The sequence below is a fragment of the Danio rerio genome, chromosome 12 (genome assembly GCF_049306965.1).
Source record: "Danio rerio strain Tuebingen ecotype United States chromosome 12, GRCz12tu, whole genome shotgun sequence".
NCBI lineage: Eukaryota > Metazoa > Chordata > Actinopteri > Cypriniformes > Danionidae > Danio > Danio rerio.
The window spans coordinates 7,655,005-7,727,093 of NC_133187.1; the positions used below are offsets into that span (position 1 = coordinate 7,655,005).

The 72,089-nt window shown below is 37.4% G+C and overlaps 1 protein-coding gene across 3 annotated transcripts; it reads right to left on the reverse strand.

The window, feature by feature from the left end:
- Nucleotides 1-5,176: 5,176 nt before the first annotated feature.
- On the reverse strand, nt 5,177-59,121 carry si:dkey-187i8.2. Of its 3 annotated transcripts, XR_012387810.1 has the most exons (8): nt 58,884-59,121; nt 57,395-58,780; nt 52,988-53,115; nt 50,625-50,731; nt 50,414-50,526; nt 43,677-43,828; nt 43,484-43,580; nt 35,387-39,541 (listed from the first exon to the last, which is right to left on the reverse strand). XR_012387810.1 is itself a non-coding variant. In XM_073918142.1 (7 exons), the coding sequence occupies exons 1-6, from the start codon at nt 59,038-59,040 to the stop codon at nt 39,435-39,437; spliced, it is 1,998 nt and encodes a 665-aa protein (XP_073774243.1). In that variant the 5' UTR covers nt 59,041-59,121; the 3' UTR covers nt 5,177-5,651; nt 39,410-39,434. The 3 variants fall into 3 exon arrangements, 1 of the variants encoding a protein (XP_073774243.1); XM_073918142.1 differs by lacking the exons at nt 43,484-43,580; nt 43,677-43,828 and adding an exon at nt 5,177-5,651 and having other exon boundaries at nt 39,410-39,541; XR_012387811.1 differs by lacking the exons at nt 35,387-39,541; nt 43,484-43,580; nt 43,677-43,828 and adding an exon at nt 45,473-46,262 and having other exon boundaries at nt 47,072-50,526.
- Nucleotides 59,122-72,089: the final 12,968 nt, after the last annotated feature.

Sequence of the window (72,089 nt, forward strand, 5' to 3'; positions counted from 1 at the left end):
GTGGCGCGAATGACGCAAATTGCGCGAGGCGAATTGAGCGTTTTGCACGTTTGACGCGTTTAATGAGCGCTTTGCGCGAATCTCTCGAATTCGAAAATCTGAACTTCAGCATACATTCGTGCCGCGTTAACCAATCAGAAGCTTGCTCTTGTGTGGCCGTGATTGTGACGTAGAACCTGTTGTCGATGTTCTGAGGGAAATCCTCCAGCCTTCACCGACAACAGTTCATCAAACTCGGCTTGGCTCAGTCAGAAGCACCGCTGAAAGCCTCTGTCATCCAGGTTCAGTTTCTGGAGCAGTTTATGAGCTCACAGAGCTGGATGCACCTTTGAAAGAATGTAGTGGACTCAGACACGACCCTAAACGTATCGACGCTGTTTTTCAGTCTTCATAAAGCACATAAACACTGTTATTTTCTTCATAAAATCCATGTTAGCCATTTAGCTATGAAGCTAGAGTCTTCGGGCAGACAGAAGCCCTGCCCATCACGCGAATCCGCGTCTGTTTTGAAGTGAATTTCCGCGTCTGGTGTGAACACAGCATTAGTGCTTGGACCTCTTATTTACACATAATTTGTAAGATCTGACATTCACAGACTTTGACTATCACTTCTGTGCTGATCACACTCAACTTTACCACAAAGGATCCAGAATGAATCTTTTGCTACTTATTTTATCACTTTATGCTCTATACATTATCAATTTGCACTGTTTCCCAATAGACTCCGAATGACCAGTTGTTCTGCATCTCTTTATTAAAACCCAGACCTATGTTCAGACTTATGCCTAAAGTGTGTGACATTCAAAAGCTTGCATTCTGTTGAACGACACTTCTAAGTTTTGACGTTAACACTTGACTTATTATTAGTAAGTAGTAATGTAATGTTATTTATATAGTGCATCGTCATGAGGGGGAGGAGGGTCTCCCCACACCACCTTCAGAGTGCAGCATCCACCTAAATGATGCGACGGCAGCCACAGGACAATGGCGTCAGTGCGCTCACCACACACCAGCTGTTGGTGGAGTGGAGAGACCGTGAGAGAGCCAATTCGGTGGATGGGGATAATTGAGAGGCCATGATGGGAAAGGGAATTGGCTAGGACACAGTAGTTACACCCCTAGTCTTTACGAGAAGTGCAATGGGATTTTAAATGACCACATAGAGTCAGGACATTGGTTTAACGTCTCAGTATGGTGCTCTCATCACTATACTGGGGCATTAGGACTTACAAAAGAGGTATGCAAGGGGCGCTCAACCTGTGGTCTAACACCACATACAGCAGCAACCATGGTTTTCTCCCATCCAGGTACTGACCAGGCTCAGCCCTGCTTTGCTTCAGTAAGTCTTGGGCTGCAGAATGATATGGCTGTGGCATGTTAGCACATTTAGTCTACGTTCCTATTTCTTACTTAATTTCAGCTTAGTCACTGATTTATCATGGGCAATTTTCCTATTTATATATTATAAAAAACCTCTTACAGACAGTATGTACACTACAAAAATCATCTTGCGTTTAACTTTGACTTGTCTTTGCACTTTCCTCTTTTGCTGTTCTCAATTTGTCGTTCTACTGTTCTCATTCCCAGGTTGCTTTGGATAAAAGTGTGTGGTAAATGAATAAATGTAAATGCATAATGTTTCCCTATATTTTTTTAATGGATTGGAGCACATGAAGATGGAAAAGCAGCCAGCAAGCTGATTGCACCGTATGCTGACTTGCAAAAACACAAATGTGTTATTTCAAGCTTGAATTGCTGTGATGGAAAATATCTTATTGAATCGGGCACGGGTCAGAGAGCATGATTAATGGGCAATAAAAAGATTAATGAACATAAAATTAATTGGTTAAATGATGTTACAAAAAGGTAATATGATGCTTTGTAATATCAAGGGTGAAGCAGGAAGAACTGTGTTATTCTTTTGTAGAAAAACAAATAGTAACACTTCAATTCAATTCAATTCATAATTAGTTTTATAGTAATTTTTACAATGTGTATTGTGTCAAAAAGATGAATAAAAATAGTGAATAAAAAGCAATGGTTCAGATAATAGCAATAGTAGGGAGAAAATTAGTGATAGAATGCTATAATTCTAGTTCAATTCAAATTGATTCAGTTCAGTTTATTATAAAAATGTCACTTTTCAAGTTCAGTTCAGTTTAATTCAGTTTAGTGTGATGGTGCAATTTAAAAATGTGGAAATTTCTCACCTAACTTTCTGCTTTTTAACTTGAAGAATTGGCTGTAAATTAGTTCTAATACAGTTATTACATTAGACACCCTGTAAGTGACCCACTAAATGATCATACCACTTTAAATTTGTTCAGAGCATGTCACATGTTTTCCATAATCCGGGTAACAAATAGGTTAGTCAGACAAGCAGAGCAGAGAGGATACCTGTTTCTGTGCAGTTCATGTAGGTGAGTAGGAATTTATAGAGAAAGAAGGGTTAAGTCTGCTTAATTTAATCCTAGAACCCTTTGGTAAAGTGGAGCGAGGTATGCGAAGTTGATTATTTAAGAGTTTGCTTGTATTTATATGTGAGCTCTGCCTTTTTATTAGAGCTGCACGATTCTGGCTAAAATGAGAATCGCAATTTTTTTTGCTTAAAATAAAGATCACGATTTTCTCACGATTCTGTATATGTAAAATAAAGGTATGGTAAAAACAAACATATGGCACAACATCGATAATAATATTATGTGTAGGTCTACTGGTTTTTATAAATAATTCTATTCTACTTATAATAATTCTGATGTTGAATTATTATGTTTGAGATATATGCTTGCAATCGGTCATATTAGACAATTTTATTCACTGGTAAAATCAGACATTTGCCATTATCAGATTATGTTCAACAATATATAGGCTAGAGTAGTTATACTGACACTGTAAACATTTATTTTTATGCACAACTGTGTGTTCGCTATAAAAGTAAAAACATATCAAATGCTTGCCGTAATCATAACTCTAAAATGCGATATGATCATTTAAATAAAGTGCACACTTTCGGTTTCATTTTGACTGCTAAGTCCTTGTTCATACTTTGCGCACTGCTCTCAAACGATCACTCTGTGCCACAAACTGAAAATTATTAACTGTATTACCTGTTACTTGCAACATATGCAGGTTCTGTTCACATCATTAAGTAGACCGCACACGCCCACTTTGTGATAACAGCTCACGGTCAGCAGCTCACGTCACGTGTGATTTCCGGCCGCGAAATCATTATATAAAGACAAAAATTACATTTTAGGTGAATTATACCTAATAAATACATTATGTGACTCATTCAACATCATTTGGAGGTGTCTATGTCACTGAGCAACATATGTGAAACAATGAAAAGAGCCGCCTTTTCTTATCCTGAACTTGAAAATATGATTGGCAGAAACGTAGAAATGCTGGATTAAGATCGTCTACGGCAGGGATGTCCAAACTCAGTCATGGAGGGCCGGTGTCCTGCATATTTTAGTTCCAACCCCAATTAAACGCACCTGAAATAGCTAATCTAACTCATTCTAGGTATACTAGAAACTTCCAAGCAGGTGTGTTGAAGGAAGTTGGAGCTACACTATGCAGGACATCGGCCCTCCATGACCGAGTTTGGACACCCCTGGTTTTGGGGGTCGAATCGAGATCGCGATCTTTTAACGATTTATTGTGCAGCTCTACTTTTTATTAGTTGTTTCAAACTGTCTTTATTAACTTTATTGTTTAGTTTTTACATATTTCTCTGTACATTGCATCTTTATTTGTCATTTTCTGTATTCAAGTTGTATTTATTGATTTCTGTTGTTTCTTTGTGTAGTTTGCAAAGAAAGTTTAATGGGTCTCAACTTGAGCGAAATAAAGAAAGAAGCACCTGTCAGAAACTCTCGGTCTCATGGATGCCAACAGGCAGCTACATCCCATAATCCTAACAAATATCTAAATTTAGCTGATTTTATTAGGAGAAAAATTAGGAGTTTAATGAGGGAAAATGTGTCGTCAATACTAAATTGTTTAAATCTTAAAGAGCAAGACAAAAATAATTTAGCACTCAGATGTTATTCTTTAGTGAACTATTTCGCCCCCAGTTTAAGCAGATCACACAACTACCAGAGAGCATTAAGCTGTGTAAAAGGTTTTTATTATCGTCAAAACCCTACCAAAACCTACAAACTAAAATGAATTAAATTCAATTACCACATATCCCACTGGCCACTTTATTAGGTCCACCTTACTAGTACCAGGTTGGACCCACTTTTGCTTTCAGAACTGCCTTCCTGCTGGAAGTAGCAATCACAAGATTGGAACACTGTGGTCATAAAGGGATGGACATGGTCAGCAACAATACCCAGGTAGGCTGTGGCGTTGACGCGATGCTCAATTGGTACTAATGAGCCCAAAGTGTGCCAAGAAAATATCCCCCACCAGCCTGAATCATTAATACAAGGATGGATGCATGCTTTCATGTTGTTGATGCCAAATTATGACCCGACCATCCGAATGTTGTAGAAGAAATCGAGATGTATTTATTTAATTGTTTACTTATTTAATAAACTATTTACTTATTTACTTAATTATGTAATTATTCACTTATTAACTTAATTATTTGCTTAATTATTTACCTAATTATTTAATTAATTATTACTGTATTATTTAATTTACTCATTTACTTAACTTAAATATTTATTTACCTTATCATTTGCTTAATTATTTACTTATTTAATTACTTAATGAATTATTTACTTATTTAATTACTTATTTACTTAGTTATTTGCTTATTTACTTATGTACTTATTTTTATTATTTAATTAATTATTTACTTAATTACTTATTTACTTATTCAATTGATTATGTCCAACATGTTGTATTTAATTTATTTGTATTTTTATTTAATAATTTTAGATTTAGTTAACTTGGTGCATGAAGTTAAACTAAATGAAACTATATTGCCCTCAGTTGCCAAAGCATCTATCTGTGCTGTTCCTGAGTTGGAGGACTTTTTGACTCCAGAGGTAGGGTAAGGCCATATTTTCAACTTTTAATGCGAAAGATAATGATCATCAATTATGAATTATGCTCACAATCATATGCACATCTGCTCAAAAAGCTATAGAGACTGCAGTTATAGTTGTTTGCTTGCAGTTATGGTCTAGACTGCACAGAGGAAGAGGATGGAGAGAGGTTGAATCAGGGATGTTTAATAAATGCTGCTGTAATTTTTAAGATTTGTTGGATGAATTATTATAGTCACTGAGCCTTGTACCTTGTGTGACCCGGTGAATTACTTTCTGTAACCTTAAAGTTTAATTGGAACTACACCCAAGGAAATACTCAAGTGGTATCATGAAAAGATGGAGATTTGCTTTAACTAAAAGAGTTAACTCAAATAAATGGAACACATATATTTATATGTGCACAGTTGTATCCAAATAATAGCAGTACAACATCAGTAACCTTTTGAAACACTTATCAGTAAACAGTGTTATTTGTGCATTAAAAGGATCCACGTACATGTGCAAGTAATTTTGCAATAGAAAAGCAGCACACCCAACTGTTCCTCCATGTATGCTTCATGTTTGAGTAATTGGCTAATGCACTGAAGCATGTTCAAAATAACAGCAGTGTGGAATTCAATCAGAGAATAAATGAATTCATTCATTCTGTAAAGAAAAAACAGATCAGATGTCATCAAGTTGCTCATCAAGACTTTTATATCAGTATGTTCATGTACTTCTAACTGAAACTGAATATTGAGTAAGGGGAGGGGATTTTTTTTGATTTAGTGGCTAATTCGAATAAATTCGTGCGATCTAATTCATGCAATTTAGTACGATTTGCTCATCCCCCAGTGACGGTTGGGTTTAGGGGTGGGGTTAGGTGCCACACCTCCTTTTTAAAAATCATAAAATTTCGTACGACTGAACTCGTATGAAATTGTACGAATTAGCCACTAAACTGGCAAAACGTAAAATTCGTACGTTTTCTCGTGAGATCAGGCTGGTCATTCTCTTGTAGAAAACTAATAGTAAGAAAAGTGTGGTTAAGAATACTGTGGCTAAAGCCGTCAAACTGATGTCCACAGAGAAGGACCGCCATTTTGAAGCCGAAGAAGATTTGATTGAAGACAAAACAAAATGTTTCCAGTGTATTAACTTGTGTGAATTAATTGTTCACCTGAAGAATAACAATGTGTGCTAAAACAAAAAAACACTGTAAATTTCAAATTCGGGGCAGCACGGTGGCTCAGTGGTTAGCACTTTCGCCTCACAGCAAGAAGATTGCTAGTCTGACTCTCGGATTGGCCAGTTGGCATTTCAGTGTTGATGTTTTCTGTGTTTGCATGTTCTCAAGTTGGTTTCCCCCACAGTCCAAAGACATGGGCTATAGGTGAATTGAATAAACTAAATTGGCTGTAGTGTATAAGTGTTTGTGTGAATGAGAGTGTATGGGTGTTTCCCAGTACTGGGTTGCCGCTGGAAGGGCATCTGCTGTGTAAAACATATGCTGGAATAGTTTACGGAAGTGAGTGGACACGGGCGTGAATGGCACTCGCGAGAGAAATTTGAGATCTGAATAAAAACTGTACACAGCTGCCTCTGGTGGATTTACAAAAACTGCAGAAAAACATAGCTCCTGGGACATATTTGGCGCTCTCTAGAAATGTATTTAGTGGTATGTTTTTAGAATGAGGTCACACTTTATTTTGATGGTCCATTTGTTGAATTAAAGTTACATTGCATTTACATGCCAACTAAATCTCATTAGATTTTAAGTAGACTGTTAGGTTGGTATTAGGATTGGGGAAAAGTGAAAGTTGACACGTACTTGAAAAGTTTCTTATAGTCAATTAAATGTCTGTTGAATGTCTGCATCAACAGACATTAAGCAGACAGTATACTAATACTCAAATGGACCAAGGTTGGAAATGGTAGCAAAGAATGCAAGAAGCAATTTCTTTAAAACGCTACCACACTTTTTTTTTTTTTTCATGAGCAGGGTTGCTTCTCACACAGTGTTGTACTAGTTTTGCTTATTCCATTGATTCTTTCATTCCCATTGCTTTGATTATAAATTTAACATAAGAGTTTTCATAAGAGCTTTCGGTTGCTCATTTCAATCTGAATTTTCATAAGGGTACTAAAACTTCTCCATTCTTTCATTAATTTTCTTTTTGGCTTAGTCCCTTTATCAATCTGGGGTCACCACAGTGGAATGAACCGCCAACTTATCAAGCATAGGTTTTATGTAGCAGATGCCCTTCCAGCTGCAACCCATCTCTGGGAAAGATCCATACACACTCATACGCTACAGACAATTTAGCCTACCCAATTCACTTGTACCGGATGTCTTTTGACTGTTCAGGAAAACAGAGCACCGGGAGGAAACCCACGCAAACGCAGGAGAGAACATGCAAACTCCACACAGAAACGCCAACTGACCCAGGCGTGGCTCGAAGCAGCGACCTTCTTGCTGTGAGGCGACAGCACTACCTACTGCACCACTGCGTCAGGAATTCAGGAAAAATATATGTATGACACAATAAGCAATGAGTTGATCTGAGTTTCTGATGGTCTTGTTTTGCTCAGTATTGGCTGTACATGTTGCTCCAGGGGAGGCAAAGGCTTCAAAATCTAAAGCATAATGCAAACTCAGGAAACACTGATAAAGAGAGAGCTGTGCTCAGTTTCTGGGACTCCACCAGCTCTCAGAGGAATCTGTTCACCTTTAAAGTTTGGTGTGACAAACAGATAAAAATAAAAATAAAAATCTGAGATTTAGAAGAATTTACATTTCAGCACCTCTTTTCTGGCTTTTATTACATGGCTATATAGATAGATCATGGTTTTGCAGAAATACTGTGTGCTTGAATTGTTAACTTAATTGTTAACAAGATTGTTAACAATGTACATTGTTAATGTACTTAATTATATGTAGAAAGCCTCCATTGTTTACCTTTAATTAAGATATTGTCCTTCCTCAAAGAAAGTCTTCACATGCAAGAGATGGTAAGAAATGTATGCATACACCTAACATACACCCAGTGCTATGTTGTGCCAGGCACAAAACAAACATCTTCTGCTGGTTTAATTAATTATATTTTATTTAATTATGCGCATGTTTTTTTTTTTTTTTTTTTAAATGGCAAACGCATTTCCACCCATTTGTGCACCCTTGTTTTAAGGCACATTGCTACTTTAAACTGAAATAGACCTTCAAATGGCACTTGGTCTTTTTATTTGATGTTATTTAAAAACTTTAAGGATATTCAACTCCCTTTAAGGCAAGTCATTTCACTCTCGGCCATCTTCGAAACACCTCTCTTAATCTAAATATGCTGGGGCATTCTGTCTGAAAGTGGAAACATCAAATTCTCCAAAACTTTTTTACATATTTGGAATCCTCAATAAAATAAAACAATAGCTGTCTCATAAGTTTCGTTTCTAAACATTTGAATCAATCAAAATCAGCATATTTTTAGGTTGCCCAAGCTAATGTACATGTGCACTCGAAAGGAACGAGATCACGACACCATACGATCATTACCCAGTGAATGACAATGTGTAGAACAGCCATAAATGAGATTGATCGCGCTGCTCTTCTGAAGAAATTCAACTAGGTCTTGTTGGTGAATCTTCTCCAGAAATAACAGCAGCTATGTTTACAAGATTGTGGGGCGTTTGAGTAGTTGCTTTCATGTAATGTGCATTTGATAAGACAGACTGTACCTCGCGTTAGTTTCTTACGGATTACAAAACCAGACAACTTTTGTTTTCAAGTGCACACTTGGTTCATTTAAAAGCACATATTTCAAGCATTATGCGGATACTGCAACAAGAATCAGTCCAAGGCACTCGAGTAAAGTGAAAAAATTAAAAAGCCTTTATTCACATGGCTAAATCTCTAAAAAACCTATGCGTTTCGGCAGAAGTCTGCCTTCATCAGGGTAACCATTATGCGGATACATTTATGTTTGTGAAGCAAGTATTCCAGTGTTTGTTGACCACCAAACTGTTTATATCGATCGATGGTTGGCTCCTGTACTAGTAAACGAGGCTTCATTCGCCATATTGACCGCTACAGTTTTCCCCATTTTAATCTATACGAGTGACATGTCTTGTGTATTCTATTGACCTTATTCTGCAATGCGGGAGTGCACTCGTTTTTGTGATTGTGTAGAACTTCCGATTCAGTCGATTCAACATCTAAAAATAAATGGAAGTGATCGAGACCGGAAGTCCTGAGCTAAAAAGATTCTAATGGCTGCGCCCGCTCTTACGTAAAGAATAAGGTGAATAGTCTTTGGTGATATGCACCTATATAACCTCATACATGTTGCTTGTTACACACACAGGGATGCGTAGCAGCACACAAACATCTTTAAATATTATAAATAAAAGGATTAAATAAATGTAAAAGGTTATTGTTTACATGAAAATTAAAAAACCAATACGAGAAGATCCATGTCTTCAATGGTAAAGCATTCAGTTTTCTGTTTACATAGTCTGCCATGTAAAAAGCAAATCTGCTATGGCACAACTGAAATTCAGACAACTGGAAATCAATAATTGTTTCAGTTTAATTTACTATTTGAGTCTGAAAGGTCCTTTATTTTGCAAAATGACCGCATTTTCTTGGGTATTTCCTGGTCACTTGAGCGCCAAAATTGAACAAACAACCTAGCGAAATGAGTAAAAATCAGATTTCTTTGGAAAGTTTCTTTGCGTAGGGGGAAAGGGCTAAGAGAAGGACCCACAAACTGCCAAGGAATGGATCTGCAATTAAATTCCCAACAAATCAGGTGAATCTAGCATGTCTGCGCAAGAAGATCAACTGCTGGAGATTGCAATGATGGTGGCCCTTTAGGGGCCGTTCACATATTTCGTCTTTTCCATGTGCAAGTTCGTTATTTCCAATGGAGGTGCGTGGCTGGTGCGCACAAATTGGGAGCGATGCGCGCAAACCAGTTGAAAACATCTTTCAGAATGCCGCAAGCGCACTGCGAGTCAAGAACAGTGACAAGAACTGATGCTGCAGCTTTATACATTGTATGCAACATACAAATTTTAGTAGACTAATTACTTCAGACAATCACAGAACAACCAAACACTGCACTGCTTTTTAATTTCACCATAAATAAAATACGTTTTAGAGTTACAGCAATGTTTTGTCAGCTTGTCATCCTCTGAGAAAACACTGATGGTCGCTTAGCAGTGTACGAAGAACCACAGCCCCCAACCCTCTAGGCCACAGTAAATTTTCAAGCATTGACTGGTCTGCAATGATTAAAAAGGTTGAGGACCACTGGTTTAATGGACATTATGCCCAAAACACACTCATAACTCATTAAGAGAATAAAGACAACTCTTTCAGACCATGTGCTGGGCACATCAATCATTTTTCCCCTTTTTAAAATAGTAAAAGTGGATTTTCCTAAGTGTAAAATCATTCTAAATGCACCAACGCCGAAAACAGGTGTAACACTATAATACAACCAAACCCATTAAAGTGTCAGATGCAGTTTGTTTTTGAGGCGTGTATTGGCCTATAGTCATGAATAAAGTATTACAAAATGGAGCTAACAGTTTTATCATGCTTAATTAATCAGTTGTGTATTCAATGAAACATCTTTAGATTTTAAATTCATAAATATTGTACTACAAAATATGTTCTTGGAGCAATACTGTTCGATGTTTGTGGCAAGCTACTGCCAACTCAAAATTAAAAAAAAAAAAAAAAAAAAAAAAAGACGCAGGACTCCCCTTTCTATCAAATCGGATCAGATCAAATCCACTTACTCCTTGAGCAAATACAATAACTGGCATCTGAAACTCAAGGGATTGAATTGACTTTTAATCTTTAGGCAAGATTGAGCAGAATGTGGTGACCTGTGGTTTTACGGCTGATGTGGGTCGGTAGGCGGGTTAAGGCCATTTGAGCACTGGTAAATATTAAGGACTTAAGACAAACAGTGAGGAAAAAGTGACTTTAGATGGTATTGAGCACAGGGAGATGATAACAGCCGTTAATCTGGGGTGATCTGGAAAGATCAATATGGGAATAGCCCAAGGTGAGAAAAGAAAGGTCAATGAATGTTGACTAGGAAAGAGAAGGATGACTTTCCATTATCTCTTATCCATTTCATTCTCTTGACCTATGCGTGTCTGCGTTTGGCCAGAGAGTATTTACATAATTCCAAAGCTTCCAAAAGATGAAATATTCATATAATTTTTTTTTAAATATCAATACTTCTTTCTGACTTTCAAAACTCTTGAGACTAATGCATTAAAAGTAAAGAGGGTGTAGAAAGACCTGACCTCAGATTTCTGCTGAGTGTTGGATTTACTGAACAAAGTCCTTGTAGCTGTTGGGATCTATATTATTCACCAGTCAATGCCGCTGTGTTCTCTTCAACCCCACCTTGAAAGTAACGATCCGAACACGCAAGTGAAACAACGTTCCCTTCTGTGATAAATGCAATGGAAAGAGAACCTGTTTATTTGTTGGACAAAACTGACATTTCTTATACTTTAAATGTAATATAGCAAATTATATTTTACTTTTAGATTCATTCAGCTCAATTCATCTTTATTTCTATAGCACTTTAACAATGTAGATTGTGTCAAAGCAGCTTAACATGGAGGTTCTGGTAAACTGAAATGGTGTCAGTCCAGTTTTCAGAGTTGAATTTTAGTTTAGTTCAGTGTGGTTTAATTTTCACTGCTGAAAGTCCAAACACTCTAGAGTAAATCCATTGATGTGCAGCTCCACAAGTCCTAAAACCGAGCAAGCCAGTGGTAAAAGTGGCGATGAACAAAACTGCACCAATTGAAAAAAAGTAAAGGAAATAAAAAACCTGAAGAGAAATCAGTCTCAGTTGTGCACAACCATGCAGAGCTTCAGTCTATCGTGGAGAAGTTGCTGGTGTGAGTAGGTCACCGGTCAGTGTTCAGGCTCGCCCAAAGAATCAATGATCAATGGAGACTTGTTTGTCACTGGGTTCTTTCCGGACTCATTCTCCATGCTCTCGAGTCTTAATCTAAATTTTTAATAATAACAACATTAACATAACTTTCCCTCTCCAACAACATTTATTTTCTAATGATATTTTACTGGCAGAAGGATGGGACAACCTGTCAATCACATAAGATCAGGACTGGAGCAAGCTGAACTACCGCTCTAGGCAAAGGACGATCACGCCGCCCTCAAACCGAAAGTAAAAATGCAAATGACCGGTTATCATAACAGACATAACTGAGAACGCGGGTGTTGAGGAATGTGTCGCGGACGTAACCGAGGACGCAGGTGTTGAGGGAGGTGTCGCGGACGTAAATGAGGACGCAGGTGTTGAGGGAGGTGTCGCGGACGCCGCCCTCTCTATTTTCCGCCCTAGGCAGTCACCTAGGTCGCCTCTATGGCCGCGCAGGCCCTGCATAAGACCAATGGCAAATGACAATGATCCAATCAGTTTCTCAAGGTCAAAATGTTTTGCTCATAATTAACACACATTAGGAACAATAACAGTATCAATTTTATGATGATCTTAAGCACATCCATTAAACTAGAGCACGTATCCTTTCACAGTCCTCATGAAATCAAAATAAGGTTTTGTAGATATTAGTACAAGTACGTCAGTCCTAAGGATATCTATAAGCTACACTCACCAACCACTTTATTAGGTACAACTGTCCAACTGCTTGTTCACACAAACTTCTAATCAGCCAATCACATGGCAGCAACTCAATGCATTTAGGCATGTAGACATGGTCAAGACGATCTGCTGCAGTTCAAACCGAGCATCAAAATGGGGAGGAAAGGTGATTTGAAGGTGGCATGGTTGTTGGTGTCAGACGGGCTGGTCTGAGTATTAAAGAAACTGCTGATCTACTGGGATTTTCACACACAACCATCACTAAAAAAAAAAGGTATTATCCAGTGAGCGGCAGTTCTGTGGGTGCAAATTTCTTGTTGATGCCAGAGGTCAGAGGAGAATGGCCAAACTGGCTCGAGCTGATCAAAAGGCAACAGAAACTCAAATAACCACTCATTACAATAAAGGTATGCAGAAGAGCATCGCTGAATGCACAAATATGCACTACCTAGAGGCGCATGGGGTTCAGCAGCAGAAGACCACACTGGGTGCCACTCCTGTCAACCAGTGATGAAGATTTTAATTTACTAAACCTATATGAAGACACATTTAATTGGGTGAGTGGAGGGCCCTATGAAACTGCCATTATATGTCTTTGAAAACAGGTGACAGGTTAAGGCAAAGGGGTCAAAAAAGAGCACGAGAGAGGACTTGAGGATACAATGAGAACCATCTGTGTCAGAAAAGCATAAAATGTATACAACATATGTAGAAACTGTCATGTATGTTTGAAAAGACCTATACTGTACAGGAGAGAAGAGTCCAGTCTAGATGTTTGAAACATAGATACTAGTCATGATTACCAAATGTGAACTGTATGTGTAAAAACAGTGATGAATACATTAGATCTTTACATTTGAGAAGCGGCTTTAAATAGGGGTCGTAAAGAAGTAGGAGCTGGAAGAGGCCTGTTGAACCAGTAAACAGCTGTGAAAACACAAAGTTGGGAGGAAGCCAGGATAAAGGGGATAGCAAATGTGAGGGACATTAGATTGTCCTTGAGTGAGACTAGGGATGGGTCTGCTTAAAGACCTCTCTGCTTTTTTGAAAAAATATTCCAATAAAGAATATTCTTCTGATATTCATAACCCCCAGTCTGAGTTTGATTCAGTAAGAGAAAAACAGAAAACCACGACACCAGAAACTGAGGCTACAATTCGCACAGGCTCAGCAATAGAAGACTGGACAATAGAAGATTGGAGAAATGTCTGGTGTGATGAGTCTCGATTTCTGCTGCAGCGTTTAGATAGTAGGCTCAGAACAACTAAGGCTGGTGGTGGTAGTGGAATGGTGTGGGGGATGTTTTCTTGAAACACTTTGGGACCATTAGTACCAATTGACAATGATCCAATCAGTTTCTCAAGGTCAAAATGTTTTACTAACAGTACCTAATAAAGTGGCCGGTGAGTGTAGTGTGTTAAACAAAATAAGATATAAACATCCAAAGCTTGCCATTCTCTTGTGAGACTCTCTCTCTTTGTATGAGACTTGTTTACTGCATTGAAATTTGTCAGTTTTTGTTCATATGAACGCATCAAAAAATATAACAGCCAGTGAAATTGCTGTATGATGCAATTAAGCATTGAAATATATAAGACATAACATTAATTTTCACAGAAATTGTGCATGCTTGTGTGTACTAAAGAAAAATTATAAAATGAGGGCCTTGAAACAGTCAAACTGCATGTACATTAAATTTATGTAGACCTACAACATATTAAAGATGATGAAAGTAATTTCTTTTTGTTATTATTATTATTTAGTTAGTTTATTTGATAAGACAGTAGAGAATTGACAGGAAAGCATGGGGAGCAGAGAGAGGGAAAGGATCGGCATTGGACCACAAAGCAGAATCGAACTTGGGTCGCTGCGACCACCTGAGTGCATATGTCAACGCACTGACCACTACACCACTGACGCCGATGAGTGATTTCTTTTTTTTTTTTGGGAAAAGCATGGTTAAACCTTTTTTTCTAACAGATATCACTGAAATATTAATGTTTAGTCATAGTGTTTAATGTTTTTTATCCTATTATAAAGAATGGATGTCATACCTTGACCATATCCAGTCATACCTGAATGCTTAATGTATGACACAATATGGAATAAACATTTCTAACACTTCTTTTTTCTACTTCTGCTTTATCAAAACTCTCAAGTTTAAACAGATATTCAAGGTAGTGGCTTGTGCCATTTCACACAGTCATACATGTTAATAATGGAGGTTTTTGGTAGCAGTTTATTTACAACACCTTTAATTTTGAGTCCGGCTTTTTGCAAGAATTGGCCTGTGTCATACTGGCCCGAGTATAACATTGCATGGTAATGTGTTTTTGGATGAGCTACGGCACCCTGGCCTGTTTACTGAGAGCAGAAAGAGGCTGAAAACACCTGCTGCGCTGCACATGATTTCTCCAGTGTGATGATTTTTGGAGTCCCGTTTCAAACAGCATGTCACAAACATCCAAACAAGAGCTCTAAAGATTCAGCTTGGTTTCTGGTTTGTTTATGCTTCTGAATTTCTCTGGTCAAATGCTACATTTCCAGATCTTGCCAGTCAGTCACTTTCTAATGGCGCATACAATTTACCAGGGATATAGGAAAGGTTTAATATAAGGTCTTTTTAATGGTTGAAATTGAAAATTGGTCATCAGTAAGAATGTATTTGCCTTTTAGTCAGACACTACGAAACACTGATTGATGAGTTAACCAGCCACTCTGAATTCGATGAAACGGCCTATTGAAATTGGTGAGTGGAATCAGCATGTGGGACCACTCCATCACATATGGGTATTTACTGTCAGTGGAACTGTAGCTGATTCTTCAGATTTTTGCTTCAAAAGCAAGCCACTCTCCAAGTCTATGGTTTTAAGTGTTTTAAGAACTTTCACTGATGATTGGTACATTCAGTGGCAGTGTTGCATTGTGCCCCATGGCACTTCACTGGGAATTTTTCACTCGTTCCCACGAGAGAAAATAAAATTCCACACTAGGAGAGCAACATGGTCGGTGCGCAATGTGGTCGGTGCAATCTTTCCCCTGGAAGATGCTCACGATTGATCTGTTACATGTCTGGGCATGGTTGATGTAGTGCTTACAAGTAGCACTTGTTCTCACAGAGAGAGAGGGGGAATTTCTTTGACAGTGCTGAGATTGTGCTGTAAAAGTTTTAGCCTTCTCTGTTACTACCCACAGGGCTGTTTGAGCACAGGGAGATCTGAAGATTAAACTGGCACTTGTGACGTGTCTCAGGTTGGGTGTTCTCTTGACCACTGGTACATCAGCAAATGCCACTTCCATGGGCTCTGTCAGCTTTTTTAGTTCTGCCCAGCCTGTCCTTGCAACTTCATTTGAACAATCCAACTTGGCTACGCGATTCAGTTCACGATTCAGGGGCCTCAGGTATCAACACTGCGTACGCACAAAACCTTTGAGTACGCCAGGTTTCACGCTCAGAATCGCTCACGTTTGGATTTACTAACGATGAACTGAACGTGGGAATGTGCGCAGCTCCATGGCAGCTTTATGGCTGGCGTACGTTTTTTGTGCGTGTCTGTTTTATTTCCATTGGCGACTCCTAGAGGCAGTTGTGTTAAATTGCACTCTACAAAGTGTCTGAGCCTTGCAGCTGTATGAGACGGGTTCATCTAGCAGGTATATAGGGTTTCCATACCATACAGTTGACCAGCTAAACATTAAAGCACAATTTGCAGCGGTCGCCTGTTTTCCAAATGTAATCTGAGCTATCTACTGCACGCACATTCCTATAAAGACACCATCTGAAGATGAATTTGCATGCGTGAATCAGAAACATTTCCATTCAATAAATGTGCAAATAAAATATGATGCACACACTTATTAAAGATTCCTACATGTCTTTCTTGTGATAAATAGTAGGCAAAATCTGATATGTAGCGGGGGAAAAAAGAAGAAAGAGTTTATCAGACGCTGGATTCGAACCGAGTTCATGCTTGAACGTGTCAAAACAAATTGGCATGCGTCTTACGAGCTGCGCCACTGAAACTGTGAAAGATTCCGCAACATTTTACACCTATAAATCACACTATTTCTTTTTTAATTCACTCAGTGCGATGTTTAGACCCAACTGTGTTAACCGCATCAGCTAAACTCTATTTTTTTCTTTTGTTGTAAATTCCGGAGAACAAATTTGCAAATAACACCACTTTTCTCCGGTCTACCTTTGAAAGCAGCACCTCCAATTCACATTCTGTTCAAAGTTTCTCTTTTTGCTTGCTTTTGCCATTGCTTTTTCGTTGGGTTTTGCCAAAGTAAAGTCATTAGCATATTCATACAGGGGAGGAGGCAGGGAGGGGTTTTGTGCTCGTGCATGTTGCGCTCAGTTTCACGTTCATCCTGATGTACAAAAGAATATGCGTGAGATTCGGCGTACGCAGCGTTTCATACATCTGAATTTTCTGCGTACGCACATTTACAGCTTTGTGCGTACGCAATGTTTTAGTATGATTTCCACGCAAGTCTTCGTACATAAGGCCCCAGATGGCCTCACAAGTTCAGGGATGTGTATTTCATGACTGTGGCCACCCCTGTCTTGCGTGGGGAGATTGTGGTCCTCCTGGCTAAATGTTGATTTATACTTCTGCGTTGATGGCACATGGATGGTCCAGCGCAGTGTTTGCACAGCCACATACTCCTCACCGTGGCTGAAGTCGATTCTGATCCGCACCTCTCAAAACTGTAACTACACTTCATGATGACGCACATCACAAGCTGATTGGTCAGCTTGGTATTGTTAACAAACGTTAATGGGGTTGTGAGCCGTGGGAGAGAACAGAGCCCCGCTGGCATGAGTGTTTAACAAGTGTCGAGTAGCCTGGAGGAGTTCCAGAAGGACGTTTTTGTTTTGTACTAGCTTTATGATTAAATTTGATGCATGTCTGCCAGCTCCTCCCTCTGAATGAGCAAGTTTTGGCTACTTGTATAGTAAGGTCGCATTACAGGTATTTCCGGTCTAAACACAACTCAACACAGAGGAACACAGAAACATAGTAACCCCACTCCCAGCTAGCATTTTGGAAGTACTATTGCAGAGCAACACAAACAAAATGCAGAAGTATAAATGCAGAGCTCTGCGTAAGGCATACACCGTGGGTTACGGAAATCGCTCGTCGCAGAAGTATAATTTAGTTTTAAAGATGCGATTGCATCAACCACTCCTAGGATGAAGAGCAGGTTTTACAGTCCTTAAATCTATGATATCCAAAAAGACTGGTGTGTTACGACCAACTATAGATCTGCGCATTTTGAATAACTCCTACTATAGTACTTGCAGGTATCAAAATAAATGATGCATACTTCCATATCTCGATTCTCCCTCATCATAGATTGTTTCTTTAGTTTGTGTTGGAAGGTCGGGGATGGCTGTGCAAGGTCTTAAACTTTGTGCTCTCCCTGTCTCAGAAGTTCTTCAAGAAGGTAATGGGGTAGATCCCTGTCCCCTCTTTGAAATGGCTATTGCTACGTTTCCAAGTTTCCTACCACTCCAATTCAAGACCAGGTAGTAAACCTGCAAGTTCTGCCTTTGGAGGAACCAGTCCCACCTCTAGCACTGATGTGTCCTGTTCACTTGTTGTGCATTTAATGTGGATCACACAGAATCATAGCCTTCTCAAGACATTCATTGGCCCACTAGATACCCACACTTTGGCCATATCCCTAGTGGATGCCATCACCTTGTTGTACCAGTCACAAGATAAATCATGCCCCCCTGTGGGTAAGAGCTCACTCGACAAGGAGTGCTGTCTCTTCCTGGCCACTAGTGCATGGTGCCTCTCTAACAGACATCTGTGTAGCTACTGGCTGGTCAATGCCAGACACATCCACAAAATTCTACAATCTTTAAGTGGAGCTGGTTTTCTCCTAGTTGCACCAGGTAACTGTGAGGGAGCTCTATCACCTGGGGATTACTGCACTTAATATCTCTCTGCTTGTAAGTTCCTTATAGCTAAACTCTGGAGGGTTCATCCACAGCCCTCAACACCTGTTAGGTTCTTGGCCCAGTACTTATGCTGTATGCCCACTTTGTCACCCCAGGTATTGGGGAACAGTGCCTCAAATGCATAGTACCTTCCTGGTTAGTTCATCTTCTACAAGGATTTCCCCCCTGGGTATACATGTGTCTTCCCTACCAGCTAGCCATCTTAACCATAAGGGCTGGCCCACATGCACTCTACCACAATTAGGGATGGCTGACGTGAAACTGATGTTTCGACACAGTGTCGAGATCCCGAAGCGCAAGTGTTTCGAAACACTGCACCGAAGCATGATCCGAAGCACCCAAGTCACGTGACTAAAGTGTTTCGAAACACCTAGTCACGTGACTAAAGCGATTCAAAGCATCGATCAGCTTAGAAACGTTTCGAGACCTGGCGAATCCTCATTTGACTGCCAAGGTCATCAATCAATGTCTGTGTCATATGGCTTAGAGGACTGTCTGTTTGGTCCTTGATCCTATGCTTTGCATGATGTTTTGGGTTCGAATCCCAACTTGTACAAATACTCTGAAATCATGGTTTTATGAATTTAATCATGTTTCTGTTTTGTGTAGCCTAAATAGGATACAGCTGCAGTTACGCCATCAATTTAGCATCATTTTTGTAACACTGTAAAACAATAATAAATATTTTTACAGTATGGATGGGTTTAGGTAGACATTAATAAAATACAATAAATGGGAAATTTAATGAATAATATAAATAATTCTTGATAACTTCAGGCCACCGTTTTTGATCTAGCAACAACCCTGTTTTAAGACAAAAACAAGACATATTTATTCACAAATTGTTCAATCGGATATCAGACCAATGTTGAAACAAAACGATACAAGAGCAAAGCATTACCAATTGGTTTTAAAAACAACAGTCATAGTCTGGCTTCGAAACCTAATAACCCTGCATGGAAGTCTGACGCCTTAACCACTATACTATGTTACTTAATGGAGTCATTATACAAAGTTGGGCTTAATCCCTCAATTTGTTCAACTGTTCTTTGCTGAAGCTGTTTTAGTGCAATACATAAAAAATGACCACTAGATGTCACTGTAGAGTGGGGTTTCGAAACGTTTCGAAGCTTCGACACATTTGCTTCGACTGTTTCAGTGTTTCACGAAGCCTCGCTTTGCCCACCACTAACCACAATATCTCCCCACTGAGCAGTATGTGGTCTCTGCAGTGTATTTTCCCATTGTGACTAAAACATTTTCCAAACATGCTATTTTATTCAAAATCTCTAGCATTAGCTTTGCTAGATAAAACTCGCTATGACCCTATTGAAAAATAACAAAATGGTAATTCCAGAGCCTCTATGGCAGGGGTGTCCAAACTCTGTCCTGGAGAGTCCGTGTCCTGATGAGTTTATCTCCAACTTGCTTCAACATACCTGCCAGGAAGTTTCTAGTATATCTAGTAAGAGCTGAATTAGCTAGTTCAGGTGTGTCTGATTAGGGTTCGAGCTAAACTCTCCTGGACACTGGCCCTCCAGGACCGAGTTTAGACACCCCTGCTCTGGGGAATAAGTGATTATGCCTTTGTTGGCACTTATATGCTCACGTTAGACACTTGAAAACATGTGTTTTCACAGAATGCAACACATGGTTCAGTAGTTGTGGAGTTTTCTATAGGGACCCTAATTAATACATTATGCAATGTAACTTGTAATGAAAGATTGAAAACAATGTTCTGGCTACATACTGTATGCAACTCTCATTCCCTGAAGGAGGAAAAAAGAGGTTAAAGCTCTATGACTACAACTCCAAACCACCAGCTGAACGCTTATATATAAATTGATTTGTATCCTTGAGAAGATTATGACTAAATTAAAGATAGGGATATTTATTTTCAGAATCATATTTAATTAAAATAGGGAAACAACTATCAATGGTCTAGTAAACCTTTTTCAGCAAACAAACAGCCATATTCAGCAGTGTTCCCCAACCTTGTTCCTGGAGGCACACCAACAGTACATACTTTAGATGTCTCCCTTATCTGACCCATTCATTTCAGGATTTTGAGCCTCTTTTAATGTTCTGATGAGTTGATTCAGGTGTGTTTGAATAGGAAGAGGTTGGAAATGTGTACTTTTGGTGTGCCTTCAGGAGCAGGGTTGAGAAACACTGCTGTATGTGACTGTTTATTTGCTGAAAATGTTTACTAGGCCATTGATAGTTATTTCCCCTATTTTTAATTAAACTTTTTCCAGCAAACAGTCATATACAGCAGTGTTTCCCAACCCTGTTCCTAGAGGCACACCAAAAGTACATCTTTTAGATGTCTCCCTTATCCAACACATTCATTTCAGGGTTTTTTGAGCCTCTTCTAATGTTCTAATGTGTTGATTCTGGTGTGTTCGAATAGGAAGAGGTTGAAAAAGTGTACTTTTGGTGTGCCTTCAGGAGCAGGGTTGGGAAACACTGCTGTATATGACTGTTTGCTGAAAAGGTTTACAAGGTCATTGATAGTTATTTCCCCTATTTTTAATTAATCTATTTCCAGCAAACAAACAAACAGCCATTTTCAGCAGTGTTTCCCAACCCTGTTCTTAGAGGCACACCGACAGAACATATTTTAAATGTATCTTTTATCTGACCCATTTATTTCAGGTTTTGGAGTTTCTTCTTATGTTCTGATGAGTTGATTGAGGTGTGCTTGATTAGGAAGAGGTTGAAAACGTGTACGTTTGGTGTGCCTTCAGGAACAACATTGGGAAACACTGCTGTATGACTGTTTGTTTGTTTGTTTGCTGGAAAAGGTTTACGAGGCCATCAATATATTTTTCCTAATTTTAATAAAACCTCTTCCAGCGAACAAACAAACAATCATATGCAGCAGTGTTTCCCAACCCTGTTCCTCGAGGCACACCAACAGTACATATTTTAGATGTCTCCCATATCTAACCCATTCATTTCAGGTTTTGGAGTCTCTTGTAATGTTCTGATGAGTTGATTTTGGTGCGTTTCATTAGAAAGATGTTGAAAATGTGCACTCTTGGTGTGCCTTCAGGAACATAAACACTGATGTATAGTATATTTAAGATGCCAATAAACAAATTAAACCCAACCAGCCATAGAAAAACATTTTAGGATCAGATTGTTTCACTCTGTTTATCTTCATCACATTAAAAATCACACACCAACAAGGAAGCTGCCGTGTAACTTTTGTGTCTCTTTCTGATAGCTGAATTATCTGAAAATAAAACATCTATGCTGTCCATTGTCGCCAGCTGAGCAGACAGCACAGCGCTGGATGAAAGCCTGAGTCTCCCCACACCGGTCGTGAGTGGCATGTCAATTTCTCTGTGTGTGTGAGTTTATAGAGTGTTGACAACAACAGCTGCAGTTTACACCCTCTGACAGCTTGTGTGGATGAACTGGGAGTGAGACGCAGGTCACTAGTTCAAACATAAAAAGCAAGCAATAAGCAGTATTTGGTCTCCAGTAATTATACTGTCCAATGTAATTATACTGTTTGAGACTTGACGATATAATGACATATGAGAATGACAAATTTTCACTGGTCATTTATTTGTTGTACTTCTTACATGATGCAACACTTACATGGGATTGTTCACAGGATAGTTTCCTCGAAAGTGTCGGTTTTCTCAGTCATGGTTTGGCTGAAATTGGAAGCCTGAGATACGAAATGTTTGTTCCATTGTTAATGCTACTCAATCTTGAAAAGTGTAGTGTTCAATGTGTATTGGGCTTACAATATTCACTAAAAGGCCCTGATACAGAGACGATCACCAAATAGGTTGTTAGATCACACTCTCCACGCCAGCTAAACAAGATCCAGACGGTGGATTTTGTCAGGAAATGTCAGTTTCTCCAGGTATCTGGACAAAAAGTCAGCAGAGATTCCAATACCCAAACCTGTTAACCTACATTTAACTGAATAACAGTCTCCTATCAATATAGTAGTTTACTAAGATAGCCAGAGAGGAGCTGAAGCAGGAGACGAAGTAATGATGATAAAAAAAGAGCAGATTTTATTGAATATTATTAGTTGCGTTTGATTCAATGCTTAGGCTTCGTCTGACCATGGTAAATCCAACAAGTGTTATTATAGCAGAAGCAACAGCAATGGAAAATTACTGCTTCACAACATTGTCAAGAGAAAAAACAGACCTTGAAATGGAGACATTCTCTCATCTCTTTCTCATGACAACATGTGTCGCTTGAATCTACACAGTCAAAAGATAACAATATGGAAAAATGAAATAATAATGAAGGAATAATTATATGAAAAAAGTAATGTTAACATTTTAAAACAATCAAATGACAAATAATCATCAATAATAATAATAAATCAAAAACTAATAAATCAATAAAATAATATAATGATAATTATCTACATGACTAATGATCATGTGATTAAATAAGAGATAAATGAAGAAAAAATAAATATAAACAAATGAAAATACTATAAAGCAAAGACAAATGAATGGTTGCTTTCTTGAAACAGCACACAAGGATTGCTACAAGAATTCTCAGATCCTTAGATTCTTCAAGGTTGTGTGTGAAAGCAGCTTATTGCAACCTACACACACAATTAAATATTCTTGAGCAGTTTTCTGTGGTTGGTTGAGACGTTATTTAGACCGCCAAGTGGTTGTTTGGCTCATAATCATAGGGGAACCAATGTAAGTGCTATATAGCCCTAGGTTGTTTAGTAGGGGTGGTTTAAGGTGCTGCATAGCACCATCTTTAAAAATATAAGTGCTGAGGTGTTTCCACTATGATTACGAACCAAATAACTTATAGTGCTACTTAGCACCATTTCTTAATGTTTAGTTAAATTTTTAAAGATTGAAAGCCTCTGATCAAAACAATATGAATGTTTGCAATAAAGCTCTGCAATTCAGCACTCTAATCAAGTCATGATTACAGCACTACACTATTATAAAAGCAGCTTTACGTCATTATACATGAAAAAAAAAGGCCTTCCTATTTTAAATCAGCTCTGCTGTGTTTGCACTTTTACACAGATATCTGGCCACAAGCAATAAGCAGAACGCATAATGCAGAGAAGAATTAGACATAAAGAAGGCAGAGCCCCAGAGCCACAGCTGCCTTTTAGATAATCATGCCAAAGGACAGTATATGGACAAGAGGTGAGGTTGGAGAGAAAGACAAAAAGAGAGAGGGGCGGGGAGAGGGGGCAACAACCTCAAGTACAAATCTAGAAATTTGATGCATAGAGAGGTATATTTAAGGAAATGTTTTTAAAAAGTATACAGGGGCAGTTGTGACCCAACACCCAGTTCACACAGGGCATCAGAGTCAATGCTTGCTGGAGGGCATGTCTGATGTGGGACTTCAAATTAAGCCAATGAAATTAGAATACAACTGCCTACTGTCTGAGCTGGGTTATTTGCATAAAGCGATCTGATTGGCTGACGCTTTAAGGCTGACGGCTTAGAAATTCCTAACTTCTGCAGTGAGCAAAGCCGTTGAAGCGGCACCGACAGATCCACAATTTAGTTTGGCAATGCTTGACGTCACCCATTCAATCTGATTGGAAAGTGTTGATTCTGACACCCTTTGTGAATCAGGCGTAATGATTTTAGGGAGTTGAAGCAACAGACTAAACTCATGAATGCATGGACTGAACAACAAGAAAAGCAGCACAGTCTAATCATCTGGGCCACATTTATTTTTAGTTTAAGGGCGCATGTGCTCTCAGTTCTGACTTGTTTGTGTATGTGCGCACTTGGGTCTAAAGCAGAGGGCTGATTTTTAGTATGGGTAACTCATTCATTTTCTTTCGGCTTAGTTCCTTTATTAATCTGGGTTCACCACAGTGGAATGAACCGCCAACTTATCCAGCATATGTTTTTACGCAATGGATGCCCATCCAGATGCAACCCAACTCTGAAAAACATCCATACACACTCATACACTACGGACTCAATTCACTACCCAATTCACCTGTACCGCATGTCTTAGGACTGTGGGGAAGCCCGGAGGAAACCCACACGAATGCAGGGAGAACATGCAAACTCCACACAGAAACGCCAACTGACCCAGCCGAGGCTCAAACCAGCGAACTTCTTGCTGTGAGGCGACAGCACTACCTACTAGCACTTTCTGTCTTTTACTAGATATTTTACTAGACAAACTTGCTTTATTTACCAACTAAAGTGAATCTAATGGGATTTGCATTTTAAACATTAAATAAAAGTTACAAATATATTATTTTTTTATTTCATATATTAAAGTTTTAGTTATGATACTCCCAAATTATTTTCACAGAAATCCGCAGATTTTTACCAAAATTCTCTGCAGAAATAGCAAATAATGTCCGCAGATTCCGTCTGGCCCTACCTATGGGTAAGCTCATGTCACGTTATATGTTTTGTTATAGCTATTAATTAGATTGACTAGGCAAGTTATTGAAATTTGGCAAGTCACTGTAGTACAGTGGTTTGTTCTATAGACAATCAAAACAAAATATTGCAAAAGAAGGCTAATGATATTAACCTTAAAATGATTTTAAAAATATTTTTAAAAAAATGGTTTTATTGAAGCCGAAATGAAACAAATCTGACGTTGTACAGAAGAAAAAAATATTATATGTATTGCTGTGCTAATCATCGTTTTAGTGATAAAAAAAAACACATTACAACAACTGTATATGCATTCCCAGTGACCAGGAATGCTCATGTATCATGCATTTAAAGCCGGTCACTTTTCACCACAGAGACTTCCATTTTATATGCACGCGAATGCGACAGACCGGAAGCACAAGCTTGTGCGACAAGTTTAATTTGCAAGTTGCAAAGTTCAAGCTTGTCAAATCGCATCACGTGACCACTCTGTACAGAAATGTAAAATATGGACCAATTAATTCGACCTTTTATGCCTAGTCATCTTGTTTAATCCCACCCCTTTTTGCAGCACTGTACGACAGAATTCTGCAAGCTCAAACTCAAGTCTGACCGCAGATATTGGCTGTATAGGTTGCTTTCACATGATGTCAGGGAAGTGATTAATCTACATAGGAATCTTTCAGAACATCAAAATGTTTCTGTTTTATGTTGCTTATAATTGTTTAATTTAAACATTATGATTTGCTTGACGGCATCAATAGAAATGACATACAGGCCTAGCTATGTATTATAAGATATTGTGTCATATAAAAATTATATATAAACATCACCACACTAGTACAAAATCCTGGAGAATATAAAAAGTACCCTGCCCTTTAATCGCTGCAATGAAATCTTACTCTTGTTTTGCAATAATCCAAGACTTTACTGATGTTTCAGCAGAAAAAACAACCTTAAGTTAACATCGAGATGTGCAGCAGCAGTGAATGTTTGTTGATGGTAAGTTCGCACTTACAAAAATAAACAAAAATGATAAATGTAGACTATGCTTTAGTATGCTGTTATTTTGTGATGTCTGGAAGATAACTAACGTTAATAGTAATTGAAAATAAACATGTTTTAGATCCACATGGTGAAGTGTATAATGTGTACTACTCTTTGTTAATGAATGCTACTGTAGCATAGTAAACTGATAAACTGTAATAAACAACATTAGTGTAAACTGTGGTGCATTGTGATGGTGTATAATCATAGCATAGAAAACAGAAGCCTGTTGAATAATTTGTTTATTGCTGCAGTTGTGTTGTACCACAGCAACAATATAATTACTACGACAGTTTAATTACTTCAACCAAGTAACTTTCAAACACTATAGTATTTACTATAGTATTTTCTACAATATATACGGCCTCGATGACAGGCAAATATATTTTAATTCAGTAGAAAACTTGGCAATCTTCATGCCCACCATATGTGATTATTTTATATTCATATCTCCTTTGAAATATGGTATAGGTATGCTATAGGCCTCTACGTCTATGCGCTCCATCTGAATTTCACACGTCACCAGAACTACGCGATTGAAAACAACATATAGTGCGAATGGAGATCATTATTCTGAAACGCATTAAAAACACCAGTCTGGACAAAGAGTGTCCATTTTAATACGTAAAACGCAATAGCGTAAAATGTCTGCGCCAATAGTCTAGTGGTGCATATAGCACTGATGTGTTGACGGCGACCCGAGTTAGATTGCCGGCTCAAGATCCTTTGCCGATCCTACCCCTCTCTCTTCTCCCAATGATTTCCTGTCTGAAATCTTTATTGTATCATAATAAAGGTGAAAAACCCTAAAAAAAAAAAAAACAATAGCGTAAAATTAACTCATTAGCTGTGTCCCAAATGGCACACTATACACTATGCACTCATGCACTATGTACTTATGCACTTACACACTCAACAGGATAGTATAAGTATGTAGTGTCGTCCCAAATGGCACACTAATGTTTTTTACTAAGCGGAAATTCAAACCGTTTCCCTAATGACGTTTGACGGTTGCCAAATCAGTGAAATAAACGACCAAATTATCAAAAAATACCTGCTGTGAGTATAACTACATTCACCATCGGGAGGCGCTATAATCCCTCTCGTAGGAGAATTTTGCTTTCACAATCCAAAATAAATAAAGTTATCCAAGATGTGGGCCGATAGCTCCGCCCCTTCCGCTATGCAAGCAAACCTGTGGTCGTTGAGTGCGGGAAGTGTCCATCATCACACACTTCATTTTACTGGCTGAATGAGTGCATCATCCGGGTAATTAAAGGTTCAGGACACCCCGGAGAACTTTTTTTTTTTATATTAACAGATGTGTGTGTGTTGAGCATCAGTTAAGACAATGTTAGCACCTGTCAGCTTTAATTGTGGGGAAAACTGGATAATTTTGAGCTTTAGTCAGCTAATTTCAACTTCCGGGTTTAAAATGATTTTTGGGGCGGGATCAAAATCGGCGACGTAGCGCAGTACTGCAAGTGCAATGATGACGCGTCGGTTTCTCTTTATTATTCATAGCGGAGTTTTCTTATCCTATGAGAAGAGCCGGCTGCTTAATTATTCATGAGACCTGCCAGACCTGCCAGTGTCAAGCCCGAGCTGAGAGACACGGAAACCACGGCACAGTATTTAGCCGTTCATGAAGGCTCATATGCGTTGGTTTCCATCATCCACGGGGTTTGTTGCATGTTTTCCCCCGCGATCTTGTCAGGGCCGATCATACAGCAAAGCTGTGTGTGTGCTGCAAGCATTTTTGTCGGGAGAGCAGCACGAGAACTAGAGAATGGCGGACGCTGTCTTTTATCAGGAGTTCGTTCACATTCAGACACATCGCCGTGCTGCTGTGTTTGCCTAAATCCTCCAGATTACCAGCAGGGTTAATGGTTAAAATAGACAGGTCAGGAGACCTGCAACACTGAGTCTGCTGGATACAGGGATTGAGGGAGAAGTCCTCATTTATAGTGTTTACATGAACACACTTATCTTTATAATTATATAAATTGTTGTTGTCTGTATATGAAATTACGAATAACAAATGTAGCAGGGCATTAAATCACTGTTCATTTCTTTGCATTTTAACTTTGTAAACTATAAACTCATGCGTCTCCTCTTTGTGTCTCATTTTGTGAGCTAAATGACAACAGCAGTTATTCGCTCCCCTTCTCCCCTGCTGGCCACGCCCACTCCTGCCCGATGCTCGCGGAGCTCCACGCCCATTGATCATGCATCTTTTGAAAAAATTCTGAAGTAGACTTTAACCGAAAGAGGGGGGTGTCATGGCCCTTTAAGGTGCACTTATTATTTTTAGAGTTTTCAGTGTGAACACACTACTTACTTATGCACTATTCTACGCCATTTTGTAGAATAAATAGTGTATGCGATTTGGGACGCAGCTATTGTGTGCATGATGCTATTTATTTTTATTTGCTTTGGAATGTAAGTCACACTCTTAATTAGCTAATGATAACATGTTAATTCCATTTAGCCTAATAATCATGTGCTTGCTTGAATGTAGCACACCATTTAAATACACATTTAAAAAGCTGGCAGTTCAAGCAGCTATTTATGTATAAATAAAAAAAGATACTGTCAGAAAACTGGAAATAAAATGATTCATGATTAGAAACAGTGTCCAGCTTGAATGAATCCTAACGTGAAGCAACACAACGGGTTCTTGAGAAGCAGACAGAGCGGTTGATTATAATGGGAGCAATTAATTATAATTAGTAGCAGTTTTGAAAAAGGACATCAACCTACCCCTCCGCCTCTGATGTTACTGAATCAGGATCAGCAGGTTTTGACAACCCCGAAAAATCACTTCATTGTTTGAAAATACCAGGTATGTTATGCATGCTCCCCATTTAAACCCCTAAGCGATCGTCTGGTAGTTGTTCCATCAGTCATATCTGATGCAACATGCCGTTTGTTTGTGTCAAACCCAGTCCCACTGAAGTGAAACCTCACCACTGTAATGAAAAGAGAATTCAGAATGACATTTTCCCTGCTGTCCACAACAAATGTATCATTTATGATATCAGCGGTTCTCGACTGGTTTGGTTTCAGACCCCGAGTTTAAAAATGGACGTCAAGCATTGTAGTGGATGATTGCATATCACGAAACCTGGCCATGTTTGCATCTCCAATCTGCAGGGCAGGTGACAGATGAACATGCACCACAAATATTATACAGCTGGGTTTGGAAAAAAAAAAGCCTTTTTTTAAGTGAACAACTGAAGAGATGGCTTTACTCCGTCCTAAAAATATTATTCTGACATTGCACAGTTGTGGATGCAAAGGAGTTAGGGTTAGCATGATTAATTATACTGAATGTGTACTTGTAGTTTACTTCACATCCTAAAATGCATATTTTAAAAGTACAATATTTGCACACACAGTTGAAGTCAGAATCATTAGCCCCCCTTTCAATTTTTTTTTTTTTCTTTTTCAAATATTTCCCAAATGATGTTTAACAGAGCGAGGAAATTTTCACAGTATGTCTGATAATATTTTTTCTTCTGGATAAAATCTTATTTGTTTTATATTAGCTAGAATAAAAGCCATTATATATATTTTTTAAAACGATTTTTAAGGTCAAAATTATTAGCCCCTTTAAGCTATATATTATTTTGATCAGAACAAACCATCATTATGCAATAACTTGCCTAATTACCCTAACCTGACTAGTTAACCTTAAGGTTTAAAATGTCACTTTAAGCTGTATAGAAGTGTCTTGAAAAATATCTAGTCAAATATTATTTGCTGTCATCATGGCAAAGATAAAATAAATCAGTTATTAGAAATGAGTTATTAAAACTGTTATGTTTAGAAATGTGTTGAAACAAATCTGTTAAACAGAAAATGGGGGGGGGACAGGGGAGCAAATAATTCAGGGGGGCTAATAATTCTGACTTCAACTGTATATTTATACAAACAGGCTAGCTGAAACAATCGTAACATCTTGGAAAGAAAATGAAATGCTTCATGTAGAATGTAGTTAATGCCAGTTAATGTAGCTTCTTTTAATGTAGTGCAATGAGGTTTATTATGTAGAAATTATATAAGCATTGAGCATGTCACCATTTTTCTCAGAAATATATATTTCTATATGTGTTGTTGGCTTAAAATCTTAATTTACTTTCTTGAAAAAGCTCTGTCATTCATATTTCACATATCACAACACGTTTTCACATCACATGCTTGAAAATCCTTTGGGTGTGTTTTCTACAAGTACATATGGCAAAACCACATGTAAACTACATGATTAAAGTTTAACCCCACTACATTTACAGTTGAAGTCAGAATTATTAGCCCTTTGAATTTTTTTTTTGCTTTTTTAAAAATTTCCCAAATGATGTTTAACAGAGCAAGGACATCTTTACATCATGTCTGATCATGTTTGTTCCTTCTGGAAAAAGTCTTTTTGTAGTAAAAAAGCAGTTTTTAATTTTTTAAACACCATTTTAAGAACAAAATTATTAGCCCATTTAAGCAAAAAAACAAAAATTGTCAAACAATCAAAACAAACCATCAGCATACAATAACTTGCCTAATTACCCTAGCCTGCCTAGTTAACCTAATTAACCTTGTTAAGGCTTTAAATGTCACTTTAAGCTGTATAGACGTGTCTTGAAAAACATCTAGTCAAATATTATTTACTATCATCATGGCAAAGATAAAATAAATTAGTTATTAGAAAGGAGTTAATAAAACTGTTATGCTTAGAAATGTATTGAAAAAATCTTCTCTCCGTTAAACAGAAATGGGGAAAATAAAGAAATGGGGTCTAATAAATCAGGGGGGGGGGGCTAATAACTCTGACTTCAACTGTATATTTAAATGTCTGAAAAGGAGTATTTTTTATTATTAAATTGTACTTCTTTTTCCACAACAACATTTAATTGTATTATTATTTGTCATTAGCTTATTTCTTGCTGCCTGTGCATAAATACTGGGTCACAATCCACCAGCAAATAAGAACTGCTAATATAGTTACAGCAATAAAGCATCTGTACTGATTACGCGTAACAGCTAATAATGAAGAAAATCCTTTGTTGTGCTGCATACGAATGGTTAAACTGTCATCATACGAGATGAGCTTCATTGCCTCCCCATTTGCCTCATTATTCGTCATAGTTAAATCTATTGCAAGACTTTCTGCTCTACTGCCGTTACCCAAAAACACAAAGACCATTAACAAATCTAATCTATTTGAGAATCTAACAAATAACCAGCAGTGAACGAGGTCTGAGTCACCGCACTCAAATTCAATTGCACACTGACTGATGTGATTTCTCTCTTCGGTTGTTGATGTACTGGACAGGTTTGGGTCTTGTTTTGTTCTCCAGCCGCGCAGAGATCACCCTAATGGACTAAACTTGTGAATGCTTGGACTGGAGAATGAGAAAAGAAGCACAGTGTCTATTCGTCTGGGCCACATTTAGTTTTAGTGTGATGTATTTATTGCTAAGCATTTTCTGAGTTTATCAAGAAGGCCCAAATGTTAGGTAGTAATCGGAGTGGTTATCCGATTGAATGACATCTTGAATTAAGACATTATCTGTATCAAAGACTATGACACTCATATAGATTTGAATAGAATCAATTGCTATAGACTAGGGATGTCAAATTCCTGGAGGGCCGCAGCCCTGCTTCAACGCACCTATCTGTAGGTATCAAACAAGCCTAAAGCACTCAATTAGTTTGATCAGGTATGTTTAATTTAAGTTGGAAGAGCAGCGGCCCTCCAGGAACTGAGCTTGACACCGGTGCTATAGAGCGAAGAATGTCTGGGGGAGGGGCTCGGTGCAGATGTGTCTGTATGACAGTTTCTGCAGCTTCAATATTAATAATCCTCTGGAGTTGGAAAACGCGCTCTCAGCAAATAATTACCTCACAGACATGAAAAATAAATCTACATAAAGGATGGAATCTCTACTTTTAAATTACCAGCTAAAAAGTAAAAACAAATATTCTCTGGTTTTATAATCCTTATGAAATGAACACAAGGTATAGTCTCCTGTGTCCTGCCTACTCCATTCTCTTCCATTTCATTATACATGAACTCAATTGACACTAAATTAGTCTAAACAGTATCCTAAATGAACACAAAAATGTCTGCTTTATCTTTCCTCTCGTCCAAACGCATGCACTTTAAGAAGTCTCCTAGCATACCGAAAACAACACCCTGTTATAGTTATTTAACACTTAAGGCTCTATTTTAATGATCTAGGTGCAAAGTCTAAAGCAAATTGCGCAAAATCATTAAGGGCATGTCCAAATTCACTTTGGCTATTTTAATGATGGGAAAAAAGGGTTTGCACCATAGCGCATTTGCTATTCACATGGCAGACTTTGTAAGTGGAAAAACTGAACACTTCACTATCGAGAAAACTGTTAAACAGACCATCTGCAGTGCAAGGATAAAGAATGAGCCTCCTCCATTTGGCCTCTTTACTTTCTTTTTACTTTCACTTTTTACTTCTTTACTTTAGCTGATAAGAAAATAGTGGAAACTCACTCCACTGAAGACATCATCAGCCTAAAACTGAGTAAACAAACCCAAGTCCTATTATTATACCCCATATAGTGATGCATACATCTCCAAAACCCGACAGGTGAACAAATCTAAACTTGTTTTTATTAAAACAAATATAAATATCCATATAAATAATACTGCTAATAACATCATTAGTGTTAATAACATTATACAAATGCAGATAGTAATGAATAAACTGAAAAAGCCCCCCATCTTATTGCATCTTATTGCACCGAGTGTATGATATGGCCCTAGAGAGCTGTCTATTGATGAAACAAGACTTCAATTCTGTCATGTACTGTATACATATGTAACTTTAATTATATATATATATATATATATATATATATATATATATATATATATATATATATATATATATATATATATATATATATATATATATATATATATATATATATATATATATATATATATATATATACATACATGCATACATATATATATAATAACGCCTTAACGCTTAAGATGGAAAACTTTAATTTAGTATCAATAATAATTTAGGTGTGACAAGCATCATAGGAGCAGAATAACTGACTCCGGATTGTTGATTTTATTTTGGATTGATTGATTTTTTTCTTAATTCAATGAAATTATTTAAGAGTTTTTTAAAAATTCAAACAATTTGAACAACATGATTGGGAACAAATGCGCATCATCCTTAGAAATATAACTGAAAATAGTCACATCGACCTTATTATCTCACATGAACAAAAGTAATGACACATGAATCCAAAGCATAAATACTGGCACCTCTGACAAATAAAATCAGCAACCCAAGAAACATCCTATGATTCGGTGAACTGAACAGCGAGCGAAGTCAATGCTAACTCGCTAACTAAGGCAAACAGAAAATCATCAGCTTGATTTCCCAATAAATTTCACTTGAACAGGAAAGAAATATGATGAGCTTTTACTTATGTAAACGTTTCTATCAAAACCAGGCAATTCGTGCCTGAGATCAAGTTTATTTGAATGCATAGTGAAGGCTTATAACCTCTTCTGACCCATGACATTCAGTTTGAAACTTTTAATGTTGTTCAAAGTTTCTCTCATATCCAGTGATTTAACCACATTTATACGCTCGACGACATTACAGCATGAATCTGAATTTGTTCATAGTCAGTCAGCATCAAGCTTACACTTTGAAGCCTGAAGGAAACTGATTTTTATTCTTGTACAGCTATGAGCATAAATGAATACAGACAGGTCAGATCACTGTTCCAGTCTCATATGTGAAAAGTTACTGGTTTCTATATTTCATAATTATCTTTTATGAGAATGAGGATTATTGTTTTGACTAAAGTACCAAAATGCAGCATAACAAATGATGAGAGCGAGCAGATTAGAATAATGGGAAAACAATATCGATGTCAGACTATTCAAAGGTTTACTGTATTTACGCAGAATTACCCTTTATAAACACTGCCTTAATCAAGAATCAAGACTTAACCATATTATAGATCTCAAAAGTGCATTGTTAATTCGAATGAGGATACATTTATGTAATCATTTTGTAGATAATTTTATATAAAATGCCATTTAAATTCGAATAAAGCTGAATAAATAAGTTCCATAAAACAATATAGCGTTCCCGAGTCCCGACGTTATTTTGGAACAGCATATCTGTGATTACCGTGATCTCATTGAGCACCAGTACAGCCAGTGCTCACGAGTGTTACACATACGGAACGCCCATGTCTGTGTGTGCATCATCTGCATAACGGTCCTCAGAGCATTTACCAACATGGAAGAGCAAAGTGAAGATGCGCTGTCCTTCCGCTTGCATTAGAAAACGTTCAGTTTACTGTTAGGAAACCCACATCAGGCAAGTGATGTAGGGTAGTTTTTGGTGTCAGATGCAAATGAAAAAAAAAAAAGACGATGCGATGTGCGATGTGATAACAGCTCAAAGCTGGAACCTCAGGTTTAAGACGGCACTCATGTCTCATCAAAAAGAGACAAATAAAACTGCCTATAATCATTCCACAGCCTACAGTTCTATCTGTTCTCTCTCTTTTGGTAGTACCCAACTTAATCGTGAGATTTTAGCAACCAGATCTAAATTTAGCGGGCACAGCTGGGTAGAAAATTGTTCTAAGCGGGCAGCGGGTGAATTAAGGCTGAATATACGGCGGAAGCAGTCGGGTGTGGAATAAAACCTAGCGGGAACAGGACTAAAAAAATTGTCCCGTGCAGACCACTATTGTAAGGGTTAAAAACATTGAGAAAAATCAGCTTTAAAGTTTTACAAAATAAGTTCTTAGTATTGCATATTGATAAGAATACAGAGATTTGAAACAATTATAGCAGAATATTTACAAATTGTCTTCACGGGAAATTATCTTTACTTAATATTCTTATAACCTTTTGGCATAAAAGATAAATGTTTTTATGGCTATTATTCTGCAGGGGTGAGATTAAGTTTTGTGGTACAGAGTTACTAATTTGCATAAATGTATATAAAATTGTCAAAATATTTGGAGCGTTGGAAATACTCGCGCTCGACTACCTCGCCATAGTAGCCTAAGCTACGGCGACGCACTTTCTGCAATGACGTGGAGCGCGAGATGCACTCAACGTTACGCTACATGAATTTTTTTATTTGCTTACATTAGTAACAGTTAATTTTGTTATGGTATGAACTTTAATCCTAGGAAAGGCAATTAATCCTAGGAAAGACATTTGTAACGAAATCCAAGACTGTATACCAAATTCAAGGTTATTAAGGCCTTATTTGAAATTATCAAATTTAATACTTTTTTTTCATTTTTTTTCCATCCATTTTCTTCATAATGTAAGTCATAATATAATTTTCTAAATGTTACATTTTCTCTCCCTAGACACATTATAAAATTGTCATATTTTGAAATAAGTTAATTTTGTTTGCCCCATTAGCAGATTATTTTGCTTGTTTTAAGGCTTTTTATTGTCTAAAAAATGTTTTTTTGATTTAAGAATTTATACATTTGGACTAGAAACAAGACAAAAAAAGTAAGAAAAGCAGTTTAGAAAACAGAATAGAATAGAATAGAATAGAATAGAATAGAATAGAAAAGCAATTGCTAGGGATACTGGGTGAAAGTAATTAACAAAAAATAAAAAAAATACATTTTATTCTGAAATTATTTTAAATGCATTAATAACCATGGCTTTTAAAAATCCTCTAATAAAACATCTTGCCTTGACAAATGTTTTGGGGTTAGAATTTAAGCAGTATTGGTCACTTTATTTTGATTCTGTTTAAGTAACATTGCATCTACATGCCAACTAATTATCATTAGATTATAAGAAGACTGTTAGGTTGAGTTTAGAGTCAGTTTAAGTTGAAATGTACTTGCAAACATTCTTAGTGAGTTAAATGTCTGTTGAAGGTGCAGTATCAACAGATATTAAGCAGACAACCTACTAATACTCAAAAGGTCCAATCAAAATAGCGTTACCAAAGTATTCTTTTTTCTAAACAAAGAGACTGAAATAAATTTTGAGAGAACTGTGACTCAAATTTTAACGCCATCTCATGCAAATTCGTAACGTTTTGTTCGTATTTTGTTCGTATTATCATACAATTCGTATGAATGTGTATGATAATATTCACATATTTTATTTGATTTCCTTCTCCCCAATGTTGGTTAGGTTAAGGGGTGGGGTTTGGTACCACATAAATGGTACAATTTTTAAAAGGATGTATGAGTGAACTTGTATTCGAGTTAGCCACCAAATGGACAAAACGTAAAAAAGTGGCCTTTCCTTGTGAGATAAAGCTGCATATCTGGGTAATTAACATGATTTGACACACTTTTTTTCTCAAAAAAAAGACATTGGCTGTTCATTTAGTGATCCTACAAATGGTTTGTGGGTAACTTTACACGTCAAATTCACATGTCAGCTTCTTAAGAGGATATAACGTGTTTGACCACAGTGGTGCCCTTCAAAAGAAAATGATCAAAAGCAGAAGTTTAAAGCGGTCCAATTCACTTCAAGTGACAACTTCTAATAGTCTCACCCAACGGCAGATTAGTATATCTTTTTTTACAGCAACTTTGCAATCCTGGGACACACGGGATGGACAGAGAACTTATAGAAGAGATGAATATCTATGCTAATGTAGATAATTTGAGCATTCCTGATGCCAGCATAGAGCACACTAAGAGACACCAAACCCCTCAAGACTCAGGTGCTGAGACTAACTTCATTTTAACACACATATTTGCCTCAATACAAGTAATTAATTTACCTTCATCTACAGGAAGTGATTATGTGAGGATCAAAAACTACAGAGTAGCTACAGTATGTTTGGTGCTGATGTGTGTTCTTCTGGTGACTGCAGTCTCACTGCTGTGTGCCCACATGAATACAAAGAGCACAAGCTGGACAGAAGAAATAGACGAGCAACTAGCCAACATCACCAACCTCACCAAAAAGAGAGACTGGCTACTGTCAGAGAGCATTCGTTGGACAAAGGAGAGAGAAGGATTAGACTTAAATAACGCTGAGAGATTAAACAAATGGACCAGTTGACTAAGCAGAATAAGCTGTCAAACATGGGTAATAATAAAACCAAAAGATTTAACAGAATGTTATGAATTATCAGGTTAAACACACACACTAAAAAAGGATTGTGGCTGGTTGTTCAAACTACTTATTTAAAATGAGCCGAATCAATACAATTGTATGTTTGGGGGACAACTTAATTGTTTTATGTTCAATCTACTTTTACTTGCAAAAACAGTTAAGTAGGGGTGTCAAAATAAATTGTTTCTTCGGTGCACTGCGATGCAGAGGCGGACAATTCGGCATCGGTTCAGTAATAATCATAACCGGTTATTATGTACTGACGTCATTTACCTCATATGTGCTGTGTCGCGAGGGAGGTGAGCGTGGGTATTCACAACACTCCTGGCGCCAACTGTGCACAATTTCACTGCGTGTGTGTGTGATTTCTGTAAGTCTTTCACTGACGATTACAGCAGAAGCCCCTATTTCTCTGCGATTGAGGGAATGAAAGTACTCCATTTCTCTCTCTCATTCACTGTGGCCTATTTCACCTGTTGGCGTGACTTCTCCTCCCCTCTCTTTTCCTCTTGGTTGTATGCATTTCCTGACCAGATTTCATGCGGCGCAGGAATAAATTTCCGAATAAAGCGCGGGAGCGGTTGGTAACTCTGGTGTAATTTTAATAGGAGTGTGCGGTCTCACAATATCGCTCCCGAGCGAGCAAGCAAGCGCGCGTGGCTTGTGTATGCGTGCCTGCTTGTTTGGAGGTGTCTATGTTTGTGTATGTGTGTGAATGAGAGACAGTGTGATGCTGTGTGTCCGTGTGTGTTTATGCAGACAGCTTGTTATCGCAATCCCCCAAAATACTACACTGTGTATGGAAAGCTTCGTCAATGCACCGTGATGCACCGAGATATCGGATTGAACCGAATCGATGGCATGATAATCATAACCGAACCGAACCGTGGGACCAGTATAGGTTCACACCTCTACAATTAAGTTAACTTAATCAATTTGTGTTGGGACAACATGAAGGAATTAAGTGGAACCCAGGTTTTTTTTTTTTTTTTTTTTTTTTTTTTTTTTTTTTTACAGTGTAGTAAATTGTTTGAAAATCCAGTTTGGACCCAAATTTTCTTTCAAAAATCTGTTATACTTGGAAGAAAGAAAGTCTTACAAATTTGCAACAACACGAGAGTGATCAGAATATTTATCTTCGGCTGAGTTAACATTTACATCACCCTTACAAAAATAATAGCAAACATTGACATTCACTTACCATATTATCTCCCCAGAACAAATAAATGAATATCACATAACTACTGGCGTTTACCACAAGTAAAATCAACAGCTCAAAAAAAAAATCATCCTACGACTCAATGAACTGAACAGTGAGCTTCAATGCCAACTCAGCAAACAGAAAATTAGGATTTTATCAGTTTGATTCCCTAATAAAAGTTCACTTGAACAGAAAAGATGTGTGATGAGCTTTCATTTGTGTAAACGTTCCTATCAAACCCAAGCAATTCATGCCTGAATTCATCTTCATTCGAATGCATAGTGAGGGTTTATAACCTTTTCCGACCCATGACATTCAGTTTTAAACTTTTAATGTTGTTCAAAGTTTCTCACGTCAACAATATCACTGCATGAATCTGACTTTTCTCATAGTCAGTCGCATAAAGAGAATATTCTGAAGCTTGAAGGAAACTATCTATTGCTAGAAATGCACATAAATAAATGTAGAAAGACAGTCCAAATCATTCCCGTCTCATATTTGAAAGGTTACCAGTTTCTGCATGTCATAATTCATCCTTTATCCTCATCTGCTGTCATTAAGGATGCGAATGAGGATGAATGTTTGGATTGAAGTACTAAAATGCAGCGTAATAAATGACGAGAGCGAGCTGATTAGAATAACGGGAAAAGAAAACAGGTCATAATTTATTGAAATATCTACATTATCATGCACAGAAATATCCCTCTAGATCTACACTCTAATGTAAATGCTTTAGGAGTCAAGCCTTAACCACATTATGGACCTCAATTTGCAAAAACAGTGTGTGTTTTTTAATAAGAATCATATAATTAATTAAAATGTACAGAATAAGGATTTTTTTTGTGGCCTGGACCAACATAGGCTCATTGTGAAAACATACCCCAGTATACATTTCTGGAGAGCGCGAATTTTGTAGCCAGAGGTATGTATGGCTGCATTTCATCTTTAAAATGAACAGTACGGGGCGGAATGATGCCGCCGATGGCTTCCGTTTCTTTTTGCAGTATACTATCTGACCGCTTACCTCCATGTGGATGGCTTTTCTGCTGTCACCAGTTTGCCCAGTGGCTTGCCACATCCCTCAGTGGAGTAGAGTACGTCGCTGAGTTGACCACAACGGTGAGGTTCAAGTCCAGTGAAAATTGGTTCCAGAAAGCTGGTAGGACAAAAACAAAACGCAAAAAATAAAATAAACCGAGTAAATAGTAGGGTGAGAACATGGTAAGATCTGAAAACGTGACAAAAATCATGCTTTTTTTTTCTGGATCGCTTTTAAAAAACACTATCGGTTGGGTTAAGGGAAGACGGTTGGCGGGTCTATAGTTGTGTTTGAAAACACTGTCGGTTGGGTTTAAGAAAGGTGGGCGGGTCAGTCATTGCTGATGAAAACACTGTCGGTTGGGTTTAGGCAAGGCGATGAGCGGGTCAATCGTGTATATGAAAACACTGTCGGTTGGGTTTACAAAAGGCAGTGGGTGGGTCAGTAGGTGTAAAACCTTCTTTTATGTTCATCAGAAAAATGAGACTCAAATATTTGTGAGTAAATGGTAGAGTAAATTTTGTGTGTGTGTGTGTGTGCAAAATATCCCTTTCATTTAGACTGTTGTCACATTGGCAAAAAAAATTAAATAGAAAATAAAATAATACTGTACATAATTCATGACTATAGCTCTTTAAGAATGTGATGGTGAAGGTGAAACGGAGTAAAGATTCTCCTATTGGGATCTGATATGATGTATATATTCAGGAGTGACAAAATAATAAGATTTTTAAGACATTTCTGAATGAGCAGTTATTTAAATGTTTCTTTGGTGATGGTCGTACTGTGGAAAACAGAATAAAGATTCTGCTATGTGCAGGTTTGCAAAAACTCACAACTTAGTAAAGTGAATAATACTTTAAATGTGTATTTAACAGCAGTTATGAGAGAGCAGATGTGTAATGAAAACATAGAAGCTAGACAGGTGCAAATTTACATTACACACAGAAGGATGAAAAGGGAGATCAATAATAAAGTGCTTGATGGTGATGCTCAGATTGTTGTGAGGAAAATGATGACATTTTAGCACTATTTTAAGTAAATAATGCAACAGTTATGAGAGAGAGCAGATGTGTTGCCAAAAATAACAAAGAATGAGAGGTGTTCTTTTTTGTATTGCAATATTACACGTAAAAAAAATTAAATGGTACTTTTGATATCAGTAAAATAAATAGCACTTCACAGTGGTGGTCAAATTGAACAGCTGTTGTTCAGAAAGCAGCACAACTGAACCAAAAATGTTTCTTCTTTTATGACATTAATTTTAATAATTAAACAAAAGCTAAAACTATTAGTCAGAAACACTTGACCAAACACACAATAACTAAAAATGAAACAAAAATTACAATAAATGAAAAACTAACAATAAACGAAAGTAAAAGTAATTAAAAAAGTAACTTAGAAAAATTAATAAATAGTAATAATAATATTCAGAATTTGTAAGCAATCATTCTATGGCAGAAAATCAGACATGTGTCTATTAGAGAAATAAGACATCAGTCAAGTGTAAAATATGCGTTCGAATTAGGCCCGTCACAATAATCAATATATCGACTTATCGGGCAATACTTGTCAGTGACCTTGCTGTGAGGCGACAGTGCTAACCACTGAGCTACCATGCAGTCTACCTAAATTGTTTTTATAAAGGAAAAAAAAAAACAGTTTCAATTAAAAAGTTCTTAGATCACTGAAATGTAATATTGTAAACTAAAAATGGTTCTATTGTGGCATCACAGAGAAACCCCAGTTTTGAACTATAGAGCTCTGGCTATAAAACAGTTAGCATTTGAGTATTTTGTCTAGTAAACAGCACATTTAATGCACCGTTAACACAGTTGTGAGCAGAAGAGCAGTTGTTTGCCAACAACAAGCAAGAGACAAACAAGTTTAAATGAAGATTGGGAGGCTCAGTGATGGGATCTCCCTCACGGAAAGGGTGAGAAACACAAGCTCGCCTTAGGGGGAGAACCACCATCCTTAAATTCTGACACCGACAGATTTGCTAAATGATTCATCGTCAGGGCTCGGAGGAATTTCGCTCAGCTTTTGCATTTTTAAAATCTTCAATCTGCAGCGAACTGAAGGAAAAAAAAGGCCACACTAAACAATGGATTGATCCCTTCCGCTCGAGCGGCCCTCTTAACATTTCAGTGATTGATCAGAGGCTAAACTTTCCATCATTCATACCGCAGCCTGCGTGATAATGCAAACTAAACACACATACATGATTAATAATTAAGATGGAGCATTGACGGGGCATTAAAATGCCTCCCCCGGGGAATCATTCATCAGCTCTTCTCGCTGATCACAGTGACATTTCTCCTCTTGGTTCAGCTCAGACTAGTCGACTGGACAAAATGGCTCAGCTGGAATCATACATTCCACAGGAAAGTGATTTAGTGCAAAGAACTTGTGCGTGCATTAATAACTGGAGAGTTCAGACTTACCATAGATCTTTGAAAAAGGCTAAATGGAGTTATGTTTACAGTGTAGAAAGAGAACACGCATTGATATTGCTTTTGTTGCGGCATCATTAATACAGTTATATTGGATTGTTTTCAACAGGCAGTTTAAATGAATGCCGTTTTCAAAGCATTAGAGGCACAGATCGCATGTTTGGTCTCAAAAAATAAACATTCTAAAAGAGGGTTTTCACAGGATGTCATAGATAGAAGTTTCTAGAAGCACGGTTTAACAATATAAAGAACATTTATACCTATAAAGGGCCTTTTTTGAAGTTTAAAGGCTCTTTATGGAACCACCAGTTCCAGTAAAGAACCTTTATTTGTTGCGTTTATGCAAGGAAAAATACATAAAATTATCAAAAAAAAAAAAAACCTATAGACTAGATATGATTGAATTGCCTCATGTTTCAGTTATGAAGTGGTTTGACAACAAGCAGGAAATGTTCAAGGGCCAATGACGTCACTACATTGAAATGGTCTATAGGTTAATTTTTTTGAGTTGCTTCTAAAAACTGCTATCAATGATATCCTTTTCACACTGCAAATATGATATTGCCCACATTTATAAGAGCAGTGTGAACAGCCATGCAAAAAAAATCAGATCTGAGGAAAAAAAAAATCAGAATTGAGCACTAAGCCTCGCAGTGTGAACGCAGCCTCTGTGATGCCACAACAGAACAATTTTTAGTTTTCAATATAATATTTCAGTGATCTAAAAACTTTTTTTTTAATGGAAACTCTTTTTTTCCTTTATAAAAACAATTTAGGTGGACTGCATGGTAGCTCAGTGGTTAGCACTGTCATCTTAGAGCAATGGGCATGTAAATAGACGTTGCAGACCTGTCAGTAAAATTTAGAGACGCTTTTAGACAGACTACGATACCTATATCCACATACACCTTATTCTGAAATATTTCTAGCATATATACATTTGTGTTATAAAGAAATTAAAGTACCATCTTTGAGTGCTAAAAGACTTTCTGGTGCATTTCATTTAATGATAGAGCCAATAAGGCTTTCTGTAGCATTTTCAATTGAGCTAAAGTTGGTTTGCACATTCGGACATCCTCCTTAAAAATATTAAATAATTTCAGAAAAGAATTCTTTACAAATTCTAAATAGGGAAATAATATTAGCAGCCAAATGACTATCAAAGTACAACATTGTTCAGTCAATTAAATAGTGCTAATGTTGTTTTGAAGTCATATACTTGCATGCTATTTTCATTCATTCATTCATTTTCTTTTCGGCTTAGTCCCTTTATCAATCTGGGGTCGCCACAGCGGAATGAACCGCCAACTTATCCAGCATATTTTTTACGCAGCGGATGCCCTTCCAGTTGCAACCCATCTGGGAAATACATTTCAGACCAAATATTCAAGTATAATATAGGCACCGTGTCACAAGTTGTCAGAGTTTAAAAATGAACAAATGTGCGAATATAAAACCAACTTGACCTCAATACATTTTTATCAGTCAGGCGTGGATGTTGTAAATACTTGATCGTTTTGAAACAGTCCGTGCAGTTCTTTTGTGATTACGTGACTGTGCTACAATAAACATTTGCAGAAATTAATAAAAATATGCGAAATACCTGGAATCCCACGCCGATAATCAGACTGAAGCGCGTGATACGAGGCTGTTAATAAACAATGAGGCGTGTCAAAGTCGCTGTCGGAAATTGGACGTGGCTGTGTGTAGATAGGAAATGAGTGTTTAGAACCATGCCAGATATACTTTAGTCTCGATATGTATCAAAATATAGTAAATATATTTATAAACACTACCATTTAGTTCTCAAAAAACGTTAATGAGCTCATTCCAAGCGTGCTCAGTGTTTGTTACGATGAGCTCATCAAAGCAGCTGAGGGACGTTTTCCCAGTTCAGATTTCAGGGCTTTTAATTGGTCCGTTTGCGTTGGGAAATCTTTATTGGCTACTGAAATGCAGGTCAAAGGTTTTAGATCAATTCAAATTATGGGCGTACTCAATAATGAGATATGACTTTAAAGCAGCAGAATATTTGGTATAACAGAAATATAAGTAGGCCCATATTTGGCATAAATTGTATTCAATTAAAAGTGAAAGCACAGATTTTACAACAGACTGTTCGAAAAGCTACAAAAATAAATTATTAAATAAATAAATAAATAAATACTCAATTACAGTAATGCAAGTCGTAATTACTTACTTTCCACACGTCAATATTACTTAAATTCCCAATAGATCTCACTGAATAGACAATGGAAATTAACCTCGTTTGATTCTTTAAACTTGAGAAAAACATACCTTTATCTAAAAACTCAAGAAACTTTTTAACATCATAGGTTATTCCTTTTTGTGAAAGTGATGGTTCGTTTTTGCAGTTATTCGCCTCATTTTCTATTTAATTATTAAGTTTAAATACTGAATTTAGGTGACATTTTAAACACTATTTTTGGCTGGATTAGCTTGTCGGATGGTCATCATAACCACACTTTTTGATGTGCCAAAAACATTTCCAAAGATTTAGAATAAAGAAAATAAATATGACAAATATTTATATTTAAAATACAAATGTATAACATCATAAAATATCATTAGAAAAAAGTTAACTATAATTTATGGGGCAAATAACAAACTGGTCAGTACATTCAACTTTCCTCGGTCAGAATTTGGCTTTTAAATAATACTTTTGTAAATAATAATAATAATAATAATAATAATAATAATAATAATAATAATAATAAATCTTCACAATTTTTCTAGCCTCTCTTTTAAAAAGAAAGTACATTTAAAAATTCATCGCTAACAACAATAGCCAAAAGTGATTTTAATATGGGCCGCTTTTGGTGCTTCACACCTTTTTATTGGTCATGTTTTCTTTCAAGAATAAGGTCTGAAATTTAGAATGAAAGTTACTTGTCAAATTTTTTCTCTATTTTGAAACAATACAGTAGTGAAAGATGACTTTGCTTATGTCAGATGTTTTCTTGCACAGCTGGATGTTGGACTGTTGAAAAATAATTCTTTGCATTGGCAAATACTAGTTAAGTCACACCAAGTTATACAAGTTAGCAATTTATGATGGCATACCAGTCAAAATAGGACAAATGAGCTCTTTAATGGGACAAAATCTGGACCTGAAAGTTTTCCCACCCGAACCCGCCTGGCTACGTACCTGTTATTCTCTATACTGTGTAAATGTATTGTTTGGATGGAGTGCAAACAGCATAACTGAATTGAATTTTTGCTTCATGTCTAAATCTTAATGTTTTGATAACAATGAAATATGAGCATGCAGTTTATTAGGTATGAGTGAACGTTGTAATGTTTAAATAAAACCCTTTTCTTTCAGAATCACCCTTTGGCATTCGAAAGAATAACAAAAAAATATTTAAATAAAGATAAAACTGACATGTTATAAATTTAATAACAGGTCAAAAAGGGCATTTCTTTTGCATTAATTAGCAAAAAGTTAGCTTAAGATTACTTCATTAAATTAAAATTCATGATAGGGTAGTCCATCATAGAAGCCTTGCGGCATATGATTAAAATATCATTAACGCTTCAATATGATCATCCATTAGCCAAATCACGGGTACAGCTTTAATCCAAGATGCAAAATGCAAGTCGATGGGGTTTTAATAGGAACAGAGGAACACTCTTCAGATGACAAAACCAGAAAAATGAACAAAAGAAACTCTGGAATTAAATACAAATGTAGAATACAAGCAAGCACAGGTTATGAAAAAAAAAAAAAAAAAGTTAACCAATAAGTAACTTGCTGAAGTAGCTAGTTGGAAAATAGAAAGTAATCTAGGCCAGTGGTTCCCAACAGGGGGGGTCCTGGCCTGCAAGGGGGCTTAGCGAGCACAATAGGGGTTGCGTCATATTTTTAAAAGTTTTTAGCATTGGACAATTAGGAGAACGATCATGTTGTCTTAGTTCATTTTATCCCTGGCTGACCAAAAAAAATAGACAAATTTGTAATTCGTCCTCCACAAAAACCGCAAAGTCTCATCGATTCACCTTCAGCAGCTAATACTAATAACCCAAGCATACTGGACAAAGGTGAGGAAGCTCTAAACAATTTAGATCGCAGCGCTAGCAATACTGAAAACTCTAAATGCAGGAAATACCAAGATAGTTACCTGATCTATGGTTTTATTCTATTTTCTCGAAGCAAAAAGTCCCTGACCCAGCCACAGTGTATTATCTGCATCAAAGTTCTAGCTATTGAATGCGTGAGGCGTCCAAATTAATGACATTTGCAGACGACTTATCCCCAATACCGCAACAAGTACAGTGCATTTTCTAAGCGCAAGGAAAAGTAATTGGCACACACCCGAAATGTCACAGCTTCTGACAAGAAACTTTAAAAAATTTGTCAACTATGCCTAGTTCAGACTGCGTGATTTTAGCCCCGATTTTGGCTCGCCGACAGGTTTTGAGATATCGCCGACAAATGCCTGAAATCACAGGCAAATCGCTGCTCGTGCACGTGAGTGACAATCACACAGTATGAACGACGCAAAGACGCGATCTGAGAGAATCGCCGATGAGTCGCCGATGCCTGTGAGATATTTGGCGTGCTAAATATCTGGAGCTGTCGGCAATTCAAATCATGCCATGTGAATTGAGTTTTGACTGAAAATAACATCAGCCATCGCCTACAGCCAATGAGAGAGCAGCTTTCACTTGTGTGTGCGTGTGTGTATACCTGCTGCAGGCCAGCGGGAGGCTGGGGGAGAAGTTAAAAGCGCTCTTTTTCGGTTTATTTGGACCCACGAAATGGAGGAAAAACTAGTGGAGGTTTGACAGGACTCAGGAGCAACTGTGTCTGTTTGACGTTTCATACAGAAAGAAATTAGTTTATTATCAACTTAAGTTGAGGAGAAATGGCTAATTACCTTTAAACCCAGGTGAGCAAACATGTACATGTTCTACCCCATTAAAGGCTTCTTTCTCATTATGTAGTTAATAACAAAAGATAAACTACATGTTTTTGGCTGTGAGATGTAGTTTGGACGAAGTTGTCGGCGATTCTCCCTATAGTAAAGTCATGCAATGTGAATGTACATGTTGCCGAACCATCTTGCAGTGTAAACAAAGCAGCGAAGAAACGCTAGCCCAGATAGTCAAGCAGTGTGAAAACATCTGTGACACGACTACTTTTAAAATTATGCAGTCTGAACTCGGCATAATTGGCAACTAACATATGGCCAATTTAAAGGCCAAAGGCTTACGTTTTTTATTTACAGATGGCCTACTGATGTTTTGCTTTTATATTTTACATTTTGCACATACTATTTCTGCATAAACATATCTAGATATAGTCATAAACATACCGTTTGTTTGAAAACAATTTTTTTTTGTCATTCTTACTGCAAACTATTATGAGCAATATTATCAATAAATGTTGAGGAGGGTCTTACAATATTTTCCGGCAGAAAAGGGGGTCTCAGCCAAAAACAAAAGGTTGGGAACCACTGATCTAGGCCAAACTAAATCACATAGCAACATATAAAATAACTACAGCAATAAAAATATAACATCTTTTTTTATACATAACTTTTGAATGATATTTTTAAAAGTCAAAGTGTAATTTGGACTTTATATATTCTTATGCAAAAGTTTGGCCAATCCTGATCATTTCATAATTGCAAGCCATAGGCTGCTGGCCTTTTAAATCAACAATTTCGTTTGGATAAATTTTATACCCTGGGGAAAAAGCAACATTTCAGTTCTGCACATTTATAACATTTATTTAATCAACAGATGCAATGCAATTTAAGTCATAACAAAAACAGGCAGGTGCAAAAATTTGAGCACTCCAAGAGAATGACAGCAATCTTTTGTAGAGCCACCTTTTGCTGAAATAGCAGCCTGTAGATGCTTTTTATAGTCTAGGATAAGTCCCTTAATTCTTGCTGAAGTCATTTTGGACTATTCTTCCTTGTCTCCAGTTCAGTCAGGTTTGATAGGTGCCAAGCTCTGGGGACTGGGATGGCCATTCCAGATCATTGTATTGTGTCTGAGCATGAATTACTTGGTAGATCTGGAACTGTGCATTGAGTCATAGTCCTGCTGAAGCCTCCAACCCTGCCATACGATCAACCTCTTGACTGATTTCTGAACATTATTCTTCTTAATCTGCTGATACTGGGTGGAATCCATGCGACCATTAATTCTGAAAAGGTTTCCAGTACCTGTGCTTGCCACACATTCACATAGCATGATAGACCCTCTACCATATTTTATAGTAAGAAGCAGGTTCTTCTCTTGTGCCTATGGTTGTGGCATCACTGTATATTTTTCCAAAATGATTCAGGCTAGTCCGGATGAGCCTTTGAGCCACCTCAAACAACTCTTCTTGTTGGCAGAATGCAGAAAAGGCTTTTTCTACAACACCTTCCATAGAGCTGTTCTTTTAGAAGAGTGCGCTGGACTGTGGAACGATGTACAATGACATTATATCAGCAGCAAGATGTTCCTGGAGCTCTTTGAAAGTGGTCTGTGACCATCCTAACCATTCTTCGCCTTTGCCTTTCTTATATTTTTCTTGGTCTAGCACATCTTTCCTTCACAAGAACTGTTCCTGTGGCCTTCCATTTTCTTACTATATTTCTGACTGTGGAGATAGAGACTTTAAACCTTTGTAATAGCTTTTTGCATCCTTCTCCTAAGTCATGTTCATGAATTATCCTAGTTTTTAGGTCATTAGGAAGAACTTTTGAGGTTACCAAGTTGACTACCTTCAAGTTCACAATAAGGAGAAGCACAACTAGCAATCAGCTATCTTAAATATCCTTTTTCATGATTGGTTGCACCTGTGTAGGGATTGATAAGGTTCACTAAAGCTGCAGTCACATTAGAGTTTGAGCATGCAATATTCTGTTGTGCGGCGCTGCGAAAAGGGGCGGGATAAAATTATTAGACATTTAAAAAAGCGAGCGATTGCTCTATGTTTTAAATTTCTGTTCAGAGAGGACATGTTTTGATCCTTGATTGGTCTCACGCAGTCAAGTGATGCGATTTCGCAGGTCATAGTTCACCAAGCTTGAACTTTGCACCGCAGCAACCTGCGAAATTTGACACATGACCCAGCGTTTCCGGTCTGACGCATTCGTGTGCGTATGAATGGAAGCCTATGGGAGGAAAAGCTCAGTGTGACCGCAGCTTTAGTCACTCAAATCAATTGTGTTGTAGTCAATTAGCATTAAGTGTGACTGCAGGTTTTGAAATCCACACGAAAGAGTGTGTCCAAACTTTTCATATTTTCACATTTCATATTCGCCTATTTTTCAGTTTCAATTTAATTTCACACATCTCAATACTGACACTAGGGGTGTCAAAATGAATCATTTCTTCGGTGCACCATGATGCAGACGCGGACAATTCGGTATCGGTTCAGTAATAATCATAACCGGTTATTACTGACGTCATTTACCTCATATGCGGTCTGTCGCAACGGAGGCGATCGCGAGTATTTCAACGCTCCAACTACTTAAAACTCATAAACTGTGCACAATTTCAATGTATGTGTTTGCTGGATCAGTCTTTCACTGACATATACAACTAAAGCCCCTATTTCACTGAGATCGAGAGAATGAAAGTACTCCATTTCTCTCTCTCTCTCTCTCTCTCTCTCTCTCTCTCACACACACACACACACACACACACACACACAGTGGCCCATTTGACCTGCTGCCGTGGCTTTTCTTCTCCTCTCGGCTGTTTTACAGCGTTACTTTTGGATAAAGAAACGAGCGAGTGTCTGCAGAGTTTTCTCCACCGTGTCTATCATACATCAGCTGTGAGATCGCCGCTGCCACCGGCCGCTTATCAGTGTCACTCATCTGTGAAGAGCGCAGCACGCAAGAGCCAATCGCAACCGTTTTTGTTGAGGGTGTGACCAATCAAAGAGGTGTAAGAGAACTAAACAAGGATCAGAAATTGAGCTGGATATTTATATTTGTTTATATGTTTTGGTTAATGCTCGATTTGTTTAGTTACAGTTTATATACATGACTGCTTGTATTAAATGACAAAATTGTATTACAAATAGTATATAAATATAAATATATTCATACATTTTAATACAAAAACCGCTGCTGTGAAGAAAATGTAAAACTGTGTATGAAAAGCAACGTCAATGCACCATGATGCACCGAAATATTGAATTGAACCGAATCGAAGGCATGATAATCGTAACCGAACCGAACCGTGAGACTAGTGTAGGTTCACAGCTCTAACTGACAACCTACATATTTCTGTCTGAAAAACTTGACATTATGTAGCTTTCTCTAGAAACCGAATGGCATTTCACTGTGATCTTCTCATAAAGAAAGAGCACATAATTATGCAGCCACAGAGGGGTGGCCAAATCTTTGCACGAAACTGTATACAAGTACTACTATTTATTTTTCAGTTGTTATTTTTACTTATTTCATCTGAATCATGTTTATTATATGAGATGCATAAACCTGCATCTCACATAATAAAGTAGCATCATAATAAAGGAATCACATTGTTTTCTCACAGATCCATTTATTCGCTTCATGACATCGATGATCAATCCACCCGTGTGCATCAGTTAGTACACAGTTCTCTTTTCTGTTTCCATTAGGTTCTCGAGACCTCCAATACCTGAAACTAGATCAACAACAGTTTTAATAGAGTGATCTATGTGATGATACTACTGCAGTGAGGATCATATATTAAATAATGAGTTAAATACAGTGGTTTCTCACCCAGAGGTCTGTTTGCTGCCATCAACCCATTTCCATGTGCCCTCTTCCTCAATATCAGTCAGACCAATCCAAACCAAAACATCACCACAAATCATGTTAACCATCTCCTATTGGAATGAGTCAGACATGTGCATATTGAAATAAAAATGAGAACAATTAGATTATTGATGTTTTTCTTCCTCTGAAATAATGGGATGGTCATGTCATGCTAGCAGAACAGTGTTTCAGGAAATAAACTTTGACATAAAATGTCAATGTAAAAGGTTACACCACAAAAAAAAAAAAAAAAATAGTAGGAAGTGTAGAGGTCCTTGCTTTGAATGGCGTCATCCTATTTGGGACCAATGGACACCAGTCTCTTGCCTCTTCGAAAATATCACTAGTCATTCTCAGCATAACACTAACATCTCAGAATAAATCACTACATCGCTGCTTTTCACTGATAAAGCTGAATAATTAAATGGGCACTCTGAAGTCAGATATAAATATGACTGGATATCTCTGAAAAATCTTCAGTCTCTTCCACAATTTACTGACTGTATGAGTTTCTTAGCGATAACTTTGTTGCCAATGATTTTTCAGAGATTTTCAATCAGGTTAGGATCAAGACTCCGGGATGCCCATTCCATTATTCACAATGGTAGTGCTGAATAATTATCATTATTCACAATGTTTTGAAACATGGCGTACAAATAAGAAGAGTAAAATAGGTTTTTACACATATTAACAATATATAAAAAGTTAGTGAAAGGAACACTGATAAAGCAGAATTATGAAATGGGCACCCTGTAGTCTGATCTAAATCTGACTGAAAATCTCTGAAAAAAATCATCAGTCTATTCCACAGTATACCGACTGTATGAGTTTCTTAGCCATAACTTTGTTGGCAATGACTTTTTAGAGATTTTCAATCAGGTTTAGTTCAGGACTCATTTCATTATTCTGCTTTACCAGTGTTTAAGGATAAGACAGGAGGCTAATTTTCCTGCATGAGCTTCTGATAAACATTTGGCATCGACTCTGAAAACATCCCCAAAACCATGAAACTTCACCCCACCTTTCACTTACTTTTATAAATTGTTAAATATGTGTAAAACTGTTATTTTACTCTTTGCTCTCAACACTATTTTACTCTCAACACTCCATGTTTCTGAAAACATTGTGCAATTCTAAGTGTGATTCATGCAGATGAGTGAGCTTGACAATCATCCTGTAGGTGACACACTCTCCTCTCTGTATGCACCAGATACTTTCTTATGGTCATATTGTTTATGGAAAACATCTTGTAATTTCTTAGTGTGCTTCACACAGGTGAGTGGGCTTGACAAACCACCTAGCTGAGCCACACTCTTTTTTTTCCCAAATGCACCAGACACCTTCATAATAGCACCCGTTACCTCCTGAGAACATTGTGCAATTCTGAGTGAGCTTGACTAACTACCTGTAGGTGGCACACTCCTTTCCTCTCCAGATGTTCAGGCACCTTAAAAGCACCTGATACTTCTTGAAAATATTGTGCAATTCTGTAGTGAGTATGCTCCATACAGGTGAGTGGGCTTGACAAGTCACCTACAGTACATACTCTCTCCTATTCATATGCTCACAGGAACAAAAATAAATAATATATATACACACATATATATATATATATATATATATATATATATATATATATATATATATATATATATATATATATATATATATATATATATATATACATATACACACATATGTGTGTGTGTTTACATATATATATATATATATATATATATATATATATATATATATATATATATATATATATATATATATATATATATATACCATATAATTAATATATATATTTTTATATATATATTTATATTTATATAAATATATGGTATATATATGGTATATATATGGTATATATATATATATATATATATATATATATATATATATATATATATATATATATATATACCATATATATACCATATATATACCATATATATACCATATATATATATATATATATATATATATATATATATATATATATATATATATATATATATATATATATACCGCAACTCTGGTCATTTCAAGTGCTTCTTTTATCCTCACTTGTAAACAGCTTGAGATAAAAGTGTCTGCTAAATGAGTACATGCATGCACTCATGTTAGGATCAAATCAAATATAACTAAGCAGTGAGCCCAACATTTAGGAAATTGTTAGTTGTTCTGTAATTTTGATCCCCATTTTATTGTTTTAAATCTTATTGATTCCTGAACAAATTTAAATAAGACATAATAATCCATAACAAACTTTAACATCCCCTCTCAGATAGATCCCTTTTTCTAAATATATGATCACTCACTTGCTCCTTTCCGTTGTTTATAATCACCAGATCTGCTCCTCTGGCTATACAGTCTTTTCTGCTCTCCTCCCAGCTCTTTGTCAACGAGGAAAGGAAGTAAAGACTGGACTGAAAGTAAACCCATCCATCTGTAGACACAGATTTTCACTATGAGCACTGAAATTATATCTCAACATTGGCAGCAATAAAAAACAAAGAAATTTAGCACTCTCCATTCTGTTTGCAGAATACCATATAGAAATAGTATGTCCTAATTTAAAAGTCAGAAATAATGCAGGTTGGCAAGCTGAGTGTAAGATTAATTCAGCCCTCCTGGATAGAAGCAATATAGAACCAAAAGAAGCCAGACAAGGTCAACCTAAATGAAAAGATTCTAGATGGGGGGACTCAAATGCAGAGTGAGTTAAGAGATTTTATTGACAGACAAGGAGAAACAGGAGTAACAAACATACAACAGTTGATGATGGTGAGTAGTGCTGGAGAGCCCTGGATACTAGCAGATATGTGGCGGATAGAGGCCAAAGATGGTAAAAGGCTGGGAAACTGTGGAAGAAGAAACCGGGCCAGGCAGAAGGCAGTGGAGGCTTGTCCAGAGAGGATGGCCAATTCAGAACCAGTCCAGCAGTCAGACAGAGGAAACCAGCAGCCAGGGACTGGCAGGACAGGACAGGACCAGGGAACATAAGAGACAAGACACAAGACAAACATAATACCTAATGCAGACTACAGGATTTTACGCTTGATTTAAGTTCAGATTGCAAGTTAACAAGCTCACCGACAGATTGTGGTAAAATCAGCAGGTGATCCGTGCTCAGCAGTCTTTGTATGAAATACTGAACGATGAATCAAAGAGTCTTGCTCGCGCTTTGCCAACACCTTGCAGATGAAAATCCAATATATAGCAAGCTAAATGTTCTAGAATTTTCAGCCAACTTGATCCAACAACGTGCCAATGAGAGAACAAGTCATGGGTTGACTGGTTAGTGTGTTCACATGCTCAACAGAATTGGCCAGAATGGTCATCAATGCACTCACTTCACTCAGCATTTAAATGGGCTGTGGTCCAATTCAATTGTACACATGCACTCACGAACTTCTCTTGATACCAGTTCAACAAGTGATCGAGGGAAGCTTCCATGAACATACAGTACCCTTGATCCCCTGATTTTGACTGATGGAGCGAATTGGCTTCATATGTCCACTCCAGCACCTATGTCCTAGAATGCAATGTGATAGTGATGTCCCAACAGTGCCCAAGGATTTAGGGCATTCCATTTAAACTCATTGGGATGTTCCATCAGTAGTGGACACATGCGTAATGTAATCAATAACGTACATCTGAGGGAATGAGATGGAAGGAAGGTCACAAGTGAAGGCCAACTTGGACTGGAACGACACGAGAGCATATGAAAACCAGATATATCAGCTGAAGTGTGCAGATATATGAGCGATCAATCTGCTGACAGATCAGCTGATTGAAGATGCTTTCAAACACTCTCTTGAATGCTTTCAGAGTGATTTTAATAGCTTCGTGTTAGTGACGTTGTAACTAAACAAGAAATTACTAGTGTTCTGCTCTTTCTGAAGGGTCCAGCCTAAACATTATATTCGCTGGGGCTTGGAGGCTGGGCAAAGTTGTTGAGTGACTTGAGTTGTTGTCATATTGTACAGAGTGTGACCCCCTATTACGAATCATTTCTGTTGCATAGTGTGACACAAAATCATGTCGTAGTCAGAATGGTACAGCAATCTGCCGTTGTTTGAAGTCATGTAGTGAGAATTAGACTTTAGACAAACAAAGACAGACTAGGGAGAGAAAACTAAAAGCAAACAGTAAACTAATTAAATTAACCTAAAAATTCTTAAATATTCTAAAATGGTAGAAGATAATGTGTAAATTAACACCAAATCAAAAGGCAAGAATTACTTCAAAATTGTACTGAAAATAAAAGTACAGAAGGAAAAGCCAAAAGGTACTTCTATAAAGAAACAACTAAATGAAAACAACTTAGAAAAGGAATGTGATAGCAAACTAAGAACTCTTGCTAAAAATATTATTGACATCCAGATACAAAATGACTTGCGTAGCAAAGTCATGAGGGAAGAGAGCAAAATATAAAAGGGGGAAAGCACACAAGGACCAGGTGAAGACAGTTATGCAACGTAGTTGGAAACAAGGTGGAAGGAAGGAAACACATATCAAAAAAAAGACTCATGGATAGACACAAGACAAACAATTAAATTCATGAAATATTGACAACACAGAAAAAACACAGCACAGACATGCCAGAACATGACACCAACAGAGGAATAAATGGGCGTTTATGAGAATGTCGGAAAATGAAGCCAAACCAGGACTGTAAAATTGGACACAATTACAAAGAAACAATGGTGCCGTGTGTACTGTATATTCTTTGGCACTGATATATTTAAGGCACTGATATATTCACTGCAAAGCTTTTTATCAGACTTCATTCTTTGCTTAGGGTTTATATTCAATAGATAGTTGATTAATTGTTCTAATAATTGTTATATTATGGATTATCAAAACAACTACAGTATAAATAAATGTTCAGAAAATGGGATCTTGACATCAAAATACAAATGCCTTGTGGGATTGTAATGCTGCGTTCACACCAGATGCGGATGAAGAGTGATTCACATGTTAAGTCAATGCAAAGACAGAAATAAACATCCTGCGGAGCTATTTGCAAAAATTGAGCATTTTGCACGTTTGACGCAGATCGCTCGAGCTGGAAAATCTGAACTTCATCTGACTTTTGTGTCGCGTTAACAAATCAGGAGCTTGCTTTAGTAGGGGCGTAATTATGACGTAGTGCCTGTTGTTGGTGTCCTGAGGGAAAGTATTCTTGTAGACACCGAACAACAGTTAATCAAACTGGGCTGGGCTCAGTCTGAAGCACTGCTGAAAGCTTCCATCATCCAGGAACAGTTTCTGGAGGAGTTGATGAACTCACAGAGCTGGGTGCACCTCTGAAAGGATCTAGTGGACTTAGACACGGTGCCGAACGAATATACGCTGTTTTTCAGAATTCCTTAAGCACATAAACACAGCTATTATCTTAATAAAATCCATGTTAGCCATTTAGCAAGAAAGCTAAAGTTATGACACAAATCATAAGGCAGGTTGGATTTTATGTCACAAGATTAATATAAACACAGCTCACTCTTGTAATTCAGCTCACTCTTGTAATTTGCTTAAACCGTTCCTAAATTTATTAACAATTATTTTAGATTCAAGTGGTATTTGCAGGGAAATGAATGCAAGCCAAGAACAGCTGTTTGTAAGGCATACGCCCTACTGAAAAAACCATCTTAAACCAGCCTAGGCTGGTTGGCTGGTTTTAGCTGGTCGACCAGGCTGGTTTTAGAGGGGTTTTGGCCATTTCGAGGCTGGTTTCCAGCCATTTCCAGCCTGGTTTTAGCTGGTCAGGCTGGGAAATGACAAGCTAAAACCAACTTGACCAGCCTGGCCAGGCTGGGAGCCCAGCCAAAACCAACTATGTCCAGCTTAAACCAGGCTGGTCAAGCTGGTTTTAGCTGGTCATTTTCCAGCCTGACCAGCTAAGACCAGGCTGGAAATAGCTGGAAACCTGCCTGGAAATGGCCAAAACCCTTCTAAAACGAGCCTGGTCGACCAGCTAAAACCAGCCAACCAGCCTAGGCTGGTTCAAGCTGGATTTTTCAGCAGGGCGGTGTCATCCGCTCTTTAAAAAACTAAGCTCAAAATCAATTCAAAAGAGAATAGATATGCATTTTTTGAGAATCGATGCAGAATCAAATTTTTAGATGATTTTTAGTACAGCTCTAATAATGAAATCTGTTAATATTTCGGCTTTTTAGATTTGAAGCTAATCACAAATGCATCTATTTTCAATAAAACAAGTGTAAATGCCCTATGTGTATTTAATACAAAAATTTTTATGATTAGTGTGAGATGCAAGAATTTAAATAAATATTCTCATTTAGACTCAATATGACATTAATGCAGTTTTTTTTTATATACAGCCTTAGTATCCCAGTACTTAATACGGAGGTGCAAGTATTTGCCAGTTTTACCACTAAGTATAAAAAGCATCACTTTTTGCAAAAGAAGGTAATATAATATAGAATATGGTGCATATAGAATGATGTGGAAATGGAATACATCTCTATTTGTTCTGAGTGCAGATACATTAGCTGCTTCCTTAAATGTCAGTTTCATTTCAAGCCTATTCAATACCCTGTGGTCAGTTTCTTTTTCCTCTGTGGTGATTTCTATTTATTGTCAATGTGTGCTCCTGAGCATGTTTTTCATATTGGTGGTCATGGATTCCTAATCTCTGTTTTTAACAATTTGCATCTAATAATTTATAATACACTGTGAAAAAAACAGTTCATAGTTACCCATGTTTGACAGCTCAGTTTTCTCCTTAGTTAGCTGATCTCTTTGTTCAATCAGGTCAGAGATATTTGAGGATAATTCTTCTCTCTCCTTTGTCAATCGAATGTTTTCAGAAAAAAGCCGGTCCCTCTCTTTAGTGAGGTCGGTGTTGTTGGCTATTAGCTCTTCTGTTTCTTTTTTCAATTGAATGCTCTTGGACCCTATCTCATCCCGCTCTTTAATGACATTGCTGTTGTTGTGTAGTAGTTCTTCTCTCTCTTTTGTCAAGCTAAATCTCTCAGATAGTAGCTGGTCCCTCTCCCTAGTTACTTTGGTGTTGTTGTCTAGTAGTTCTTCTCTCTCTTTTGACAATCGAATGCTCTCTGATAGTAGCCAATCCCTCTCTTTAATGACATTGGAGTTGTTGGCTAGTACTTCTTCTCTCTCTCTTGTCAATCGAGTACTCTCGGACAGTAGCAAATCCCTTTCTTTAGTGACCTTGGTGTTGTTGGCTAGTAATTCTTCTCTCTCTTTTGACGATTGAATACTCTCGGACAGTAGCCAATCCCTCTCTCTAGTGACCTTGGTGCTGTTGGCTAGTAGTTCTTCTCTTTCTCTTGTCAAACGAATACTCTCGGACAGTAGCCGATCCCTCTCTTTAGTGACCTTGGTTTTGTTGGCGAGTAGTTCTTCTCTCTCTTTAGACAATCGAATGCTCTCTGACAGAATTTCGTCCCTCTCTTTAGTAAGGTCGGTGATATTGGCTAGTAGCTTTTCTTTCTCTTTTGTCACTCGAACGCTCTCAGACAGTAGTCGATCACTCTTCTTAGAAAGGTTAGTAATGTTGGCTAGTAGTTCTTCTCTCTCTTTTGCCAATCGAGTACTCTCTGACAGTACCTGATCTCTTTCTATAGTAAGGTTAGTGATGTTAGCTAGTATCTCTTCCCTCTGTTCAGTCAACTGATTGCTCTCAGACAGTATCCGATCCCTTTCTTTAGTAAGATTTGTGATGTTGGCTAGTATCTCTTCTCTCCTGTTTGTCAATCGAATGCTTTCTGACAGTAGCCGGTCCCTTTCTTTAGTGACCTCTGTGATGTTTGCTAGTAGCTCTTCCCGTTCTTTTGTCAATCGAATGCTCTCAAACAGTAGCTGATCCCTTTCTTTAGTGACCTTGGTAACGTTGGCTAGTAGTTCTTCTCTCTCTTTTGTAATTCGAATGCTCTTGGACTCTAGCTGGTCCCTCTCAATAGTAAGGTTGGCTAGCAGCTCTTGCCTCTCTTTGGTCTCGTTTGTGCTGTTTGTATTGATGTGGGAGTACAGCACTAAGACTGCAGTCAGTAGAAAAACACACATCAGCACCAAACACACTGTAGCTACTCTGTAGTTTCTGATCCACACATAATCACTTCCTGTAGATGAAGATATGGAAATTAATAAGCCACGTATGAATGTTTAAATGAGAAATTGAGTCTTTGGTACGTGAAAGTTAAAGGGATAGGTGTCTTTCAGTACCTGAATGTTGAAGGGTTTGCTGTTTCTTGGTGTTCTCGGTTTCTCTGCTGACATCCAGAATGTTTATAAGATCTGAATTAGAATAGATATTCATCTCTACATCTTCTCGGTCCATTTCATGCTTTTCAAGAGAGTTTGCATTGCCAAAACAAGACATATTCAACCTGCTGGTGTTCAGTGTGTGTTTATTTGAGGTTGATACTTTAAGTGGACTGTATCACTCAAAACTTCTCCTTTTGATCAAAGTGATGAAAACCATGTGATATCCTGTTAAAAGCACTTGTTCTTCCTTAATTTACTTTATGGATGAATCATATCCCCCTTACCCCCCACCTCCCCTAACATCCAATTGAAATAATACATAAACATGGACTGACACAAGCAGTTTGAGCTCATAAAAGCTTCCAACATGGCTCGTTTAAACAATTCTGCAATGAAAAATAGACGGAAATTCCACACAACTCATTATTAAGTGTTGGGCCAATTACTTTTTCACATAAAGCCACAAAGGTTCAGTCAGCTTTATTTCCCTTAATAACTGAAATCACAAAAAATGCATTAATAATACAAAACTGAGAGGGGGGCAAATACTTTTTGACAGCACTATAAAATTACTGCACAAAAGAAATGGCACATCTATGATTTATTTGTGCCACATTCCACCCACTCCTCTTGTAACTTCTGTTTTTAAATTGTCATGAAATGCCTGATTCAGCACTTTTTCATACCTCTGATATAAAAGGGGTTCTGAAACAGTTGTTGTCAGCTGTAATAAGATGGGGGGGTTGAGTGTTTAATAGAGGGAAGCAATTGCAAAAAAAGGGAAGCTCCATTAAAAGCATAAAGAGCTTATTTGCACAATGGAAATACACTCTCTGCTGAGATGGAGAGCAATGCCTAGAGCAGCAGCCACAGTGGTTCTGAGTTACACATGCAGCCAATTTGTGAAGACTGTACATTCAACACTGTAAATGTTATTTTTATAAAAGAGTTAGATCTGCAAATATCTGGAGTCCGATAGTCTCAAATTTTAAAGCTCTCTGGCAGGAAATCTTCAATACAAATTTTCAAATGTAGGTCTTAGTCGGCCATACCAAACCAACCGGTTAAATAGACTTCATCTTTTGACTCTGTTGCTTAAATTAATTTTGCATCAAAAAAGGCAGTTTGATATTGGTAAAGGTGTCTGCAACCTTTGCGAAGAATCAAATCACTGGCATATTACCAGTCAAAACGTGTGCATGACTGCATAAATGAACCTTTAAAAAAAATAAAATGGGCAAATTATCATACACAAAGTGTACTAAAGCTGGGTTAGTACCTTAATCGTATGCGTTTGTATCTAAAAAGTCTATATTACTTAATGTTCTCCTTGGCAAGAGAATCACAGTTTTGTACAGTGTTAAAACTTCTATTTATATATAAATTGACATAATTTTTTACTATTTTGCCCAGTGTTATCTAAAGGTTATTACTGTAAGAAAAATGTGTGCATTCGGTACATACAGTTGAAGTCAGAATTATTAGACCCCCTTTGATTTTTTCCTCTTTTAAATATTTCCCAAATGATGTTTAACACAGCAAGGACATTTTCACAGTAAGTCTGATAATATGTTTTCTTCTGGAGAAAGTCTTGTTTGTTTTATTTCGGCTAGAATAAAAGCAGTTTGTAATTAAAAAAAAAACAAAAACATTTTAGGGTTAAAATTATTAGCCCCTTTAAGCTATATTTTTTTCTACAGAACAAACCATGGTTATTCAATAACATGCCTAATTACCCTAACCTGCCTAGTTAAACTAATTAACCTAGTTAAGCCTTTAAATGTCACTTTAAGCTGTATAGAAGTGTCTTGAAAAATATCTAGTCAAATATTATTTACTGTCAACATGGCAAAGATAAAATAGATCAGTTATTAGAAATGAGTTATTGAAACTATTACGTTTAGAAATGTGTCGAAAAAAAAATGTCTCCGTTAAACAGAAATTGGGGAAAAAATAAACAAGGGCTAATAATTCTGACTTCAACTCTACTTTTAGTACAACTTTTGCTTGAAAAGACCCGATCTGATCCTGTTTATATGAAATAAGACTGATTCTGAGCAGGTTTGAGCTACCGGACCCGTTGCTATGACAACAACTATTGGATGAGTCTTAAAGAACGAAACGATCCTGAACTGTGTCGAATTGTCAATAACCAAATCCAGCTAATTGAGTAATCCACGTACGGTGAGTGGACCCCTGCAGTCATGTGAGGTGTTTATTTAATATGTAAGCACTTTATTGGATTTGTTTTGCACTGTTGCAGGAAAATTCCACCCATTGAAAGAGACAAGAATAACTGCGAATGGATTCAACTGGAAAAAGAAAGTCATATAAACAAAGGATTCCTTGAGGCTGAGTAAACCACGGGCTAATTTTTATTAGCCTTTGAGGCACGTTAAATTCCAGGATTTCACTTTTATTGGTTTCAAAGTGCTCTGCAAATATTTAGTTCGCGCTCTGCCATGACAAGGTCAAACGTAAGTGTGGAAAGGGCTATTTGGCAGACTGTTTCTCAATCTGTGTCTCCTCTCATGAGAGGATGTTTAGGCCAATCACAGATTTTGCAAAGCCATTGAAAGTTAAATGATGCAAAAGAGTCTTATCAAATTCCTGTGAAAGCGAGCAGCCGATCAGCTTTAATCTCTTTTGGGAAGGTTTTGGAAATCCTTTTAAGTCGTCTTTCTCTTCTTTTTTTCTCCTTGACGGAATGAAGGTGAGAGGACCTGATGTGCTCGGGGACCGGTGGACCATGCCAGGATCTCAAGGTGTTTTTTGTGTTTAATTTCCTGCCTGAAATCAATGACACGTTCCACGCATAAACATTCCGCTGAAAAGAGCGAGATTACATCTGCTCATTTTCAGCCATTTCTGTAATTCGCAATTATGCCATGTCATTCCAAATGTCTGAGTTTAATTTGAATGCTTTTGTAGAGGTGTCCGCATTGTTTTTATTGTCTGGATCATTTATAAGACAGCAGATGTGGACAGCACACACATACAAATACACTCTGTTCTATATTATTGTGCTGAATGTCAGAGTTCAAATAAATACTAAATTATTCATTTAAATTTCACAAACGTGTAGAATAGGCATCTCGGCTGTATGAAACCCTCATATTAGCTATTTAAATTCTCATCTAGATTAGTTGAAGGTATTAATTCTAAATTTGTTGTGCCATTTTCTGTGGTCTTATTCATTTCGAATGCCTTAGTAGATTTAACGATTTTCATATGTTGTTCCCATGTTATAGTTCAGCTGTTGTGCAACGTTATATCATAAAGCTCAACACAATCTCACGGCAATTCGTAACTTTTTCATTAAGTGGCTAATTCGTATGAATTCGTACGATCTAATTCGTACAATTTAGTACGATTTGCTTATCCCCCAATGACGGTTGGGGTTAGGGGTGGGGTCAGGTGCCACGCCTCCTTTTTAAAATCGTACCATTTTCGTACGACTGAACTCGTAATTCGTACGAATTAGCCACTAAACTGGCAAAACATAAAATACTTACGTTTTCTCGTGAAATCAGGCTGTAAAGTTAGATAGTGAAGCATTTTTCCAAAAGTCACCTTTCAGATTATGCAAATGAGTTAGGAATATTTAATTACTGTTATTTATTTGTTTGTTTGTTTTAAGCATTCATTTCGGCATTCATATGATCAAAGGCTGCATTTATTACACCCAAAAATAGAGGTCTAATGGAGCACGGTTTAACGGAGCACGGTTGGAGCACGACCTTAGAAAGCATCATCCAAGTCTCATGTATGAAAGCATTTAGGCTTTTCTATAAAATATAATGATGATGAAAGAAGTTGTGGTGGGTTAATCGGGACGTGGTGGGTTTCTTAGGTTAATAAGGTGTTTTCTGTCACTACTTGTTCAGTCTGCATTTAGTGTAAGCTACATAATTAATCATTAAAAGATCAGGATCTCAACACCCACGCAACAAATTATGAATGATGGTGATTTGCATATGTTTATTAATCCTTCGAATTGCTGCTTTCCAATCTGTGTTTGAATAACGCAAAAATCAAGAAAGCGATTCAGGTACTGGGATAACAGTTTATAGTTTAGATATAACCACTGTTGTTTGGTAAAGATTAAAATCACCATCATGTGAATTTAAGGTTGCTTTCACATCTGTAGTTCGCTTCATTTGGTCTGGACCAAGGGCAATAAATGATACATTGTAGCATTGTCTGCCATCTTTGGGTCGTTTTCACACCGCACTGATTGCTTTGGTCCGAACCAGTTTGAACTAAAATGCAATCATCTGACAAAACCCACATCACTTATTGGCCAGATGTTATTGAACGTATTTCCTAAACTACTTATCGAATCGTCAGAATTCACGTGCGGGAAAATGCCAATGAAACTCCCGCAGGTAAACAAACCGGCAGACACGAAATGTCACTTTTTACTATGGAGGGACAATGTGCTGACTGATTGTATCCCTGCTCATTTACTCTATAGTTTGTATGCATTACTTTAGACAAACAATATATTTTGAGAATAAAGTGCGGCTGCGGCTGGAAAACAATGTTTTAATGCTCCTCCTTAATTAATTCAGCTAAACTTCGACATGGTCATCTTGCGGAAATATTACCAACGACCCATCAGGTAATGTCCCTCTCTCTCTTCTCTCTCTTTCTCTCTCTCTCTCTCAGTAAAGCGCTGTCAACAAATATTTGTCCTCCACATCCCATAATGCACAGCTCATCAGCCAACAGCAGCTGGATTAGTCCAAAAGGTGCAGTATTTTTTGCGGTTGGGTCTGTTTTAGTTCGGATCATATTCTCACCACAAACGAACCGCTCCATGGTGCGTGCTCGAGTGCGCACCAAAAAGCGTACCGAGACCTGAATAAAGAAGTGGTCTCGGTAAACTTTTTGGTCCGCTTTTGGTGCGCACTTGAGAACGATAGCTACATTCACACCTGCCCAAACAAACCGCACCAAGAGGGAAAACGAACTCTAGTGTGATTCAACTGAACTAAACAAGGCAGGTGTGAAAACACCCTAACTTGACACTCAAAAATGAAAGTTGTAGGCAGCAATTACATTATTTACCCAATAGGTGGCGACAACCAGCCATCAAAAAATACGCCACTGAATAATTAATAATATTTAATATGCCACATTTATTTATTTAAAATGAGACTAAAAATAAATATTGGGTTGTACAAATAATAATGTTAGGTATCTATATTTAGTGTTATCAGCAACAGTAGTAGTAACAGTGAATTTTTCACAGTACTGAATATTGTACTATTTATTTTTATTCAGCTGATTATTTCTTCATTTTCTTTTATTTTTATTTTCATTATATTTTATTGAAGTTCTGTTTGGTAAAAGCAAAAGTGTCTTGCAGTACTGTTTTTGTAATAAAAGAAAAGCAAATTACATTTGTCTCCTTCCTTTTTTGGCTGATCCGAAAATGGTCCGATCCGTGACAAAAAACATAATGTGATCCTTAACGGCACTACCCAAAAACACAATAAATGTAAAATACTACTACAATTATTATTATTTTATTATTTAATATTTGTCATGTAATTAAATTACATGTTATTTAATTAAGTGATGATTGTCACATAATCCTTCAGAAATCATTCTAATATAATTTTTGCGGAAGCAAACATTGTATAAATCATCTATATGCAAGCATTTAATACTTTTTGCCAGTAGTATATGTAGCACAAAACCTTTCCTATCATTTTACCAGCAAGTCTTTCCAGCAACATGACCAGGGAAGCAAGCTCTAATTACAATCTAAGCCAATCAAAGGACACAACATTGCCACAACCCAATTATTAACACCTTGTCTAAAAAAAACTGAAAATGTTGAGGACATTTACAGAAAACTTGACCTTTTCAAAAAGGAAAACTGCATATGTTCTCTAGAGTAACATGACAAATTTTTAAATTCTGTTATGAAACAACCTCCAAGTGATGACAGTGATTTCTCCAACTCAAAAGGCCATTGCAGTCGCACTCAGCAGCATTTGCTCATAGAAACAAAAGGCCTAAAAAACTCAGACAATACAGAATTTGTAATCATTTGTCATGTTTGGCCAAATTGTCCTGTGTTGTAAATAAATGCAGTTTTCCTTATCTGACCCTGGCTGTTTGACTATCTTTTTTAAAAGGAAAAACTGCATTTGGATCTTGACTTTCATTGTCACAACTCTGTACATTACAACTTGTTTGTTTTTACATGACACTAAATGGACTTCATCCAAGACCGTAACAATCCAAAAAATTATAACAACTTTAAAATGAAAAGTGCATATGTTCCTTAAAAAACAAGACAAAATTCCGAAACTCTGTTATGAACAACCTCCAAGTGATGACAGTGATTTCTTGGACTCAAACGGCCAACGCAATCACACTCAGCAGCCATTGGGAGCTCGTAGGAACAAAAGCTTTCATTTGTGACTTGAATGCACACAAAAACACTCCCCCAGTTTTGTTTTTGCACGCTGCAATGTAACATTACTGCAACAATTGCTGCAGTTGGCAGATGGTTAGTGGTGGTACAACAACAACAAAAAAACAAGAGCTTCAGAACAACAGCTCCCCCATATATCTGACTAATCTGGAAAACTTTTTAACGGGTCAGATGAACAGAGATGTCAAATTAGCCTTACTGTTGAAGCTTTCAGCGCTGCGTTCCGTTAATACGCTGTGGAAATATTCATCTAAGCACTGGCGAACAGATACGGCTGTAATCATGGCACTTGATCGAGTCTCTGAGGAGGCAGAGATGGGTTCACTCAAAAAGCTCTTTTGTTTTTGATCAACATATTGTCTCGTATATCTGAAGCACGGTGTAGGAATGCCATGCGCCGCTGATGCAACGACCGCGCAACGGGAAGCCCATTGAGATCCCATTGTTAGAGTTAAGCCATCGGTGTATTTATCCGGATTATCTGGCAAATGCACACGAGTTTAAAACTTCCTTCCAAATGAGTCAAATGTAGAATCACTGCGTAATTAGAAGCTGCTTTTAATGATTGACTCTATGAATATTGTGTGCGCAATTAAAAGGTCAATTAGAAGTGCTCTGAGCAAACATTTGTTGTTTAAGCAACGCAGGAAATATTTCCTTCAGATTAGGTTTTTTTTTTTTTTTGTGAAATCCACATTTGACTGCAGTTTATAGGTAAAACTAAGACTAAAGGCTGGTTTATACTTCTGTGCCGAGTGATTGCGTGACCAACTGCGCATGCTTGTGTCGTCTGTGTTACTCTGCAATAACACTTTTGAAACGCTAGCAGGCAGTATGTTATGTTATATGTGATGTTATGTCAAGTCATGTCATGTCATGTCATGTTATGTTATGTTATGTTATGTTATGTTATGTTATGTTAAGTTAAGTTAAGTTAAGTTAAGTTATGTAATGCATCGAAGTTTCTTCGTGGGTGTTTTGGTTTTCTGAACACTACCTTAATGTACAAGTAGCCAAAGCTTGCTCATTCAGAGGCGGTAACCGGCGAACGTGCAACAACTTTAATTATTAGGTAAAAACAAAACAAAACATCTTGAGCACTTCAATTGGACTCAACATAGTAAAAACTCTTGTCCCACATTTGTCACAGCTATTAAGCTGACCAATCACAGAGCTTGCGCTATGCATTGTTGGAATGTGTTGTTATATTTTTTTCAAGAAGTGCGCGTCAGCCATGGCGAGTACTCAACCCAGGCTCATTCTGAAAACGTAGTCCCCCGGACAATTCTGGAGACTGCGAATTATGTAGCTGGAGGTACGTATGGCTGCATTTCATTTTTTTTAAGCGAATGCTACGGAGCGGTATGGTGGCGTTCTTTTTGGCGCTTACCGGCTGAGCGCTTACCTCCGAGTGTAGGGCTTTCCCACTGCAACCAGTTTGTCCAGTTAGCTTGTTATGTATGTCGGCAGACTTGAGACACAGAGAGGAGCTGACCACGTCGTCAACAACGATCCGGGTTCGAGTCCGGGGAAGAGTGGTTCTTAAACTTAAAATTAACTTTGTATAACTTAAAGAAATTGTGACCTGTAACCTGATTAACTTAAAATATGTTAAAGCAACAAAGATATTTGTTGTCTTGACTTTTTGTCATTACATTTTACAGTGTAAATTACAGTAACTAATCAAACACCAACAGCACAGGATTAGGTTAACTAGGGTAAATAGGCAAATCAACCGAGAAAAAAAAATATATATTGTTAAAGGGAGCTAATTATATTGAATAAAATGAAAACTGCTTTTATTCTAGCTGAAATCAAACGAATAAGACGTTCTCCAGAAGGAAAGCTATAGGAAATACTGTTAAAATTCCTTGCCCTGGTAAACATACACTTATTAGCCACTTTATTAGGTACACCTGTACAACTGCTCGTTAACGCAAATTTCTAATCAGACAGTCACATGGGAGCAACTCAATGCATTTGGACATGGTCAAGACAATCTGCTGCAGTTTAAACTGAGCACTAGAATGGGGAAGAAAGGTGATTTAAGGGACTTTAAACGTGGCATGGTTGTTGGTGCCACACGGGCCATTGAGTATTTCAGAAACTACTGATCTACTGGGATTTTCAAGCACAACCATCTCTTGGGTTTAAAGAGAATAGTCTGAAAAAGAGAAAATATCCAATGAGCGGCAGATCTTTGGGCAAAAAATGCCTTGTTGATGACAGAGGTCAGAGGAGAATGGTTAGACTGGTTTGAAGCAGAAGAAGAGCACACTGAGTGCCACTCCTGTCATCTGTTTCCACAGGAATATGAGGCTACAATTCGCACAGGCTCACCAAAATTGGACAACAGGAGATTGGAAAAAACGTTGCCTGGTCTGATGAGTCTTGATTTCTGCTGCGACATTCAGATGGTAGAGTCAGAATTTTGCAACAACAAGATGAAAGCATGGATCCACCTTGCCTTGTATCAACGGTTTAGGATGGTGATGGTGGTGTAATAGTGTGAAGAATATTTTCTTGGCCCATTCGTACCAATTGAGCATTTTGTCAACACCACAGCCTGCCTGAAAATTGTTGCTGACTATATCCATTCCCTATATGACCACAGCGTAACCATCTTCTGATGGTTACTTCCAGCAGAACAACACACCATGTCATAAACCACAAATCATCTCATACTTGAACATGACAATGAGTTCCCTGTATTTAAATGGCCTCCACAATCACCAGATCTAAATCCAATAGAGTACCTTTGGGATATGGTGGAATGGGAGATTCGTATCATGGATGTGCAGCCAACAAATCTGCAGCAACTGCGTGATGCTCTCATGTCAATTATGAAATATTTCAAGTACCTTGCCAAATCTATGTCATGAAGGATTAAGGCAGCTCTGAAGGTAAAAGAGGGTCCAACCCGGTACTAGTAAGGTGTACCTAATAAAGTGGCCAGAGAGAAAATGTTTGGAAAAAAAAAAAAAAAGGAGCAATTCACTGGAGAGAAAATCATTTTGACGTCAACTGTATATTATATTACACTGCTTTGCTAGACTACTTGAAGACTTCTCAAAGAGTCCTGTTTGACAGCAGCAAAACCAGAACGCTCATTAAAATAATCCTTTTTGAAGACAAGAGTCTCCTGGTTGTGGCTTCGGAGTTTTCTACAGGGCTTAAGGTTAACATTCACTAGCCTTCAAAAACATAAAAAGTGACCATAGATAGAAAGTCAGCAATAAAAAGTCTCACTAAAATGTAAGAAAAACATAGTCATCTTTAAGAAACAGTGTTCATGAGCTGGTGGGTTTGACATGTTGTTCGTGTGGTGAAATAAAGCCCACACGCTGATTGTGTGCCTGGATTGTACCAGTGTGTGTTCATCATGCCAATCCATTGTGCCCGTGACAGCTGTACGGCCGCCTGCCACCGCACACATGATGCACATCAGACCCGTTCTCTCTCTCTGTGTGCGGCGCTCATAATGAAATGGCTATATTTCCCGCAGCGTGAGTCATTTGCACATTTGTAGTGGGTGTTCGCTTCGGGCTGAATACAAAGTATGAACCAATGGCGACCCCGAGTACAAAGTACAGCGAGGAACATCTCTGATCCTGTACCAGTGCAAGCGGGCAGCAGGACAATGGGGCAAAACTGAAAATCTAAAAATGCTTTGCTTCCAGGACGATGAGGACAGAAAGCAGGTTTAATCAAAGCAGATATTATCAATCTTTTCGATCCAAAACCAAAATAAAAATAAAAAGTATAACACGAAGTTCCACAAAAACAAAGGTTATAGTAAAGATGACACTAACCATGCATCATGAAACCCAAGTCATAAGGCTCAAATGGGATTTATACTGTACATAATCTGAAAGCTGAATAGATCAGCTTTTCTATAATGTTTGTTAGGATAGTATAATAATAGGATCATTTTTGAAAAACTGGAATCTGAGGATTCAAAAGACTTAAAGGGGGCAGATTATCATTAACTCAATTATGAATGCCTGTGTTTAAACTTAAAATTGAACAGTTTAAACCCAGGGCCCGGTTTTTCAAAAGTAAGCCACTAGGATTTTGGATAAAGGATTGGATCAAATCATGAAAATGGGTTTTTCTAAAGAAAAAAAAAAAGAGTTACATAATAGGATTAGATCACACAATCCAGTCTTGGTTTTGATTCGGATCAAACCTTTAGTTTGGGTTTTTCAGACCTTTTTTGTAGGATTTGGATCAATTTGATCCAAAAAATCTGGATTAAACTTACCCATCAGAAGGGTGGATTCAGTGTGGATTTCAAGCGCAAAATGTAATGAAAACGTTAAAAATGTATCAAATAATACTGTATTTAGATCATGCAGTATCCTTCAAGATATCCTATTCATTCATAAGGTTTTAATTGTATTTGTTCATCTGTCAGGCTACAGTGATTAGCGTACAGCAAAGTAGAAAGAGTTTGGCCTCAAAATAAATTCTCTCAAACAGCTGTCAGACGCTACACTGTCAGTGGGCGCTGCACATCCAAGTGGATGCTGCACACTGGTGGTGGTGTGGAGAGACCCCCCTCATGATTTTGAAGCGCTTTGGGTGTATGGCCATACACAATAAATGCGCTATATAAATACACATTACATTACAATATATATATATATAACTAAAAAACTAAAAAAGTATTTTAACATCGACTAACCCCATTGAGGAGGATTGATTGGTTTGTTTGTAGGTTGGTAGGTAGATGGCTAGGTTGTTTGAATGTTGGTTGGTTGGTTGGTTGGTAGGTAAGTAGCTAGGTGGGTTGATTGGTTGAATGGATGAATTAATTGGTTGGCTGGATAGACTGATCGTTTGATTTGTAGGTAGGTAGCTACAGGTGGTTGGTTGGTTGGTTGGTTGGATAAATTGATTGGATTGATTGGTTAGTAGGAAGCTGGGTTGTTGGATGCATGGGTTGTTTGGTTGGCTGGTTGGTTGGTTTGTAGATTAGTAGGTGGGTAGCTAGGTTGGTTGAATGGATGGATTGATTGGTTGGTTGGTTTGTAGGTTGGTTGGATAGATTGATCGGTTGGTGGGTTAGTAGGTAGCTAGGTTGGTTGGTTGGTAGCTAGTTTGGATGGATGGACGAATGGATGAAAGGATGGATGGTTGATTTTGGTGATCATCTTTATGCCACAAATCCGGTTTATTGTGCTCTATAAATGCTGAACCTCTTAGATTAAAAACAAATACAATTTTACTGTGTTCTGTCATGTATGTATTTTTTTGCTTAATAGAAAATTTGCATTATGCTAATTGCACTTTTGTGAGCTGAATCTTTCATATTTGTATGACAATTACTGTATAGAGTTTTTCAAATCAGCAATTTTTGAGGTTTTATTTCTTCAAAATGTAGACATTACACAACAAATCTATGGAATTTCTGAAAAAGAGCCCATGGACCTAAGAGCCCATTTAACTTTTGCATCTCAAAACAGTTGCATGGCATACAGGCAATGGAGAATTTGTAACACAAGCACCCGGTGAAATGCTTTGAGAGACTGTCAAACTCAGTTTCATCATCCCATCCTTGGGGATAAGAGACGAGACCTTCAGACATTGATACAGATACACCGAAGCCCGCAAAGCAGACACAATCTCATTCTTGCTTTTAGCAACCCGCACATATTGTCCATGGAAATCAATAGTAATAAGGGGAAAGCATGGCCTTCTTTCGTGAAGGGCAGTCGACCTGCAGACACATGGCAATGTAAAAGTCCACTCTGAGACTCTCTCAAATTGAAAGCATATGGACATAATGCACATAACATTTGAGAAAAAAAAGATCTCCATCAACAATGGGTTTAGACTTAAAAGTATGAATAAAATATGAGTAAAAAATAAGATGTTTATCTGCTTTATCTCAGGCTGAATTTTCTGCATACCAACCACTGCTCTTTCATCCAAACAAAGACCGCTGCATTCATCAGCATGGGCATGTAGAGTGAACTACTAGTTCAAAAGACATCAATCAAAATTTGGATTGTGCAATAGGAGAGAGAGAGAAGGCCCAGAGAATTATCACACAAACATGCTTATCTGGCTTTCAATGACAAAGGAGGGGTCGTTTGAGTGCACTGAAGTGTGAAAAGTGTACAGAACATGGTTACTTTTTAACTTTAGCTTAAACACTGATTTAACACCAGGTTAGTTCAATTAACAGAACAGCAAGATGAAATTTGGAAGATGAAGGCAGGAGTCATGTGCACTAATTTACTTCTAGTGTTTAATGCTGAGAAGGACTCAAGCTTTTAAAGGCATAGTTCACCCAAAAAATACCATTCTGCCACCAATTACTCCTCCTCCACTTGATCCAATTTCAGTTTCTTTCATCCGTTGAACACTAAAGGTCTTTGCACTCTAAAGTCAGATATTTTTGTATGCTTCTTTTTTCATATTCATGTCTAAAAAAATTGTCAGTCCGATGCGAATTAATCCGTTCGTTATTGTTTTCATCCAACACAGCATAGAGAGGAAGGAGAGTTAGTTCTTCTCCTTATCAAAGAGCTGCGCTGGATTATCCCCAAATGCAAAGGTTTATTTTAGGAAATCTGTGAAATTTCGATACATTGCTTGTGATACTTCACATATTACATACGTAAACAAATGCGGAACAGAGACTGGCTGTACCATAGACAATTTAATAGATGGTGGCCACGTTATCGGAACAACGAACCGAA

Bases quoted from the DNA above. Each gene is read 5' to 3' on its own strand.
- si:dkey-187i8.2 (XM_073918142.1), bottom strand. From the start codon at position 59,040: ATGTCTTGTTTTGGCAATGCAAACTCTCTTGAAAAGCATGAAATGGAC. The intron at 50,732-52,987 runs GTGAGTGATCAT...TCATTCCAATAG, and splicing joins TAAACAACGGAAAGGAGCAA to GAGATGGTTAACATGATTTG. The intron at 39,542-50,413 runs GTGAGAAAACAA...TTGTCCTACCAG, and splicing joins TGAAGCGAATAAATGGATCT to CTTTCTGGAACCAATTTTCA.